The 60,948-nt window shown below is 36.6% G+C and overlaps 3 protein-coding genes and 1 long non-coding RNA gene across 6 annotated transcripts; 3 read left to right on the top strand and 1 right to left on the bottom strand.

Annotated features, from left to right (window-relative positions):
- The first annotated feature begins 2,524 nt into the window (after window positions 1-2,524).
- On the top strand, window positions 2,525-18,204 carry LOC131149074 (uncharacterized). 3 transcript variants are annotated; one of them, XM_058099141.1, is made up of 11 exons: window positions 2,525-2,655; window positions 3,095-5,689; window positions 5,832-5,961; window positions 6,079-6,167; window positions 7,511-7,755; window positions 9,383-9,469; window positions 9,578-9,677; window positions 15,788-15,986; window positions 16,069-16,201; window positions 17,570-17,627; window positions 17,717-18,204. In XM_058099141.1, the coding sequence occupies exons 1-11, from the start codon at window positions 2,545-2,547 to the stop codon at window positions 17,882-17,884; spliced, it is 3,915 nt and encodes a 1,304-aa protein (XP_057955124.1). In that variant the 5' UTR covers window positions 2,525-2,544; the 3' UTR covers window positions 17,885-18,204. The 3 variants fall into 3 exon arrangements, with proteins under 3 accessions (XP_057955124.1, XP_057955123.1, XP_057955125.1); XM_058099140.1 differs by having other exon boundaries at window positions 17,480-17,627; XM_058099142.1 differs by lacking the exons at window positions 15,788-15,986; window positions 16,069-16,201; window positions 17,570-17,627; window positions 17,717-18,204 and adding an exon at window positions 12,067-12,187.
- Window positions 18,205-22,997: 4,793 nt separating this feature from the next.
- On the top strand, window positions 22,998-32,410 carry LOC131147947 (protein PMR5). Its single transcript, XM_058097624.1, has 5 exons — window positions 22,998-23,486; window positions 24,412-24,583; window positions 24,767-24,945; window positions 25,039-25,197; window positions 31,734-32,410. Exons 1-5 carry the CDS (start codon window positions 23,104-23,106, stop codon window positions 32,080-32,082), a joined length of 1,242 nt encoding a protein of 413 aa, XP_057953607.1. The 5' UTR covers window positions 22,998-23,103; the 3' UTR covers window positions 32,083-32,410.
- A 359-nt stretch (window positions 32,411-32,769) lies between these two features.
- Window positions 32,770-38,250, bottom strand: LOC131147946 (asparagine synthetase [glutamine-hydrolyzing]). The gene is made up of 14 exons (XM_058097623.1): window positions 38,164-38,250; window positions 37,963-38,055; window positions 36,844-36,982; window positions 35,689-35,784; window positions 35,322-35,463; window positions 35,025-35,215; window positions 34,613-34,774; window positions 34,449-34,529; window positions 34,130-34,351; window positions 33,888-34,022; window positions 33,720-33,800; window positions 33,536-33,622; window positions 33,341-33,448; window positions 32,770-33,240 (listed from the first exon to the last, which is right to left on the bottom strand). The coding sequence occupies exons 2-14, from the start codon at window positions 38,040-38,042 to the stop codon at window positions 32,995-32,997; spliced, it is 1,770 nt and encodes a 589-aa protein (XP_057953606.1). The 5' UTR covers window positions 38,043-38,055; window positions 38,164-38,250; the 3' UTR covers window positions 32,770-32,994.
- A 14,742-nt stretch (window positions 38,251-52,992) lies between these two features.
- Window positions 52,993-54,790, top strand: LOC131148848 (uncharacterized). The gene is made up of 3 exons (XR_009135073.1): window positions 52,993-53,392; window positions 53,472-53,535; window positions 54,603-54,790. It is a non-coding gene; the product is annotated as an uncharacterized LOC131148848 (long non-coding RNA).
- Window positions 54,791-60,948: the final 6,158 nt, after the last annotated feature.

Below are 60,948 nucleotides of genomic sequence, written 5' to 3'. Positions count from 1 at the left end.
TTAATTTGTTTAATTAGTGAGCTTGAAATTTGAGTTTGAGTTCAGCTTGTTTAACTTAATAAACGAGTTCATGCGAATCATTATCAAGTTGAGCATTGAGTAACTCATGAGCAGTTCAACTTATTTGCAACCCTACATGGAGTTGACATGTAGTGGTAATAATTTTTTTTTTTTTTTTTGCATCCAGCTTTTGTTTATTTATTTATTTTTTCTCCTCTCGTTCTTTCTATCTAAGCCGATAGATGAAGGGCATCATGTAGGTACTTTTATTTATTTATTTATTTTTCATTTTGAAGCTCCTTCCCCCCCCTCTCTCTCTCTCTCTCTCTCTATATATATATATATATATATATATATATTTGGCTTCACTAATTTTTTAATTAGTTTTTATACCACTTTTTCTTGTTATGAGAAAAGATTTAAAAATCCCAACTTGAATGAATTATAAAAAAAAATGAGTCACAATTCAACCATTTTTCACTACTTTGTTTCTCAATAAAAACTTTCTTTATCTTTTTGTTTATGTTCACACACACTAAATTTATAGAATTAATTTAAATTTTATATTATTAAAAAATATGAAAGCATATATACATTATTTCAAAATTATAAAAGTAATTGGAATTATTTTAAAAATATTTAGTACAATATATAAAATACAGTTTACCTTTTCACATACTTTTCACCAATAGTTTCTAATAGCAAAACATTACAATTATATATAAAAATGTATTTATAGATATAAATACATAAACATATGTAAATTTAATAATGGTTAAACTTCCCGTATCTTATAAAATAAATTATTTAAATTTTATTCAAATCTTACATTTTAAAATCTCATTCAATATTAATATGGTCTATATCTATATTTTATTTTCCTCAACTAATTTTAGAGTTAAAAATGGTCTACGGCAAATAACTTTATATGATCCGTACATGTTCATAATACAATTTTTATAAATATGACACTATTCATATAAATTTATGATGTGAAATAATGTGTTAAATTCTAATATTATTGTAAAAACTAATTATCAAAATAAATATGACGTGAGTACGAGCTAGTTTTACTAGTCTTTAATATAATTTTTTAAGAGAAGTATGTGCATTTTTTAAAATCTTAGAGAAAGTAAATTTATGAACGGAAATTAATAAAGAAAGTATTATTAATGTTAAGAACTTGAGTAGCACGAACAATAGGTTTAGAGTAGGGAAGATTAGGATAACATCGATTTTACTATTTAAGTTTATAATTTTCATTTAAATTTTTATTCTATTCCAATTTCAACTCATTTCATTAAATGAGTGAAACGTGACATAAACTCTTTCGAAATACATTTTTAGTTAAAAAAATTTGTCTTATCAGCAAAAGTCATTAAATTTATTGACCAGTTTAGCATCGTGACAAAACTCTTCTTATTTTACACTAAATAATTTTTTAGATAAAATTGTAGATATAAGCTCAAAGATATAATGATTAATAAATTTCACTCTACGAACATGGCCGAAAAACTCATTTATGATGTGTTATTTTCACTTATTTTAGGGGAATGAATTACTCATCAATTAAAAAATAAAAAAATTATTAACAATTTGTGATACAAACTTTAATACGAAAAATTTAGAGTTGCTAATTTCCTAGACTCTATATCAAGATATAATAATAAATAATTTCTAGCAAATTATTAAAGGTTCTAATAATTATATAATGAAACTAAATAAATTAACACAAAAATATCAAATTAGTATCAAGTAAAATAAAACTATCAATAATTAACAGCCAATAATCATAAAATAAACAATTTTCCCATCAAGTCAATTTTTTTTAAAATAAATATATATAAAACATGCAAAAATATCATAAATCTCAAAGAAATTAATCAAACTCTCGCATGTTGTATACTTTGTTTAAGTTAATTAATTTATAAGATATTTATAGATTTCATCTGTTTACAAGGGTAATTTAATTAAAAAATATTAATTATTTATCTACTGGCTATATAATATGAACCTATTGGATTTGATTTTTTTTTTTTTTGATTACATAGGAACTCCAGCCATCAACGAGTCTTTCAAACTCTCTGATGCGGCATTAAACCTTCAAATCAGCATCCTCCGTTCCCAAATCTTGCTAATCAGGGTAAAGTCTGAATACGAACACGACTTCCGTACATCAGTGAGACATTTGGCCAATTCGACTTCCGGGATATATCTTCATTACTATTCACGGTGCTCGCTGCCTCACAAAGAACTTTCACCATCCCCGATACACATCTCATTAAAAGAATTTAGCATCTTGGAAGGCATTACAAAACAATACAAATTTATGGAAAGGAACTGTAATTTCCATATAAAATAAAAGTCAATGTGAAAAATTTGGAAAGCAGTTTTTGCATATTTATACTTTTTAATTATTGGGTGCCTTGGGAGTGGGGTTTGCCGTGGATCACGCGCAAAGCGCGTGCCGATGGTAGCACTGTAGTACATATAGTCAGTCTTCTTCCCAAGCCTGCTAATTGCTATACCCTGCGGCAGGTCTGCATGCAAAGCTCTTCAATGGCGGCCGACCTTGAAGAACCAGAGCCCGAGAGACAGAGCAAGCGCAGGAGATTCGAGAATAGAATGAAGCTTCTCGTTGCGGAGAAAGTTGAGGTAATGTCACTGTTTCTGGGTCCCCCCCCCCCTTCTCTTTATTGCCATTCAAGATTTTTGGTTATGATTTCTGGGTTTTTGGTTTTGAGGTTTATGTTTCTGGTTTGGGAAAGAATGCCGTTTTATTCCATTATATTTTACTCGAATTTTTTTTTGTGCTGCTCACTATTCTTTCTTGCTTGTTCTTCTTGATTTTCTTCCACAATTGTATGCTTTTTCTGTTTTACTGGTTAATTTTCGAGGACCATCTCTTGCATTATGCTGCTCCGTACATTATTGTTATTGTCTATATATGAATGTTTGTTTAATGACCACGAATTTCTTAAATTGGGGGATTAATAGTTTGTGGGTTTCCTTAAATACTGTTCTTCCTGCGATCAGTAAATGTGGGGTGTTCAATATGAGTTTCAAAAATCGGTGTCAATGTGAAAATGTGCAGGTTAGGAGTTTGGAAGATGGATTTCTGGGTTCATGGCACTCAGGAACAGTGATTGCCTGTGAAAATCAAGCCCGTTGTGTCAAATATGATCATATTCTAAATGATGATACATATGAAAGCCTTGTTGAACGAGTGGTTGTTTCTGGCGTCATCAATGGCGATGCCATTTCTGCCGGGGGAGCTTCCTGTAATTCCCGGGGGCTGATAAGGCCATTACCGCCTCACTGGGATTGTGGGAAGTGGAGCTTCCACTATGGACTCTGTGTGGATGCCTTTTACAGGGAGGCTTGGTGGGAAGGGGTGATATTTGATCATGATGATGGTTCACAGGAGAGGAAAATTCTTTTCCCGGACCTGGGCGACGAATTGAATATTGGAATAGACCTTTTGCGGGTTACTCAGGATTGGGATGAAGCCACAGAGGATTGGAAGCTGCGGGGAGACTGGGTGTTTCTTGAACTGATCGATGAATACGAGCAAGAATGGCCTCTTTTTGTTTCTATTAAGCAAATTTGGTATGACATGCGGACAAAGAAGGGTTTTGAAAAGGTGGGGGAGTGGACTTGTTCCATGAAAGATGCATGGAGAGAGTTGGTGTTGGAGACCATTGAGGATAACTTTAAGCTGACCGTAGATAAGTTTTTGGATGAATTGGGTTTTTCAGGGTGTTTGGGACAAGTAGGGGAATTGGAGCTATCTGATTTCGTTCCTGCTCTTGATGCTGATTTGGCTAAATCTGGTGCTGTGGTGCCTGTTAAGAATGTCTGTCCTCGGGATGGATTGGACGATCGTAGTATGGAGGTTGACAATGATGAAGTGGGGCAGATGCAACCTCAGGCTTTGTCTGTTTTACCATCCAAGCCAGGCCGAAGTTCTGGTATGAGTTCATTTACCAACAGTGAAGGATTTTTTAGCACCCATTATGATGAGCTCAAGCAGATGCCAACACATGCAACATGTACAAGAAGAAAAGCATGGCTGCCTGTTGGCCATGACATAGTTCCTGGAGCCGAGTTCTGCCCAAGTGCTGTCATTGAATATGCCCGTATTTCTGCTGACAACAAGAAACCTTCAAATTCTCTTGCAACAAATGTTAGGAAACATCTCTCATACCTGGGCTGGAAAATGGAGTTTAAAAGGGATACCATACTGCTCTCTAGCAAGAACTGCATGACAAAGAAAGAACATAATATGGTTAGACTGCGTTACTTGTCACCTGATGGGAAGAAATATTATTCTCTTTCTCAGCTTTGCCAGGATTTGAGGGAGACTCTTGCTGAAATAGATTCTCTTGTCAATGAAGATGAATGTAGAAGTGTAGATACTTTGCCTAGTGATTTGTTCTCATCTCAGCTTCTTGTGCAATCAGATGTAAATGAGTGCTTACCTGTGCCTTCACCTTCTGATAATGATGGCAGCGATAATGTTGATGTTTTTATTGAACCTGAATATTGTCCTCAAGCTGTGCTGAACTGGTGTTTTCTTGGATCAAGAAATGACAAATATCAGGGATGGAAGAAGGATAATAAGCGTGCTGACCTGTCTTATAAAGCAAAGAAGCACCTTTCTGCACTGGGGTGGAGTTTTTGGTATGTACGAAAGCAAACAAAGCGTGAAATGCGCTATTGCTCCCCAGGAAAAAAGATTTTTTACTCACTTCGCACAGCCTGTGAATACTGCATAGAAGAAGGAAATTTTTTTGGTAAAAATGCCTCCACCTGTAAAAATGAGGGAAAACTAAATATCAGCAAGGAATCCAAGTTTACAGAATTTCAGGGATGTTCCAGAGCACTAAGTTCACTGCCTGATAATTGTCCAATGGAATCTTTGGAAATGTCACCCTCAAGAGAACTTGTCGAGGTAGGTAAAATGAATGGAGGAATTATGAAATTACGACTGAAGAGAAAGAATGGTGTATTACATAATTTAGCTCACTTGCTTCAAGGTCAAACAGAAGTCAGTTTACATGTTAGACAAGATGAGTTAGCAGTTGGATCAATAACCAATAGAAAGCCAAAGGAAATGAGGCATCAGAATGCCAGCTGTCCAAAGATGAAGAAGGCAAAGCCGCCTGGAGCTTTGACATTGGATGGTAGTTATTCGACCCGTGTGCTAAGATCAAAGAAAAGAGCAAAGCAGGTAGTGGCTCCTAGTTCCACACACCACAACCCTAGAACTGTACTTTCTTGGTTGATAGACAACAATGTGGTGCTGCCAAGGGCAAAAGTACGTTACAGGAGCAGAAAAGATTCTCATTCAATGGCAGAAGGGCGGATAACTCGTGATGGGATCAAATGCATTTGTTGCCAAGAAGTGTTCACTCTCAGGGGTTTTGAAGCTCATGCTGGCAGCAGTTGCCAACGGCCAGCAGCAAACATTTTTTTGGAAGATGGTAGGTCTTTGTTAGAATGCCAGATGCAAATTAAACGGAGCAATGATATAAGCAGCTTTGCTACAGAAAGTCATCCTGGGGTAAGGGGTGATCGGCATCAATGTGATAATGACTACATATGCTCTGTTTGTCACTATGGTGGTGAATTAATTTTATGCGATCAGTGCCCATCATCATTCCATAAAAGCTGTCTCGGTCTGAAGGTAGATTCCTTGTTTTGATTCTCTATTTGTGCTTCATTAAAAGCTCCCAGTTTTTAAACAACTCCACCCGGGGGGGGGGGGGGAGATGTACAATTGTGAACTTCAATTTCCAATATTTGACTAAAAATTCTGCTTAATTTAGGATATTCCGGCTGGTGATTGGTTCTGTCCATCATGCTGTTGTAGAATTTGCGGCGAAAGCAAATTGAATGGAAATATTGATGATCATACAGATACTAGTTTTCTCAACTGTGATCAGTGTGAGAGTCGATGTAGGTTACATCTGAACTGTTTGTGGCTATTTTTATTGCACATGTTTATGTGTAAATTTATTTAACTAAATGCAGATATGGAAATTTTTGTGACCAGCTTTGGTTTATTTGCTGTAGATCATGTGTGCTGCCTAAGGAAAGAAGGGCTAGTTAAGCTGGGAAGTAATCCTAAAGGAAATTGGTTTTGCAGTAAAATTTGTGAAAAGGTACTTCTCCCTCTTAGATTTTAGGTAATAATATGGGCATCAAGTTCTGATTATGCCAAATGTTGGTGCATACGCAATTTTGAAGATTTTTTTTTCCCGTAATGGAAATATTTAGATGACCATTGCATCATTTTTTCTATGCTAATAATTTCATATGTACTCGTAGGAATAGCCTTGCAAATGATTTATTATTGAACTTCTTGTTTGTTGTCGCGTTCTAGTTATGTGTGAGTATGTGTCTTTTTTGCACAAGCTATGCACTAGTGTAAGGTCGGCAAAGCATTTTGTGGATTGATGCAAAAATTTGAAGCTTGTCAATATGACAGTAAATTTTTATTTTACTTTTTTATTTTGTATTTAGTGTGTTGATTCCAGCATGAGCAAACCATGAATTCCAATATGAGCAACTGAAGCAGTGCTGGTTTAGTTACACATTAATGCATGCTAACTAGCTGAGATATTTTCAGGGGAAGAACTCTTAGCTAAATTTGAGAGAAACAAATGTAATAAGCAAATGTTGAAGATAAATTGTGGCCTTGATAAATTGCGTCATTTCTGCTTTGAGAAAGCCCATCAATTTGTAGTTACAATGAAAACTTCAATTCTTTCACATTTACAGATTTTAGGACTTTACGAAGTGAAACTAACAATAGCTTAGCTGTCTGTTCTTTCTGGCATGTACCATTCCTTCCAATGTTTGCTTTCCTTCTATTTCTGGTTTATATCAATTTCCCGCACCTAGCATTTTATCTTGCCACATCAGTCCCACATCAGCGACTCAGAAATTGTAAGCTCCATCAGTCCCACATCAGCGACTCAGAAATTGTAAGCTCCATCAGTCCTACTTGGTATTTTTAAGTACAATAAATTTGTTCCATTAAATGGGTTTGAACTATGTCATTCATGGATACTATTGAGGAGATTTTTAAAGCATCTTTAAGAGTTCAGAAACCATCCAAAAAAATATATATGAATCAAATTTCTGCAATGATGGGAGCAAATTAATTTTTGAGTATGTATTGTTGCAATGTGTTATGTGAAATTGCTCAAATGGCCAAATGGTTGATCTTAATCGTTAACATCAGTGTTGACATGGTAACATGCAGTGCAGCTTCAAATAAACTGTTGGGAAAGAAACTCTAGTGGAACAATGCTCATCCCGCCCCATGCTTTCTGTGTTAAGCTTATGTAGGCTGTTTATAATGATGATATACTTTGCAGTGGTTTAGTGTGCATATATATATTATGCTTATATGTTTTCCTCTAGTTAATAATTACTGTTGGACAATATTATGTGACACAAACTGAACATTGATGTGTATTCTCTCCTGCCATTTTTGCAGATATTTTTGGGCCTTGACAAGCTTCTAGGGAAACCAGTACCAGTGGGTGTCAATCATTTAACTTGGACTTTGTTAAAATCCAAAAAATATGATAACCACAGTCCTAATATAAATGATGTTGAGGCCTTGACGGAGAATTACAGCAAGCTCAATGTTGCTGTTGGTCTGATGCATGAGTGCTTTGAGCCTGTTAGGGAACCTCACACCAGGAGGGATCTAGTTGAAGATGTTATTTTCAGTAGGAGGTGAGATATTCTTAGTAGGATCACTCATTATTTTCCCGACCTTTTATTTTATACTCGTGAATGATTTATCTTGTTTTTATTAAGTCTTTTTTGCATATTGTATTTGTATGTCTGCTCTGATCTGATGCTCTCATAACTGATTACAGAAATAATCAATATTTGATGTCTTGTTTTGGGTTCCTGACCTGAATTTTGCTTATTATATTGGTAAGATTGTTCTGGCTGCTTTATTAATGAGTTCAGGTGGGATGAGCGCTTTGGGGATTGATTTGAGTAAGACTCGCATGATCGACGTAGTTAGGGTTGAGAAACCGACCCTACAGTCATCAAATTGCCTAGAATCAGGGGTTTCTGTGTACTTAATTAGTCCTTGGCCCCAAGGATCATATGAGGGGTTTCTGTAGTATATTTGTACATTTGCGAGTTCACACACTAGGGTCATTGATCTGGTTTTTGGTCCTCCTCTAACCACCCCCCACCCCCCAAAAATTGAGGTTATGAGTTTTTTCAATCTAGACTTGCATGTGGTATATAATTCGAACCTGCCCAAGCTGGACCCATGGAGCTGGCTGACTCTGGTATCCTGCTACATAATGCTATTAGGCATCATTTTTAAAAACTGTGTGGACCATAATGGACATGGTCCCAAACCATTCAAGTTGCTGGTCCATCACAAGGTACCTTGACTCTTTCTCGTAAGCCGATCCAGTAGATTGATTAGAAAAATTCTGGTAAACCATTGATTTTTCTAGTGTCTAATTCTAAATATATGATTCATTCATTACTAGTTTGAAAATTTATGATGCAAGCAAGCATATTAATGATGAGGGATATATTTTTGCTATGCAATACTTGTACTTGTTCTGTTGTTCAGCCTAAGCCTGCTGAGGAAGAGTTATAACTGCAAACCGGGTCAACTTGGCAGAAATTGGATGACTCGTCCCGACTCCCTGACCATGTGACCAGCCAGGTTGACCAGTTGACCCATGCCTGTAAAAAGACTTGAAGGTGCAAGTGTGAAAACTTGAACTTTAGGCCAATTGTACCGTCCTCTTTTTTTTATACAAAACCAAAGAGAGAAGATACATAATGTGTTTTGCATATATTGGTATATATTATGTCTACAAATTAATCAATAATTATGCGCTCAACTCTTTCACTTTTAAATAGATTATTAAATGAACCAAACTCCCACCCTCACTATTTATTGGACTCTACAAATGATAATACTCTTAAATTTTTTTGATAATAATATTAAGTCTCAAGAATATTTGAAAAGTTAAAGGAAAATCATAAAAAATATTTTAATTGTTGTAGTTTTCTGACTTTGATTTGTTAGTAGGATGTTGAGGTCACTGGCGACCACCGGTTTGATTCACTTTCTAACGGGTCTGACCAACTCTGTTTTGTTAACAGGTCCAGATTTTAAAACTATGGTATTAGAACCGTCTCACTAGTGTTTTTGATAGCGTATAAGGGAGAGTAGGTATCTGCTTTATGTTTTTGGTCATTTCATTTTAATTGGGTACCCTATCCTGCAGTTTTGGGACTTCTCTCTCTCATCCACTGGCTTGTACATGTAGTTCATTGCTCCTATAGTCTGATGCTAGTGCTTTGGAATTTGCAGCTCAGAGCTAAACCGTTTGAACTTCCAAGGGTTTTATACAGTGCTTCTGGAGAGAAACGATGAATTGATTAGTGTGGGCACTGTAAGGTAAGCTTTAGGGTTAATTCCTGTATGAGCTGCTGTCTCTCTATCTCTCTCCCACTAAGAAATTATTATGGGAAACTAAAATGTAATTTCCTTATTTTCTTGTTTAAGGGTCCATGGGAAGAAGGTGGCAGAAGTACCGCTTGTTGGCACCCGGTTTCAATATCGCCGTCTTGGAATGTGTCGCATTTTGATGAATGAGCTTGAAAAGGTAATGTACTCCGTGTGTGTGTGTGTGTGTGTGTATGTAGTCTGTATGCATTGTGTGTTTGCACCTTGTGCCTGCAGTGAGTTGGGTAGTTTGTGGGTGGTGGTGTTTGTGGGGCGCAAGACGACTTCATAATGAGGTTAGTGTAATAAATATTGAGGATGGCTAGCCCCATTTCTATGCTTATAGTTATAGATGTAAATAATACGTCCGGAAAGTAGTGTCATAACAAATACAAGAGTTTTTTGTGTAAAATGTTGAAAGCGGATGGTAGCATCATTTTTTTTTTATAGAAAAATAAATTCATTAACATCAAAGAGAAGAATTTACAAGGGGCGGAGGAAAAGGGTTCCTCCCAAAAAGCGGAAAAGTAAACAGATTTTTTTTTTTTTTTTAAACAGAGCTCTCCTCCAGTTATTTGAAGATCTGACACTAGCATTCCCCAGAATAAACCAAAAGAGTTAGCCCAAAAAGAAGCAAGGAAAACAACTCTTTCCCAAAGAAGGCTAAAGGATGTAGCTTTGCAATAAAAAATCCTAGTGAAAGAAGAAACGATTGAAAAATATTTTTCTTCATTATATTGTTCTTCTGTACAAGTCAATATATAATACGATTACCTATTCTAAACAAGGAAACAATTTCCTATTGAATAATATCAAATCCTCCATAATTACCCACTTTCCTAATTTGTATTTTATTTACAAAGATATTCGGGATTGATATTTTAACACTCCCCCTCAAGTTGGATCATAAATATTAATCATCTCCAACTTGCTAATAAGATCATCAAAGTTCTGTCATCCCAACCCTTTAAGGAGGATATTTGCAGTTTGTTCCTTGGTTGGCACATAAGTCATACATATAATTCCTTTTTCAATTTTTTCTTTGATGAAGTGCTTGTCTACCTCCACATGTTTAGTCCTGTCATGTTGGATTGGATTAAGAGAGATGCTAATAGCTGCCTTATTTGTCACTGTAGAGTTTGATAGGAAAGTTCACCGATACCCGTAATTCCTCCAATAGTTTTCGTAACCACAATCCTTCACAAATCCCTTGAGCGACTGCCCTGAATTCAGCTTCAGCACTACTACGAGCCACCACATTCTGTTTTTTGCTTCTCCAAGTTACGAGATTTCCCCAAACGAATATACAATATCCTGTGGTGGACCTTCTATCTTCCACTGATCCTGCCCAATCTGCATTTGTAAAGATTTCTACTTCCTTGCTTTCACAATTCTTAAAGAAGAGTCCTCTTCCCGGGGATCCCTTGAGATATCTAAGGATCTTGTATACAGCATCTAAGTGAACTTCCTTTGGTGAATGGATGTGTTGACTTACTACACTGACTGCAAATGTAATGTCTGGTCTAGTATGTGATAGGTAGATCAGCTTGCCAACCAATCTCTGATACCTCTCATTTTCTACCGGTTTTCCACAATCTTCAACCCTCTTTACTGTTTCTATCGGGGTTTCGCTGGGTTTGCGCCCTAGCATGCCAGTTTCAACTAGGAGGTCGGTAACATACTTTCGCTGAGAAACACTAATTCCCTTTTTCGTTCTTGCCACTTCCATGCCAAAAAATACCGCATCAGTCCCAAGTCTTTAACTTCAAATTCAGTAGCCAGAACCTTCTTCAATTTTTTCATTTCTACAGTATCATCACCAGTAAGAATTATGTCATCGACATACACTATTAGGATTGTTCTCTTACCTCTTTCAGACTGTTGGAAGAATAGTGTATGGTTTGATTGCCCTTGTCGATACCCTTGATTCTTTAGTACCTTTGCGAATCTGTCGAACCACGCTCTAGGAGATTGTTTGAGGCCATATAACGATTTCTTTAATTTACACACTTTGTTTTCTTCACCTGTTCTACTGAATCCTGGTGGTATAGTCATGTAAACTTCCTCTTCCAATTCTCCATTTAAGAAAGCATTTTTAATAACAAGTTGTTGCAGTGGCCAATCTAAATTGGTTGCTAGGGACAAGAGAACCCGAACTGTATTTAAGTTTGCCACTGGTGCAAATGTCTCAGTATAGTCAATGCCGTAGGTCTGTGTAAAGCTTTTTGCAACAAGTCTAGCTTTATATCTTTCAACTGTTCCTTCAGATTGACATTTCACTGTGAAGACCCATTTACAACCCACTGGCTTCTTCCCTTTCGGTAGATCTGTCAACTGTCAAGTTCCATTTTTTTCTAGGGCTCGCATTTCTTCCATGACTGCCTCTCTCCATTCTAGTATTTCTAGAGCTTCCTGAATGTTTTTTGGCATTTTCATCCTGTCAAGATTAGAGACAAACGCACGATATCTTGTAGACAAGCTTTTATAAGACATGTATTTCGACTAAGGGTATTGAGTACATGACCTGGTTTGTTTTCTGATTGCAATAGGTAAATTGATATCATCAGGTGCAAAATTATCAGAGGAAGACTCAATTACCAGATCAGGATAAGGCGAGGGCTCATGATTATTCGGAGCCATCACCGGTTCCAACGCTCTTTGGTGCCTCAGGTATGAGATTCTCCCTCTCCTTTGTTTTCAGCTTTCTTGAGTAAACCAGTATGTCTGCGTTGTTTTGCTCTCCTGCATCTCCCCCTGAGGGTAAGTGTTCAGTTGTGTTTGGCAAGTCGGGAAGTAATGTAATGGAGGACTTAATGGAAGACTCAATAGATGGCTCAGAGAATGGAGTAACTGGAGTAACCGTAGATTCAGTAGTAAAAGGATCAAAGAACCGATCTTCACTCCATTTCTCCCCTTGAAGAGAGGGCTTTGGGAAGTAAGGAGTGGTTTCAAAGAAAGTGACATCAAGACTAACGAACAGTTGTTTTGAGACCGGATCATAGCATTTGTAGCCTTTTTGGGTAGGTGAATAATCAAGGAAGACACATTTAATGGCACGAGGATCCAATTTATCGCAATGGTGTCGCAATGGTGTGCATGGACATGAACAAAGGCAGTACAATCAAAAATTTTCAGTGGGAGACTGGAAGGGAGTCGAGAGGTAGGAAAGTGTTCCTGAAATTTCTGAAGAGGGGTGACAAATGAGAGTGCTTGACTTGGCATTCGATTAATGAGATGTGTGGCTGTTAAGATGGCATCGCCCCAAAAATAATGTTTCATGTGGGTAGTGAACATTAATGCTCGGGCTACTTCAAGTATATGTTTATTTTTTTGTTCAGCAACCCCATTTTGTTGAGGGGTATCCACAAAGAACTTTGATGAACAATCCCATTATCTTGAAGATAAGTTCTCAGGATGGTATTAAAATATTCTGTACCATTATCAGTACGTAGGATCTGAATATGAGTCTGGAACTGTGTATGAATCATGGTATGAAAATTGATGAAAATGGAGCGGACTTCAGTTTTGTCTTTCAGTAAGTAGACCCAACAAAGATGAGTATGGTCATCAATAAAGGTTACAAACCATTTTGTATTGGTGCGATTTAGGGAACATGAGGGAACCCATACATCATTGTGAAACATAGCAAATGGGCGAGATGGTTTGTATATGGATGATGGAAAAGAAGTACGACGATGTTTAGCAAGCTCACATACTTCACATTGAAACTCAGAAGCCATTTTATTTGACAAAAAGAGAAGAAAACAAACGTTTTAAATAGTGGAAATTGGAATGACCCATCCGTGAATGTCATAACAAAATTTCACTATTTTTAGAAGTAGATGCAAAATCACAAATTGCAGTATTACATAGTTCACTCAAACTTGCCTCCTCAAAGTAGTAGAGTCCCTCATACACTCTAGTAGTGCCAATCGTCTTCCCTGATGATAGGTTCTGAAAAACACAATGAGAGGAAACAAATTTAGCGGAACAATTCGAATCTTTTGTTAATTGACTGATAGATAACAGATTGCACGATAACTTGGGGACATGTAAGACCGATTATAAAGTTAAGGAATCAGATATGCGAATACTTCCTTTTTTAGCAACTGGTGAGAGAGAGCCATCTGCAATTTTTACCTTCAAATTCCTGGCATGTGGTGAGTAGGATGAAAAATATTGATAAGACCCAATCATATGATCAGATGCATCCGAATCAATTATCCAAGGACATTTGTAACAAGATGTGGTTTTTAAAACTGACAGATGATTACCTTGGTGAGCTAGGGAACCAGCGGAAGACTGACCCGATGTTTGCATTGATGAAATCATCTTATATAACTGATCCAATTGTTCAGGACTGAATGCACTGCTGGACGGGGTATTGTTGTTCTCTCTTTGTGATCTTTCAGTTGATCCGTCAGTGTTGGCCTGGTACCCACGATTTTTTTGGTATTGTCTCGGTTTTCAATCTGCTGGTTTTCCATGAATCTCCCAGCAGGTATTTTTTGAATGACCTGTTTTTCGGCAATGGTCGCACCATATTTTTCCTCTTTGCGGTTGTTGACTAGGTCCCCCTGGGCCTTTTAATATAAGAGTTGAGGCATCCGGCCCAGCGTGTAGACCATCTAATTTTTGTGCGGATATAGGTACAGCCGGGTCCAGCCCAGTGGATCCATTTTGAGGCCGCAGCATCACCCGCCTCCTGTTCTCTTCCCTCCTGACCTTTGCGAAGACTTCTCGGGTTGAAGGGAGAGGTCGTCGGCCAAGCATCCGTCCCCTCACGTCATCGAGTTCTCGATTTAGGCCGGCAAGAAACTCAAAGACCCTCTCGTTTTCGAGCCTCCTTCGGTATTGAGTGCTGTCGCCAGAGCACTCCCACTCCTCATCGATACTCAGATCGAGCTCCTGCCAGAGATGACTCATCTCCATGAAATACTCGGTAACACCTTTCTCGCCTTGCTTCATCTGCCACAATCGGGTCTTGATGTCGAAGATTTGTGAGTAGCTTTCGACATCGGAGTACGTCTCACGTACGGCTTCCCAAAAACTTCCTTTGCCGTCGGCAAGAACAAGTAAATTTTTCCGATTGATGGTTGCATCGAGTTGATGAGTCAAGCCGTGACCATGGAGTTTTCGGACCTCCATCTTTGCAGGGCTACAGCATTGGAAGGGTCTGGCTTCCTCCGCTCACCGGTAAGATATCCAAGCTTCCCTTTTCCCTCAATCACCAGTTTCATGGACTGAGCCCATTCACGGAAATTTTTTCCATTTAGTTTTTCCAATGAGAGTGGAAAGACTGTGTTATCCAGTCCATTCGTACCCCCACCATACGTAACCTCTGAGTCACCGGTGATGTTTGCAGAGGAGGTAAAGGCTCTGCTGTTAGCCATCGTTTATCTGGGTTTAAGAAACCCTAGCTCTGATACCATGAAAGAAGAAACGATTGAAAAATATTTTTCTTCATTATATTGTTCTTCTGTACAATCCAATATATAATACGATTACCTATTCTAAACAAGGAAACAATTTCCTATTGAATAATATCAAATCCCCCATATTTACCCACTTTCCTAATTTGTATTTTATTTACAAAGATATTCGGGATTGATATTTTGACACCTAGCATTTCCTTCAGTCCAAAGGGTCGAAAAGAGAGTAAAGACAATGCATCTCCTTAAGGCCATCCCTTTCTTGATGGTAGCATCTTAATCACTGATTTATTTGTAGGAAACCTATTAGGAGTGGTGGCAACCTAGACAAATTGCTTTCTAGCACTTGGATTTTGGCCAATGTGACTATTTTATACTTTGGTCCCCCCTACAAATGCCTTAGAGTTCGGAGGATTGGGGGAGGGACTGGTTCATTATTTTGAAGTAACCTAATTATGAATAGAATACTTTGATTCTTTTTTTTTTCTTCCTTTTTCAGGGAGATAGGTCGTTGTCTCTGTGCTACATCCACTCCTAGGCACTTCCAAAATATGTGTACCATGTGTTTGGTTTCTTAAGCCTCAAAGCTGCACTAACATTTGTACTTTATAAATTGAGAAATTAGATGGATAGAATATGGCTTATTTTCAGGATTGCACAATTGTAGATTAGCAATGTTTATTGTGGTTATTTATTTAATCTATGGGTTATGGGCTAATATATTTTACTTTACAATCACGAAGAATTTATATATGCAAAACCCAAATTGCATTAAAAAATTAAGTTTTTCAACTTTTATGTTTGTCTGTTCCTCATTATTGTTTTCTGCCTTCTTCAGAAGTTCACTGAATTAGGAGTGGAGAGGCTGGTCTTGCCTGCTGTTCCGAGTGTGTTGAACACATGGACTACTTCATTTGGGTTTTCAAAGATGACACATTGTGAGAGACTAGAATTTTTGCCTTACACTTTCCTGGATTTCCAAGGTACCGTTATGTGTCAGAAACTCTTGAAAAGTACCCCTTTAATGGAACCAAGAGGTGCGTGCCTTGTATTGAGGGAGAAAAGAAATATGTACTCATTGATATGTGCATTTTTAACTTCTTGCATGCCATTTTGCAGGAATTCCGCATAAACTTCATGACGATATTAATGCAGCCAATGATAATGAGTTGGATGGTCACAGTCCCATCTCTGAAGTATTTCAAGCAGAACAAATTGAGGAGAATGAAATTGTGGACCAAGGACCATTGAAGTATGTCTTCCCTCTGATTTCTTCAATTAATTAATTAGTTACTTAGAACATAGATTTTATGAAGGCTCGAGTATTTCATCTTTAAGGATAATTAAAGAAATAGTATTGTGTGAGATTTGGTCCTTTGGAGCAACACAAATGGTAAAGAATTCTTCATTTGAGAAGTTTATGTTAGCTGTAACTTTAAATTTAAAAATAGCATAATAAAGCAGGTGAATATGATAGAATGGGCTTAATGTGTCCGTATTATATTTCTAGTCAAAATATTGTATGCCATGAAACCATTTTCAATCCAGCTACTTGTGTGGGGAATCTGGTCATCTGTCCTCGCCAAATGATGATAGTTTAGCATATATATTTCTTTGAAAGCTGTGTTTGATTGGAGTATCGTTTCCTTCTATACATCCATTGTTACATGAAATTGTTGATATTAAGGAACACTCAAGGGAGCAATTAAACTAGGCTTGCATTCATTTAGTTTATTTTGTCTGGGAGGTTTTGTGGCTCCACTTTTCCTAAATCCTGAGCATCGGCACTCCATGTATGCATTTCCCCCAAAATTCACATTTCCATTGTCTTGTATGCCTTCTCTCCACTGCAAGTAGGTTTCCTGAGACGATATTGGTTGGGCTCAAACTGGGGGCAGCATCTCCCAGCTTCATCCCACATCAAAAGATGGTGAAGAAATCCTCCCCTGCCCTTCTACAAACACTCAATCTCTTCTTAGGCATGTAAATGGATTTGGATTGGCTGATGTCATACCCCAAAATCCTCCCTTATTGCAATAAGTGGGATATGTAGTCTCCTGCCCTGATTCTGCCCTGAACATATTTAAATAAACAAATATATGCATGCATGTATGTGTGTATGTATAGGTATTTTTATTCAATTGTTCATAACTTTCTTACTGTATTATTGTTATTTTATTTGATATTATTATGTTATTAAGGTTAGATTTTATCTAGAACATAATTATAATAAAGTAAGATAAGTTATTTTATTTTATTAGGGCTGGCTTTGGATTGACAGTGAGGTTGCTCCTTTGTGACCAGTTTGGTCATGGGTTTGAGTCCAAGGAAACAGCCTCTCTGCATAAAAGCAGGGTAAAGCTGTGTACACTGATGATGCTCCCCCTACCCTCGCAAAGCGGGGAGCCTTGTGGCCCAGAGATTCCCTTTTCTTTTTTAAGTTATTTTATTTTAATAATATAAAGACATTAGTATTTTTTTTTTCTCCAAAATTATTTGTGTGCGTGTTTCTCTCTGTTTTTCTTCATAGTTTGTGGGATGGATTCAGAGTATGGCCCCCATTGCTAAACAACTATTTCATCAAGAATGATGGTTCACTGATCACTGTGATTTTTGGTAGTGCTAATGTAGGCGAGAGTAGCAATGGCAGCTACAGCATGTCGACTCCTGTTGCTTTGGTACTTGCATTTCCTCAAGAACATTTATCCATTCCCTAACTAATCTCGTATCGTTTTTAAGAATTTGAGTAAGCATTTCATGGGTGTAGGTGAGGCAAGAAGCTCTCCTTGGACGCAAAACGTGCTGTTGCGATATCAGTCTGGAGGGTTCTGTTGAAGATGCTGATCATAAGAAGGAAGTTGGGTATGTTAGCAATGACCACAGTTGTTTCAAATACTACAAGAGACGGAAGATATCATTCAATGGGGATTTCTGAACCTGGCTGAATACAATTGTAAGTAAGGCCATAAAAATTAGTGAGCAGGGAAGATTTTGTTGAGCTGGTCACCCAGGCTAGTTTGGGCATGAAATTTTGCTTTTTTGATTGTATGTGCAGATTCCTTCTCTCCTTGTAAATGTTATATTAAGGTTTGGGGGTCCTGTTTATTCATGTATAGTTGAGGAGAGGTTGCAATTAAGCAAGCTCATTTCGAGTTTCTTTTTGCGAGAACATGGCCACGTTAGTATCATTCTAAGTTGGAAATGGCTTTGTTTATGTTTTAGTAAGAAGAATCATTACTACTATTAGCTGCTCAAGTTTTGGTTTTTTGTTTTAAGATTTTGGTAGGACAGGTTTGAAGCATCCAACTATACAATTAGGCTGAAGCAGCCAAGCAGCCATTGTTGTTTTACTTATGGCTCACAAATTTGAGAAGCCATTGTAAAATCATGGCTATTCATTTGGATTCCAGTGCAAAACGGCTAGCTAGAGTGATGCAAGTTAATTCCAAATCTGGTGGCAGTCCTGCAGGGCAGAGCAGCAAAACAGAGTGCTCTGTTTGAACTTTCCCTTCACTCTGCTCACATATGATTCATGTTTGATTTCTGTACAGTCCAGGATTTAATTTAATTTTTTTTTTTTTTATAAAAAAAGATTACACTCGAGATGGAGATTTTGTTTGGGAAAAAAAAATTCTTTGTTTCGGAATGTTTTCAGGAAATTGAAAGCAAATTTTGGCAAATTCCTATGATACCGAAAAATTAAACAATTTTTGAATAATTTAGATCAAATTGTAAAATGCAGGGAGAAATTTTTTTAATTTAAAATTAAGAAAAATATTTAGGAAGGTAAAAAGGAAAGAGACATGAGGTGAAAAGATGATTAAAGGGAAAGGATGTGATTTTCCATTGATGGGTAGGTGGCCATCTTTAAATCTGTAATAAATTTTCAAACTTATTTTTGCACAAATAAGATAGCTTTCTATCATTTCTTAAAATATAAAATGAAAATAAAAATTATTTTATGCTAAAATTTTATGTAGTGTTTGGGAGCAAAAATTTCAGATGTTGGATTTGAATTTAAATGGATTTGAACAAATTTCAATACAATTTTTTTAATGTTCGGGAGCCATGAATTTGGATTTGTATTGGATTTGGATAAGATATAATACAAAATTGTACTGAAATTTGTCAAGCCCATTCAAATCCAAATCTCTAAGGTTGGAGAATCCATGCTCATGAACACAATGTTTTATATTACGTTTTATCCAAAACCAATACCAGTCCAAATTCAGGACCTCTCCAAACATAGGATTGAAGTGTTTGCAAGCTTAGATTGATTTATTATATTAAAAATTTCGCCGTAGGTTTAGGACTTCGGATTTTGAGCTTTCAATATAAATTTGTTTGGATTTCAAAATAAAATTCTAAAGCAATTGCACACTTAAGACTATTTTAATGTTAAGTATGTCCCATAGTAATTTGATCCCTCTCCTCCCAAAATTTATTTTCTCAATATTTAGTGCCTAATAATAACGAAATATAATGAAATAAATTGATAAATTTAATTTTATAATTTTGAAGGAGAAAACAACAGGAATTGTGAAACCACATATTCGCGCGTGGGCAATGAAAGTATTGTCAGCAAGCCCATTATTGCTTTGGCCCAAACAAAAAAGGCCGAATCCACCGCAGGGCCCATGTACCAGGGCCCACCCTGTTGGATGCGTCCAAAATAGAGGTAAAAGGGCATCATGAGATGTTCAACTTTATATCCCAATTTGGTTTAAAAGTTAATTAAAGCCATGTAAGTAAATCATTTGCATTGGGTTGAATCCCCAAAGCACATTGATAATTAATATTTCTCCAAAAATATTTCCATATTAATTAAATAATTATTAATTAGAAAATACTAATATTTTTAATTTGAAATAGTCACACAATAAAAGTAAGTAACCAAATACCAATTATTTTAAATACAACTAAGCGTCACTTATAACTTTCAACACTTTTTCAATTCAGCACTTATTAAATTCAACACTTTCTAGATTTACTATCCATTAATGAGCACAAACCAACTTGATCCTAGAGTTTAAAATACAAGACCTATTAAATTGTGAAAAAATGTTTCATATTTTTCATCTTTCACCACCTGTCTCACCCGACGTGCCAAGCATGTTATAATAATTTCTAAAATATATTTATTATCTTTCAGCTCTTCTGAAGCAAATATATATATATATATATATATATATATTTTAAAAATTTAGTTTTTAAAATACTTTGAGATGATAAATATGCAATTATTTAGAGTTTGATGATGTGACAATGGTATAGAGTGACCATGAGACTAATAGCAACACTAGATCAAAAAAGAAAGAAGAGCTTAGAAAGATGTTCTATGAATGTAGGAGAAGTAAAGCAAGGAACAACCTCTTCAACCATCAACCATCAAAATAAATAGATAGAAGCAAAGCAAGGAATCCAAAATTTGCCTCATTCATAGAAATAGCACATATGCTTTGCTCCTCTCTCTCTCTCTCTCTCTCTCTCTCTTAATTTTTCTTTTAATTTTAACTTTAATTAATAATTTTTTTTATTTTTATTTTTACGTATGAGTCTGAATTGAAATCGATTTGTTGAACTGTGACTCATATTTAAAGGGATTATCTACTTGAAACGTGCTATAAGTAAGAGGTTTTGTGCACAATGCGAAGGAGCTTGTAGGGTATAGTATAATTGTATTATCATTTGAGGGTATTTTGAAATTTCTATATGGAGCTATATATATAATTGGAGTCGAGGATTGAAATCCCAAGGCTGTTTTTGTTTAATGATAATAGAAATTACGCAAAGGTTCTGTAAACAAAGATACATTGCTGAATCACGTAAATTTGTTATACTTATTTTATCTTTTGACTTTCGCTATTTTTTTTTTTTTTGTATTTGTTATGTGTGTGCATAACCTTAAGGCGTGATTTCACAACATGATTAAATTTTTAGATTATGATTGTTTATTTTAGTCTATATTTTTAACAAATACTCACAATCTAAAGTTAATTAATTATTTAAAATTTGGTATAATTACATTGGCCAACTAATTTATTTATTCTTCAAAAGAATTAATATACTTTTCATCACTAAATTTTTTAAGTATGATTACTCAAAGGGTCCATTTGGATGAAGGATTTTATGTGAAAAAAGAAAAAAGAAAGGAAAATAAGGAAGAAACTCTTTTTCCCCTGTGTTTTTCTTCTCTATTAAATACTATAAAAAATAAAAAAAATTATTTTTCAAATGATTAAAAACTAAAAAAAAATTACAAAATATGAATAATGTGTAAAATTAAAATTTTATTTATGAAATTGGAATGTTTTTTATTTTCTTTCTCATTATCCTCAATAATTAAGCATGAAAATGATGATTCCCTTATATTTTCCTTTCATTTTTCCCAAACTTTTTTTAAATTCTAAACCGAACCTAAAATTTTTAGGCGAGATAGCTATATAATCCAAATTATCTTACTTTAGTACAAATCTAAAATAATTTAAAATTTATATACTCATTTAAAATTTTTTACAGTAACTAAAATAAGATTGGAATATCTAAATCACGCGTTGGTTTGCATAATAACTATTTTTTTAAATAAGATAAAATAAAAATTTATATTTATAATAAAATTTAATATAGAATTATATCAATTCTCAAATAAATTTAAATTCAAATTCTTAAATTACCCCACAGAAATCAGAAGTCCGCGTGACTTGCTCCTTCTCACCTAGCCTACGGCAAAGCACTGCCACAAATGGACCCATCTTCCAACTGGCCTCGCCTCTCTTTTCAACATTTTCCTTTGTTTTCTTCTGCAATTTTCTCGAGAATCTCACCACCGTTCGTTGTTCCATCCGTCCCTGTCTTTCCGAGAAAAATATAATAGAAGAAATGCTGTACTACTACTAATCTCTCTGCCCACCGCCGCGTGGAAACAGAGCACACCACATGAATGTGAAAGGGAGAAAATAATTATGACCCCATGTTTACTAAATAGTGAAACTGGGTTTCATTCAACTAGCAGTACAGCACTCCCATCATCCTCCTGTCTCCTCCAAAATATCTTCTCATCACTTTTAGGCTGGTTTGAAGCTTTTATATTTGATTAGTTAAAAAAAAAATAAATATAAAAAGATATCAAATTCATAAATAAAATTTTCATTTTACATATCATTAATATTTATTTTTTTAAAATTTTTTAATTACATCAAAATAAACATTTATTGTTGATAATATTTAAGAGGGAAGAAAAATATAAGGAAAAATAAGTTTTCTCCTTATTTTTCTTTTATTTATTTTTTAAATAAAATATTTGATTCAAACATATCTTTAAAGAATATGTATATTAATGATTGTAAAAATCGTATGCGATTTCAGCTATTATTAAATAACTTTAATTTTTTTTACTCATATTCTCAAAATATTCTTTTAATAACCCTCAAATTTTTCGTGATTTCTTGTCTCTTTTTTTAAAAAAAAATTAATAAATTTAATTTTATTTGTAGGGCAAAAGACCTTTATTGAAATTTGACAAATAAACAATAATCTCCACTCAAATTTCAAAAATTGTAGAAATTTTCCCGAGGTTCCAAGAATTTTAAAAACCTCCCGATGAAATTGTTTTTGAGAGATGGGCTTTGTCTTTTTAGCAAAGTTAGGAGATTTATATCATTTTTAGAACCTTAAGGGAGTTTTATGATATTTTTAAAATTTTAAGAAAAAATTTTATTTTTTTACCAAATCTCAAGAGAGATGAGTGAGTGTTTTTTGTCTAATTTTTTAAATTAGTAAAATGATTACATAAATTTTCTTTTATCTTTTTAAAAATAATAACTCATTTGCTGATTTGCCGTTTGAGTGACATAAAGTGTAATTTTAATCTGTGAAAATTGCAATTAAATAATAACACGAAATTTTGATTTAAAAATAAATTTAAATGTTTAATTTTTATAGTAATTATTATAAAATAAATTTTAAAATTTAAATAAAATAAAGAACGCCATTAATTTTACACAACCCACACGAGCCATCTCATCTGTTGCCTTCTTCTCATGCACCCAAAAAATAAAATAAAATAAAAGATAAAAGGAATAATTATTTTATTAAAAAAAAAAAAATGTATTCTTTCCCTCTCCCTCTCCGCTAAAATCCCAAAACAGCTCCTTTATGGCTTCTTATCTCTCTCCAGCACGAGAGCCTCCCCAGATGGCTCTCCCCTGTTTCCCATTTTCATCTTCTCTCTCTGCCTCATGTTTCCCACTTCTCTTTCTGCTTTTGGTTCAACCCCATTTCGCCAACTCTGCTCTGCTACTGAGCTTGAAGAGCCACTTTCTTCACCGCCACCACCACAGCGCTAGGCCTCTCCTTCAAGCCAACCAATCTACCTGTTCTCTGTTTGTGGGCAGCTGGGTTCGCGACACGGGCTATGGCCCGTTGTACCAATCGAACTGCCCCGCCATCGACCCACAATTCAATTGCCAGTTGTACGGCCGTCCCGACTCCGATTACCTCCAGTACCGGTGGCAGCCCTTCAATTGTGAACTCCCAAGGTTGTAGATTTATCATTTGTGTTTCTGGGTTTTACTCTATTTCTCGGTTGAAGCTTGTGTTTGTGCATCTCTACATTGTCATGAACTTTGTTATAGCATTTCATGGCGGATTGTGAATTTGTAATCTCCTAAGGTTGTACATTTATTTTATTTTTTCTGGGGTTTATGCTGTTTTGTCATATGAAGCTTGTGTTGATACATCGATGCATTGTCATGAACTTTTTCTCAATTATGATTTCCCGAGGTTATAAATTTATCATTTCCGTTTCTGGGCTTTATGATATTTCCCGTATGAAGCTTGTGTTTGTGCATCACTACATTCTCATGAACTTTGTTTTAGCATTTTCATGTCAGACTGTGAATTTGTGATCCCCTAAGGTTGTAAATTTATTGTGTGTGTGTGTGTGTGTATTTTTATTTTCTGGGTTTTTTGCTATTTTCTCATACGAAGCTTCTGTTTATGCATCGCTACATTGTCATAAACCTTTCCTCAATTGTGACCTCCCAAGATTATAAATTTAGCATTTGTGTTTCTTGGTTTTATGCTATTTCTCAGTTGAAGCTTGTGTTTGTGCATCATTACATTGACATGAACTTTGTTTTAGCATTTTCATGGCAGATTGCGAGCTTTTGGTCTCCTAAGGTTGTGAATTTATTTAATTTTTCTGGGTTTTATGTTATTTTCTCATATGAAGCTTGTGTTTATGCATTGCTACATTGTCATGAACCTTTTTCTCATTGCCGTCTTCCAAGTTTGCAATTCTTTTTGTTGCTATTTCTCATGTGAAGGTTGTGTTTGTAGATAACCTCATTGTCATGAACTTTGTCTCGATAGTGATATACCCAGGTTGTATATTTAGTGTTTTTGGGGGTTTTGTACATCCCTGTCTTGTCATGAACTTTGTTTTAGCATTTTCCATGGCAGCTTTGATGGACTTGAATTTCTGGGGAAAATGCAAGGGAAGACTATGATGTTTGTGGGTGACTCGCTTGGACGGAATCAATGGGAGTCTCTGGCTTGCATGATTTCAGCGGCAGTGCCTCAATCACAAACCCAACTTGACAGGGGAGATCCCCTCTCAACGTTTAAGTTCCTGGTGAGAGTTAAATGTAAATTGTATCCAGAAGGAGAGAAAAGAATATTGATGGTTTTTATTTTAGTCTTGTTCTATGAAAAAAAAAATTAGTGAATAAAGTGTTGGTAATCCCACTTGTTGCCCACAATCACACTGCAAATCAAAAGACCTAACTGGGCATTTTTACATATCGATGCAATGCAGGATTATGGAGTGACAATTTCGTATTATAAAGCTACATATCTGGTGGACATCGATTTGGTACAAGGGAAGAGAGTTCTGAGGTTGGAAGACATATCTGGGAACAGCAATGCGTGGAGGAATGCTGATGTGCTGTCATTTAACACCGGTCACTGGTGGAGCCACAGGGGATCGCTTCAAGGGTTCGTTTTTTCTTTGTCGGATTACCTAATTAAAAGGGGAATGATATTTTTATTTTTGTGTTAAGATTGTTGTGGTGATAATGTGCAATGTAGGTGGGATTATATTGAGTATGGAGGGAAATTTTATCAAGACATGGATCGTTTGGCTGCTTTTGAGAGAGGACTGAAAACATGGGCTGCATGGGTTGATTCCAACATTGACACAACCAGAACCAGACTCTTCTTTCAGTCCATTTCGCCCACACATTATGGGTAGGGCTCTCTCTCTCTCTCTCGTAAATAGCATCTGTCATTGCTGCTTTCACACAATTGAATAATTGAAATGCATGCATTAGTTTATGGGTTGAGTAGTGGGACTTGGGCACCATTTGTCCTAAGGTTGAATGAGAAAATGGGACAGTAATTCAATCAAGGCAATGCTCTGTTCAGTACCGTTACACTATTCCATATCCAATGCCTGAGTCTTTTTTCCAAGAAAGCAGAACTAGGTTCATCAGACCATCTGACCATGACTAGTGCCTCACGTCATTTCCTTTGCAACGTGTTTCATAGTGTCTCCTAAAATTTTCTGTTAATGTCTGTATTCTTAAATAAAATTTTGGGGGATTGTTGTGACCTTCAGGTACAAAACTTGGGATGGTGTGGGAAAGAGGAGTGAGCTATCCCCATTAGCTGACTGCCTCAAACCCCAATGAGCCTTCCAATGAATCCAAATAATAATAATAGTGCCATTCTTAACCAGGAAATTTTTGTTAAGTACATAAAATAAATTGTCAACAAATTAAAATTGGTATTAATCATCACTCGATGTGAAGGGTAGGGGGTAAACATTTAGATGAGTGGAGACATTGGCCATTAGGAGTGCAATTGTTTCTCAAGTTAATGTTCTGCAAATTGGATTGGACAGAATAAAATTAGATTGCATTGGCTATGATAATTGTCCAAGCCTCTGTTTCGCCTAACATTCTGTAAGGGACAAGATAAGCACGTGGGTGGAATTACTATTTATTTATTTATTTGTGATTATACCTAGAAAACCCTTGATGGGTATTTGCAACATCTTTCAATATTCAAGGAAAATGCGATTCATGGCATCCCATTCTCTCATTTGTTTGGGCACTGGAATTGGATATAGGTGGTTTTAAATCGCGGTAGCTGGTAGCATAATATAACGGTAACAGGCATAATAGGAAGCGGGAGTAACGGATGTTACATTATGGGAAGCAGGAAACGGTTGTCAATTTTTTTCAAGTGTGCCCAACCTTGTGCATATTAGTGTAGTTGCATGTTTTAAGCTTTTAAGCCTTCTTAGAAAGAGTTTTAATATATTTTGGATCCTTTAGTTCAACTAACTAAGTTGTTTGGTAAGGGGCATGAAATTTACATTTGTTTTAAACCACCATTGATACAAAAATTACTTGTGTGTGCGTAATTATACTTTCTCATTATTCTTATGCGTGATAGATATTTATGTGTGATAAATTAATTAATAAAACAAAATACATTATTCACTCCATTAATCTATTAGACACATTAGACATACGAATAATACAAATATACAATAACTAGAAAAAAAAGAAGGTTGAAGTTGAAAAATATAGAACATAAATTTCAAATTGCTAATATTATCAAAATAAAATATTTTCCTAATAAGGTTGTATTTTGTGTTAATTAATGCTTCTCTTGTCAGTATTTAGAGAAAAAATAGAAAATTTTGTATTGTTATCATCCTCGTTATAATCTTTTGCCGCTTCTCACCACATAGTACATTGAGAATGATTTATGAAGAGGGGAGGACGCCGCCGGGGGGGGGGGGGGGGACACAGTGAGAAGAAAAAGTAAATTTTTTTTTTTCGCTAACAGTCCAATAGAGGCTATGTAACAGCAGTAGCGGCCTTCATGTAACGGTCGTGGTCCATAGTGGCTGCTACAGCTGTGATTTTTCTTGCCACTGATTTTGCGGTGTGTAATAGTATCGGGAACCCAAAAGACTATTACTTAATGGCATTACATAACAGTTGCGGCTGTGATTTAAAACCTTCATGTAGAGGGAATCTCAACATTCCTGGGAATGAAGAATTTCCACAAATGTAGGCATCTTGTTTCCACCCTCTCTCATTGGTAAGTTTGATGGGAATCCTCCTTTTGGAACCAAAGTGCCGTCATGGCTGGCTGGACACAATGCTTCTATAATATAATATTACTGCACTCTAATATATTTAAAATGAAAAATATTAATAAAAATGAAAGTAATAATAATATCATGTTATAACATTATAATACAATAGTTAAAAATCTAGAGACCATATTGCCCCTAATTATTTTGCTTAATTGGATTATTTAAGTGTTGGGTTTTTAACTTTTGATTGTTGAAAGTTTTAGGATACAGATATAATTAAGTACATATACTTAGTAGGTTTTGCGTAAAAATTGTTCTATTCTTCATATATTGTTTATACACATGCAAAGGGTATGCAATTGCCCGCTAGGATTCCATGTTGAACTAAACACTGACATGTGCATCATTTACGTTCTTGGGATTCTTACAACGAAAAACAAACAAAAATATTCTTACGAGGTAAGCATCTCATTTCTAGGAATGAGATTCTTGAGAATATTGTTCCATTGGAATATATTGTTGTGAAATCATGCCCTATCTTGGTTATGCACATATATAAATATCCAACAACTTGGTGATAAAAATATTATGAAATGTGCAGTAGGACCTTGAACACATGCACCAAATTGAAAGGGCAAAAAAATAGAAAAAACTAAGAAAGCAAACAATTTAAGTAGTAGTTCAATAGTGTATTTATGTCCATAAAATCTACAATATATGGTCAATGAGGTTATGTACACACACACACACACATAGCAAATAAGAAAATAGAGAAAATCAGAAGAGAAAAGAAGAATCACGAATTTACGTGGTTCTTCTATGTGCCTACATTCATGGAACCCCAATATGCAATTTCCATCATCATCAAACGAAAATTGTCTTAGAGTTTCAACCGTTAGCTACAATATGCATATTTGGTCCCATATAAAAACCCCAAAATACCTGCATATGATAACACAATTACACTACTCCCTGTCTCAAACATATTGTATCGTACTTTATGGGGACTTCTTCCTCCCCCCCCCCCCCCGGGGCACATCCCGAAGGCACCTCCATTGGGGTTGGTTGAAGTAAATATGAAGGTTTTGCGCGTGGAAAGCTTAGGGGCCCTGCAGGCCCTCTCACCCTCTGTGAAAAACCTCCCACTTGTAACAGACTTCAAGTGGATAACTCCTTTGAATATGAGCCATAACTCAACAATTTTTTTGATGTTACAAACCACATGCTTCATTAACCTTTGCTTGCCTTCTTTTTTTTTGGAAGGCCTGGGGGTGGGGGTGGGTTGAGCTGGCCAAATATATATCATGTAAATGAGCTGATATAAATTTTTTTTTTGCAAACTAAATTTTGATGAATTGGACTGAACTAGACTAGCTATCATAATTATCCTATTCCATGTTTGGTTTGCCATCTATGCAAGGGATGGGATAAAGACATGACAGGACCTCTGTTTTTTTTTATTTTTCATTTTATTTTTATGCCTTTGGTTTGCTCTAGCTTGAGCTGCTTGGTGGGAAGAAGTAAGAACTAGCCAACTCTGACCTATGTGCTTGGGCTAAGAAGCACCCCTTAGGCCTTAGTCTATCCTATTCTTTACTTTTGCCACATTAGATGTGGGTTAAAGTGTTAAAGTGACTTGGCCAAGACAAGCCACTCTTAGCCCATAACATGAGCACATTCTAACATTGATCACACCATCCCTTTTCCAAATCCCTGCTCAACCCTTGTTAATTCACAGCCAATAAGCAAAATATAGTCATTGCAAAATCAAGCCCTTAATGTCTAGTTGCAAGTTGAAGGATATGAGATGACCTTCTTAGTCGCTACTTCCAAATTAATGAAAGCTAGTTTCACTTTATCACTAATTTTCATCATCATCCTTGTTGGTTTCATTGACTTTGCCAAGATTGAACCCAAACCCCTGGCGCCAGTCATAAATTTTCATCCTTGCTGCCAAGAAGCTTCACACGCTTGATTGAAGCTTCATTGTTTCAGCTATTGGCATTGACCTTGCTTTCACTCACTCACACCTACTAGCCTCAATTTTCAACATCTCATCTATTGCCATGTCCATATCCAACACTCAAATCTCCATCAACGAGCCTGGAGCAAAAGTTGTTGTCAAGCCTCACCGTTGCTGCTCATAGAAGAAGCCTTGCTGCTCCTTGCTCCATATGCGCCACTTTGTCCTTATGGCAGACCTTAGTTCAGTCTCTTTAAGCTTTTGAATTAAGCAGATGACCCTAATTTAGCGGACAAAAGCACTTCTTACGCATAAGTCTCTTGAACCTGTCAGTCAAATCGGACTGCACTGAACAGGTTCACTTGGACTGGACAAACAAAACCAGTTCAGCAAAACTTGTTAAACCCAAAAAATGTTGACAATGGAGTCACTCCCAAAGTAACTCTAATGCTTGAGTGGAAAGAAAGTAACCCAAAAAATGTTGTGCTCAGATTGCTTCGCTCAATTCTCATGTTGTTACTTTTCATTTTTAAAAATCAAATGTCTCTAGATTTGATCATATTGATGCTCTCAAGTCCACAATTTCTACTCTCTTGTCCTTTATTGATCCAGATTTTTTTAAAAAAAAAGAGTCATCGACCCTCATAGTAGTCCAAATGTTGTTCATGTCCATAATATCTTACCTACTACGGTACAAGCTTCCAGCAAGCCATCTTTTGGCAGCAGGGTTGCTTTGCTCGAGTTCGTGAGAGGGAGAGCTGGAGATGTTTGGTCATTTCAGCCAAACCAAAATCATCTTGTCATGGTGTCTGCCCTGAAGAAAAAGTTGGCCTAACTGTTATTTGTCTGTAGGATCTCATATGTACCTTGTGGTATGGTCTTGTTCATGAGCTTGGACTTCAGAGGCAACCTCCAATTACTTACGCACATTGTGGTGAAAGAAGGTTCATTTTGGTGAATTGTGAGCAAGATATGTACTTCAAGTTGTGTGCATTGACCCAAATGATAAGGATGCCGATGCGTACACACTTGATTTGAGTTTTGATGAAGATGAACAGCAATGCATCGTTCATACTTTTGGGGGACTTCATTTTGACTAATGCATTTAGCTGCAATCACAGTACTTCCATTTCGTGGATCAAGCTGCTATCTTTGCTAGGACAGTAAGAGTAAGAATTGGAAGGATTTGTTAGAAAATGTTCGTTCCACATGAACCACCTCTTACCCTTATCAAGCTGCCTAGTTCCAAGTGGGTTGAATGCTTTCCGATTAATTGATATAATGGAGGGCAAAAGGACATTCCTTACAACTTCACTAGAAAGACTTGTTTTGCTGTAGTAGAGATTCTTGAAGATCTGGACATGGAGCTTCGGCCTGGCAAGAGCCCACTAACTTGTGAATGCAGTTGAGTATTCTAGGGATGAAGATGGTAATGCAAGCTAGCGTGCATACCTGCTTTAACATGAGGTCAAGTTCTTAAAAAAAAAAAAAAAATTTTAAACCCATTAGGGAGATTGATGCAGCTGGCATTTTAAGATGTGAAATTTTTGTTCATTTTTCTTCTTTCATTTTTATTAGGAACTTAGCTTCAAGATTCTGACATGTTATTTAAGGAACTAGCATTTTAGTTTATTTAGGCTTCTTAAATTTGTTTCCTTTGGTTTCATCGTCTTCCCAGCATTGTATCTATAAAATGCCCATGTGTTAGTTTTCATTCAGACTTGGATTGAGAATTAAAGTTGTTGAACATGGTCCTGCATCACTAGGTTCACAGATATTCCTGTCCATGGAAACTAGTCATGAAGTCTGTAATCCAGCAAATTTCAATTGTACTGTCTCCAATTGTCTGCTGAAAGGCAGATTGGTTCGGCACAAACATGGGACAATCTAAATCAGCTTTGTTGACGCAATCCATCTTATTAGCTACCAACACCACTCAGGAAAATGTTACAAAGATTCCTGGATTTGAGAGCAAATTTAAATTATTTGATCTGATCTTGTTGAAAACAATCCTACCTAATCTATTAGCTACACACACTACTCAGGATAACGCCAAACAGTCCAACCCCTGCTGAGTTAGGGACCTGCTAGGGGCTGTATGCTTATTCCAGCAGCCCTTCCCCCCATAAAAACCCCGCAGAATGCTGTTGTTGTGCCATGCTGTTTACCTGATCTTCCATAGGATAAAAGACTGGTTTAAACCAAGACAACTGTATATGAAGTTTGATCCACTGACCTGCCCCACCCAATTTCATTTCTTTAAATATGTTTTTGTTATTAGCTTGAAGATGCATCTTGCAGATTGTTAAAAGGTTCATAAGGAAATAAATGCCATAGTGGATCAAATAGTTGTCAATAAATTATAGTGAAAAGTTAGAATTCAAATGCCCTGGGAGAGGTTCCTGAGCTGGAAACATGAAAAGAAAAAAAAAAATGCTATAAGATGATATGACGAATACTGTGCAACTAATAGTTCAAATACTCCAGGAAATAATGACCTTTCTAAAAAAAAAACACAGGAAATGTCTAATGTGAGTCAGATGAGCAGCAGATCTTTTAGAAGGGCAATACTCCAATAGTCTGCATCATCTGTTAAGGGGAGCTTTTCTTGATAAGTAGAATGCTTTGGATACTCTTACTAGTTAGAATTTTTTTAACTGTGCCTTTTCATGGGAAACTGATCTTACGGTTGAATGACATTTACAGCCCATCTGACTGGAACACAGCTGTGGCACCAGTGCTTATGTCGACAAAAAACTGTTATGGGGAGACTGCACCGAGTGGAGCAACATACTCAGCAACATACCCAGGGGGATATACAGATCTAATGGATGTGGTGGATAAAGTGATTGGCGAGATGCGAAACCCTGTGTACTTGCTGGACATAACTATGCTTTCAGAAATGAGGAAAGACGGGCACCCCTCCATCTACAGTGGTGATTTGAGCCCTGGCCAGAGAGCTAACCCTGGTCAGTCTGCTGACTGCAGCCATTGGTGCCTTCCTGGCTTGCCTGATACTTGGAACCAACTATTCTACACCTTATTGTTTTACTAATTTCTTTAGCAGCAGAGAACTAACCCTGACCAATCTGCCATTGTTGCCTGTTCCTGGCCTGCCTGATACTTCGAACCAACTATTTCACATTGTTTTGCTCTCCTAAGCTCAGTGTTTTCCTTTCCTTCTTTCCATTGTCAGTTTATTTATCAAATGAGAGGGTGCAAATGCAACTTCCTCTCCTCACCTCCCCATGCTTTTTCACTTATAAAGTGATGCAGTTGAAATGTGTATTATTTGTGAAGGCAAGTAACCCGCTTGCTGGTTATTTGCAATGTTAACCAATCCTTCTTGTTTAGTAGATAATGTGTATATTTTTTTGTACAAACCCAAATTCTTTTACAGTAGTGGCTGCAAAATTGAAAGGGAGGAAAAATATGAACATGGGCAAATGGTTTAAAAAGATTTGCTGCTTTCAACTCCCAACACCATGTGATCACAGGGATGACGAGTGGAAAATTTGCTCTCTGAAACCTCCCTCTCTAAATAACAAGAGATGCAATTTAAAATGTTGACTCCTGTTTTCAGAAATCCATTCCCCAGTAATCTCTGGGATTTTAAGGCGCCAGTCTGTTGATCTGAAATAAGTTGTAGCAAAACACAAGAATCCAACACCAGAAATTTATATAAATATGCCTCGACTGAAGCATCTCAGGGATAATAAAGGAAACACAAGAATTGTCCACCTTGTTTGAACTGTGACATACTGATCATTCATTAGTCATTACCAACGAGGTGAGGGAAAAAAAGTACAAGAGATGGATTACAATATATTGATGACAGAGAATTGTAACCATCATTTTAGAATATTTTCACTTTTACACATTGCTTAAACTGCATCTAAAATTCAGCAAATGCTGCTAGTTCTACCCATAAAATCCCAGCACATAACTGTGTTCCAGAAGGCATATACTAGCTTAGGATCGTAAGTCCCGGAGCGCCCACTCCCACCATCCTCGACACATCATCGATAATCTTGGATGGCCCATTAGCAGCATTGACAGCAGGCAACTGCTGTTTGTAAGCTGAAACATGGACCCCCAAAGCAGCCCTACCAGAAGGATCAAGGTTATTCGACCATGCTGAGTCCCACTCAATAGCTGTGGCTGTGCTGCATGCTATGCTCGCTCCTCCCGGGACTGTCAGCCTGGCTGAGTTCTGAAGAACCCAATATCAAAGAACATGAATAAATCAAAGTTTCCAATTTCGTCAGAACATAATTGGCTAATACTGCGTGTACATGTCCAGATGAGTTTACCTGTGAGAAGAACCTCTCGAAAATCATTCTATAGTAGTAGGCTTCTTTCGTGGTTGGAGTGTTATGTGGGAAGATGTTTGCAGCATTGATCATCATTTTGTCTGTCACCTGAATGAAAATTTGAGTATAGCATTAATCATGAGTTGGGAACTAATCTAATTGCATCAGGAAGAATGTGGTGAAAGTGATGTGTACATGCTGGTCTGCATGAGCTTTGAGACCATCAATCCAGCTGTAGCCAACGCCATCACTAAATTGCTCTTTCTGTCTGTAGAGGATATGCTGCGTGAACCAGGCATCAAAGAAGCTTGTCAGTTTATGGATTACAGTGGAAAAAATGAGAAGGTACTAAAGAAGGCAACAATTCATCTAGCGAGACCTTTGGCAGATACGGGTGCTTTTCATCATCAAAAGCTTTTCTCAGAACCCACTTCTCAATTCGCCCTTGCTCTTGTTTTATCTAAATGAAATTTAAAACCTGGTTAACAATGTGGAGGATCAAACAATTACAGTTGATATTTGAATTTAATTTTCAATTTTCCAGTACCATCTTCCACTCAGGGTCAATAGCCATTGCAACATTGATGAACTCTTTGTCTAAGAAGGGGACCCGAGCTTCCAAACCCCATGCAGATGTTGCCTTGTTAGCTCTCAAGCAATCATACTGGTGCAGAGCTTTTATCTGCAAAGAAAAGAGGCACCGGCAATTGTGATTCTCTTAAAGTATGCTCAAGTATCCTGTTCAACCAGTCAGATTATTGGAGCATTTGCCTGAAATGAACCAAGTACCTTACGACATGTTTCACGGTGAAACTCTTCCTTGTTAGGAGCCTTGTGGAAGTATAAATAGCCCCCAAAAATCTCATCTGAGCCTTCGCCGGAAATCACCATCTTCACTCCAAGCGATTTAATCTTACGTGACATCAGAAACATAGGGGTGCTTGCTCTGATTGTTGTCACATCATACGTTTCAATATGGTAAATAACATCTTCAATGGCATCAATACCATCCTGCCACGAACCCCAGGTCAAGTTCTTCGCATTTTCATGTTTTTTGAAGAAAATACACGAATTCTTGAGCTTTAAAAGACAAAGTTAGTTATGATACCTGAACAGTGAAGTGGAACTCGTGGTGAACAGTACCCAGATAATCAGCAACTTCTTTAGCAGCCTTCAAATCCGGTGAACCCTGCAGAGTAGATGGAGAAACCAGTTATACAGTTAAGAATCCACTTTAAAGAGGTAATAAGATTCGTCATGAATTTAACTCACCTCAAGGCCAACACAGAAAGAATGAAGTTGTGTTCCCCATCTCTTGGCAGCCTTGGTCCCGGCAAGGTGACGCGCCGTTATAGAGGCAACCAGTGATGAATCCAACCCTCCAGAAAGCAGGACTCCGAAAGGCACATCAGTCATTAGCCTTTTAATCACAGCCTGCATAGATCACAACCAACACATAAGCTACACAGAAAAAATTCCCCTCCAATTAAGTACCCATTTGAAACATCTGTCAAGTGATGCAGAATCACCTTTAAAATCGAAAATTATACACAAACCTGAATTTTAAAAATAATTTTTGGGTCATTTGAAAGCTGTTCCTAACAAGCAATAAGTGCATGGATTGAGAATGATCGCAAAATATATATAGTAGATCATTCACTCCCTTCTAAATCGTGAACCTCACATTTTCAAATGCACGTCGCAGAGCAAGAGGGTCATACGGGGTTGAAGGAATAGCCTCGGAGAACCATGGAGGGTTATACCATCTCCGGAGCCCGCCGGATTTGCTTGAATACAGGTGGCCAGGGGGGAAGCTCTCAAAATGTTCACAGTCATCATTCAAACCCTTCAATTCTGATGAAACCCAGACCGACCCTGAAAATAATAAACAGAGGAATCAAGTTATATACAGATACAATTGAAATTTAGAGAAAGAAACAGAAACAATTCTAAGTAAAATGTAAACACGAGGAGCCAATACCATCTAGTCCCCAACCAATGTAGAGAGAGGTGATCCCAATAGCATCACGTGCAACGATGAAGCTGTTGTCACGGGTATCCAATAACACAAAAGAAAACATTCCATCCAACATGTCCACGAAGTTTTCCCCATGTTCCTCGTACTAAAAAAGAAATGAAAGGCTTCAGCTCAATCAATTGATACAGCAGCATCTATAAATCCTACTAGTAACCACTTTGAAAAACTGAAGTCTTCAGCAAATGATTCTAACTAGCAATCTTATCCTTAACAGGAAATTTTTAATTTTGTTCATCCTTTATGATCCATAATTTTATGATTCAGAGTTGATATGAACTAGAAGCAGCACAGAAATGCAAAGGAGACCCACCAGATGCGCTATAACATCACAATCACTGCCAGTTCTAAATTTGTGATGCGCCAAACTCTTCCTCAGTGCTTCATGATTGTAAATCTCTCCATTGACCTGGTATTGTACAAAACAGAATTCTTCATCAGTTCATAATTTGCTGCTTTTCAATTTTAAAAAAAACTGAAAACAAGAAAGAAAGAAACTACACAGCAGAGCTCAAAAGAGTCAAAACAGATGCACTTCACATGATCATCTGCTTGAGCTCTAGCTGCTCTTCCTCCATTTTTCCTCTTTTTTTTTTTTTTTTTTTTTTAAGGATCCAATTCAAACAAGTTCCCAATCAAAAAATAAAAATTGTGGGAGTTGATTAAAATCTTTCGATCAAATGCGTATCATGCGAAAATCTACCATTCCTATTCGTACGATTTTTTGATCAAAAGAATTCATGGATCATTACATAGAATTCAATTAAGATATTTTACGAAAGTATAATTTCTTAATATTCTTTTCTACTTTGAGAATAAAATGTTTGTTTTGTTATGCTTATTTTTTTTTAAAAAAATACTAACAAAAGGGTCGGTCGTAGATTCATTACATTGTCCAGCTATCTCTAGCACATGTAGCGAAACAAAATTTTCATTATTAGTGTCCGTGAATTTTATAAGATCTACCAAATAAACTGTGATGATAAGTTAGGTTCATGTACTGAGCGCACACAATAAATTCTTACAGCATCCACTTATATACGGAGTCTTTTGTCCTGAAATTCGAGATGCCTGAGTTGACGACTGGCCCTAAAATTTACTCTTATAAATTGCTTGCTTAGGTAACTACAATTTATTATCACCATTTCTCATCACTATTAGTCGATGTTGAGGCATAATTTATTTTATAAAAAGATTGGATTGAGTGCGATTTGTGTAAAAAATTCATATCTATAATTGAGGCGACAATTTATGATTATTGTTTCACATGAATTCAACTCTTTCCACTAAAAAAAGAAAGAAATCCTGAAGTGGCAAATGCGATTTGTGTAAAATTTTCATATCAATAATTGGTGGCGACAATTTATGAATTATTGTTTGACATGAAATCAACTCTATCCACTAAAAAAGGAAAGATATCCTGAAGTGGCAAATAGATTAATTAGCGAGTGATGACATCAAAGCTCACCGTTACAGCGATGGATTTGTCTTCATTGAAGAGAGGTTGATCGCCGGAAGCTGGATCGACGATTGCCAGCCGTTGATGGGCCAAATAGCAGTCCCCATGCTGATAAATCCCACTCCAGTCGGGACCACGATGCTTCAATCTATGAAAAGAAACAAGAAGGACAATTCAATTCGCAATTTTTCTGTGTTTGTTTAATAAACCCAGAGATCAAACACTTCAAATTTCATAATTAAACACTTTCTTCCTCAATTCACCGGGATGATCAATCAAAAAAATTAAAAATGGTCCCCACACCAATCGATAATTCAGTAACCTTGTCCTCTCCTTAATGGTGATTCAAAAAAATCATAAACTGGGTCGCCGCGTATTACAACAGAGTGGATTCAACAGGTGATTTGATTTCTTACTGTTATGACATCTGCAGCTATGAATAAGTCAAGTTGGGTCCCATATCTACACCTCCCCATGATCAACATCATACGTTTTCGCAATAAATTTTTCTATATTTTTACAAAACAAAGGACAATAATCAACATCCCGAGAAATACATCTTAGATTCTTAGGCGATGTCTCAAGTAAGCAAAAGGGTGAGGGGTCTTTGTAGTGGGAACACCACCTGAGATGCATTTCCAAAACCTCGATCATTTTCCTCTTACACATAAGTTAGCACTTCTTCTGTACATATATCACATCAACAAATAATAACAAATCAAACTTTAAGTCTTCCTATGTTGGTATCTCCAATATATGATTCCTTTTACGTCAATTTACATAATGATGAACAATTCTCTGTAATATTATATATATATGTATGTGTGTGTGTGTGTGTGTGTTGGGTAGTGTATTTGATCTTTCGTGGGAATCGAATCACCTGCCTGTCAAGTTAGCATTAATGAAGTTGATTGATGAATAGTGACAAGCCAAGATGTTAAAGTAGTTAATATTAAAATTTAAAGCATTGTTGCTTTTCTGATTTGGGAGACGGGAAAGGGCCAGAAAATTAACTGCATACAAATACATAAAAGGAAAGTGAGAACAAATCTATCTACCAATTCAGTGAGTTTCTGTTCGGGAGAAAGAGAAGAAAGGAAAAATTTAGAGGGGAAACGGAGAAATTGCCTGCGAGAGAGCTCGAGAACGCGAACCCTCTTGGCCTGAGAATCATCAGAACAACCCAAGACTGCGAGTATTCCACACATTGTGAATCCTTCACTGTTGATGAAATCGAAAGCCAAAAGATGAAAAAAAAAACGAAGAACAAGAAGAAGATTGGAAGAGTAACAAACAAAATAACAGAAAAAAAAGGAAAGATTCCTATACGGATATGAGCTTAAATGCAGAGTGGACGCGAGAGAGAGAGAGAGGCGAGCGAGGAAGCCGGAGGCAAGTGCACGTAGCAGGAGTTGAAGGAGTAAGTTCATCTGGGGTTGCGCCACATATTTATAGGCCAAAAAATGGCGGGTTACCGTCCACCGGCTGATCCCGGATCCGCGGGGCCCGTCTCCAACGAGCTCTCTCGGGTCGCCACGTATGCTGACGTGGTTTTATATTTTTTAATTTTGAAAATTTGGGTCCTTTTGGGTGACATGGGCTTTTTTAGGTATTGTGGGAATGGTAGTTGATACTGCCAATTCCAGTTGGAAGGGTGAGGTTTATCCAATGGAATAATAGTGTAAGACGCGGTTGCTGACTCAGCATTTATTATTTTATTTGACATTGGCATAAAATAAAAAATTAAAAAATAAAAAGTCAAAAATAGTTTTTTTTTTTTTTTAAATTTTTTTCTAAACCCATACGCTCCGTTAGAAGCTGAGATTATATTTTTTTTTAAAATTTATTAGTAAAAAATATTGTATAATGACTTTTAGAGGTGAGTGCATTTGAGTTTCTTAATTATTAAAAAGAAAATGTTGAGAACCACAAGTTTGTAATATACTAAGAGAGTGGGCCTTATTTGTTTGTTCTATTCTATTCTCTTTTGTGTTCTCAAATGGTTACAATTCTTGTGAATAATATCACTTAATGCATTCTCAATTTTATCCGATAAAAAAAGTATATTTTTTTAAAGCTCTAGCATTGTTTAAAATAATTCTTTGTAGGGTTCACATAATTAAATATTAAATGGTAGAGATTGTTGATGAGTTTGATTTTTAATAAAATGGTTATGTAAAGTGGGAATAAGGAATTTGTAATTCAAGTGGGGGGTTCTTTTTAAAAAAAAATAAAAATTGTTGACCGTTGAGACTCTAAGGGACAATTATATCCTAATTTTATTTAAATATTCTCAATTCATTTTTTTTTAGGAAAATGGAACTTCAACTTTTTATATGAAATTTTGAGTTAACTTTGGGAAATTGTGATTACAATTTGATATTAATATTCAAATCTTGTAAAAAATGATTAATTTATTAATTAATAATTTATTCTTTTAATAAGTTTGGTTTATGAAATAGTTACAAGAATATTTCATAAAACATAGGCCGGATATAATAGTGAATTAGTAAAATTGTTGTTAAAACTTGATATACATTGTTGGCCCACAACCTAATAGTTTAAACTTTTATGTAAAGTGGTAATTTAACATGGTATCAGAACTCTGGTTACCAGGAGGTCTTGGGTTCTAATTTTGTCGCCCGTATTTATTTTGTGACATTATTTGTCATCTATTTATCTCTGTACGTGCGGGGGAGTGTTAAAGCTTGATATACATTGTTGGCCCACAACCTAACAGCTTAAACTTTTAGGTAAAGTGGTAATCTAACAATTGTAAAAACTAATTCATTCCAACTCATTCTTATCTACCAAACAAACTTTTTTAATTACTTTTAATATAAAAACTTCATATTACTTTTAATTACTTCTAATACTATAAAGAGGATTCTCCCTTTTGTACTATCTTTCAAAAATGTCAAATTTATCTTTATAACTACCATTGGTTTTTTTAAAATACTCCTTTAACCAACCATAACTATCTCAAAATATCATTTGTTGCAATTAGTGTGATCCCAAGAGAGGGGTGAATTGAGTTTTAAACTTTTTAACTAATTTAAATATTTGTCGATTCACCACAGTTCATATCTCATTCAATATTAAAAATGTGTATGTAAAATGATTAAGCTATCAGTGCAGATATACACGTGTGCAACATATCTCATTTAAATTAAATGTGTGCATGCAAATAATTATAACAGTAAATAAGAAAGCATACACATATGGGAATTAAAGTGCAATAATTTAAATGAGGTAGGGGGAGAGAGAGAGACATACGATATTTGTTATCGAGGTTTGGCCAAACTAGCCTACATCCTCGCCTTGGGCATACCCCCTGAGGATTACACTATCCCTACTCACTTAAACGGGTGGAGTAGAAGCCATTTACATTCTCTCCTTACGGGGCGAGGAAATCTCCAACTCAATTACCAAGTTGAACCCAACTGGTCTCCCTTATGAGGTAGAGATACTATAGTTCAATTTTTGAGTTGAACCGAACCGATCTCATTTACGGGGCTGAGACTCCCCAATTCAATTCAGGGTTGAACCCAACCGATACAATAAAAATTATTTTTGTACATATAAATGTTTCTGAAAAATACAATCAGAAATGCACACATTAAAACTCAAATACATACACTCTAATATGATAAGAAGTTTGCTCAATAGAGTATGAGTGTTTTTAAATAATATTTGCACAAATAAAATATATGTGAGTGTATAAAAGATATAATCTCCAACAAAGATTTTTGTAGATAAAAACGTTTGGAGAATTTAGAGTTTAAGTTCAAGAAAATATTTATGTAATAAATAACTTCTCTAAAAAATATTTATCATGAAAATTATCGGGAGAAACTCAAGCAATACTCTCAAAAATGATTTTCAAAGATTAAGTTGTAGGAATTATATCCCAAAGGATATGTCCCACATGAATGATGTGGGTCCTGCATATAGGAAATGTATCGCATATGATAAGGATATGAATTAAAGATTGTATGGGTTAACTAAAAGGTTAGCTTATTTAATATGAGAAATTAATGGTGGAAGTTTGAAGAGATTCCTATACTATTATAGATATATATGTATATAATATATATATATATATATATATATATATATATAAATATATATTAGCTACTATTATGGGTGTAGCAATAAGGGCATAGGAAGAAATGAATTGTCCTCTCTCTGTCTCTACTTCTTTAATCATCAAGAGATGCCATAGATCTGGTGAAGGAAGGAAAGAGAAAGAGGAGAAGTGGGAGAAACGATTTCTTCGGATTCTCCGGGTGTTCTTCTCGATAAGTTTGGTATGGCCGATTCCGGTATGTCAAGTTTACAGTTTATGATTTATTTATTTTCCACATAAAGTAATTGATGTGAAGTTCATGATAATTGAAGATCCTTGGTTGCAATATATTTATGAAAATTTTCTTACACGTGGTATCAAAGCCAAGTTTGAAATTATCATGATCTTCCTTTCATGATAAAGATTGCATCTTGTTATGGGTTCATGTGAAAATTTGTGTTCATAATATTTACTGGAATCGAACTGAAGAATTCATATGATAAATGATTCCTTTAATGGATTTATGGGGTTTTTTGTTGATTTGAAAATTTTCTTTCATGTGGATTGTTGACGGTTTTCCCCTATAAAGTGATATTAAAGTAGGGCTGCTGAATGATATGCATGCAAATAATTTTATTAATAATATAATACTCACATATTATACATGCATAAGTTAGAGAATTTTACATGAAAGTAAGTTAGTAAAATTCTTATATTGGGAAATTGATTATCTGTTGTATATTATGGATTGGTATTTTGAAATGAATGTTGGACTGTAGTTTTTTAATATATGGGCTGCAGTTTTTAATTGCATGGGCTGCCAATTTTTTTTAATATATGAGCTGCAGTTTTTTAATTGGTTTTTAATTATATGGGCTGCCAGTTTTTTGATATATGCGCTGCAGTTTTTAATTGTATGGGCTGCCAGTTTTTTTTTAATTTATGGGCTGCTAGTTTTTTTGAATATATGAGCTGCCAGTTTTTAAATGTACGGGCTGCAGTGTTTTTAATTCATAGGCTGCCAGATTTTACATAAAATAAAATAAAATATTCATCCAAGTAAAATTGTCATTGTGAGAAATTAATTATCAGCTTTAAACTTGGATTAATTTTGCTGAGTATGGAGTCAATCAATGTTTATATTATGATTAGCTTGTTATCAACAAAGTGATTTCGTTAAGAAAAATTATAAACATTGTATTGAGATATAATCTTGCAAAATTATTATAGAATGATTATTTGAATATTATGGCTGACCCAAAGGTGCACCAACTTTCAAATAATCATTGATTTAATTAGGATAATTAATGAATAATAGTGAGATTGGGATGCTTGCCCAAAGGTGACAGACTAATCAAGCTTTATAAAGGTTATCAATTATGTCTTGATAAATGAAAATTACCAGTAAGTGTAAGGATTAGTATATTGCATAAGTTGATCCAAAGATTGAACGCAATTTACTAATGAAATGTTCTAAACTCAAAGCATTAATGTAGTGAGCATTTTGTGTTATTGCAGTGTCTGTTCCTGTTTCATTGCATTCATTGGCTTCTTCTGTTCCAATCTTTAATGGGACAAATTTCTCTGACTGGAATGAACAGATTCAGTTTCACCTAGGTGTTCTGGATCTGGACTTAGCTCTGCGAATGGATAAACCGGCTGCTATTACTGAATCCAGCAGTTCGGAACAGCAAGCTTTATATAAGTCATGGGAAAGGTCGAACAGATTAAGTATGATGTTTATGCGAATGTGTATAGCAAATAATATCTTAATTAGACAATGCAAAGGAATATCTTAAGGCAGTGGAAGATAGATTTCGTTCAACTGATAAGTCCCTTGCAGGAAGGTTGATGGCTGAACTAACCACAATGAAATTTGAGGGCAGCAAAAGAATGAATGAACATGTCCTAGAAATGTCTAATCTGGCTGCTAGACTTAATACTTTGGGAATGAATGTTAATGAAAATTTCCTTGTTCAGTTTATTTTGAACTCTTTGCCTCCTCAGTACAGGCCTTTTTAGCTTCACTATAACACAATTAAAGAAAAATGGAATGTGAATGAATTGGCAAGCATGTTAGTTCAAGAAGAGGCAAGACTCAAACAACAGGGACAACATTCAGTAAATGTCATGAGTCACGCAGCTGGAAGTAAAGGAAAGAAAATAAAGAAAGGTTTAAAGAAAGATCCATTGAAGGTGGCGAGTACTTCGTATGGTGGTGAGGCTCGCAGGAAGGAACATTATGGTCCCAAGTGTTACTTTTGTCGTGGCTATGGGCATTTAAAGAAAAATTGCCCGAAACGTAAAGCATGGTTCGAAAAGAAAGGTAAGCCTTTAGCTTATGTATGTTTCGAATCAAACATGACATAAGTTCCTTCTAACACTTGGTGGATTGACTCTGGTTCTACTGTTTATGTTTCCAATTCGATGCAGGAATACCTTACAATCCAGAGCATAAAGGAAAATGAACACATGATAGTCTTGGGGAATGGAAATCAAGTGCCAGTTATGGGTGTTGGAACTGTTCGGTTGTATCTTGAATCAGGTCATTGTTTAGACCTGTTTGATACTTTGTATGTTCCAAATATTTTTGAGAACTTAATTTCCATGTCTAGATTAGATAATGACGGTTATGGTTTGTATTTTGAACATAAAGGTTTCCGTATTATGAAAGGTGACTTATGTGTTGGCTCTGGTATTTTGTATGAGGGGTTATATAAATTTAATCTTAATGAAAAGCTTGTTGAAATACTACTCACTATGCATCATAATATTGGAACTAAGCGTAGTAGAATAAACGAGAATTCCTCTTTCTTGTGGCATAAAAGACTGGGTCATATATCCAGGGAAAGAATGGAGAGATTGGTAAAGGATGGGGTTCTCACGAACCTTAATTTGACTAATTTTGATGTATGTATTAATTGCATTAAAAGAAAGCAAACTAAACATACAAAGAAAGGAGCCACAAGAAGTAAGAATCTACTAGAAATTGTTCTTACTGATGTATTTGGGCCTTTTGACTCACCATCTTTAGGTGGAGAAAAGTATTTTATCACTTTTATTGATGATTTTTCACGATATGGCTATATCTATTTGTTGCATGAAAAGTCTCAAGCAATAGATGCTTTGAAGGCATATGTTGCTGAAGTGGAGCGACAATTAGATAGGAAAGTAAAAATCATACAGAGGTGGAGAGTATTATGGTAGGTATGATGACATAAAACAATGTCCAGGACCATTTTCTAAATTCCTAGAACAACATGGTATTTGTGTTCAATACACAATGCCTGGTACGCCTCAGCATAATGGTGCAACTGAAAGGCGGAATTGTACTCTTATAGAAATGGTTAGGAGTATGTTGAGTAATTCCTTAGTACCCATTTCATTATGGATGGAAGCTCTTAAAACAGCAGTGTATGTGCTAAATCGGGTTCCTAGTAAAGCAGTTCAGAAAACTCCTTTTGAACTGTGGATGGGAAGGAAACCAAGTTTAAGGCACTTTCATGTTTGGGGTTGTCCAATAGAGATTAGAGTTTATAATCTAAATGAAAGGACATTGGATTCAAGGACTGTGAGTGGATATTTTATTGGATACCCAGAAAAGTCTAAAGGGTATAGGTTTTACTGTCCTAATCATAGTATGAGAATAGTTGAATCTGGTAATGCAAAGTTCCTTGAAAATGGTGAAATCAGTGGGAGTGATATATCGTGAAATGTGGTCATTAAAGAAATTCAGATTCCTATACCGATATCTAGACCTTTAACAGACATTGTTGTTCCTTTAGTTATTGAAAGGCATGATAACACTGAACAACAGTCTAATGATGTATCACTTGGTAATGAAAATGTCACCATCGAGCCAATTGCAGAGCAATCACAAGAAATAGCATTAAGGAGATCTCAAAGAGTAAGGAAACCAGCTATTTCTGATGATTATTCAGTATATCTGCAAGAGGCTGATTATGATTTAGGAACTAGTAAGGATCCGGTTACGTTTTCACAAGCCATTGAAAGTGATGATTCTGAAAAGTGGATCAATGCCATAAATGATGAGTTGAAATCTATGGAACAGAATAAAGTCTAGGACATCGTTGATTTGCCTGAAGGGTTTAAAACAGTTGGGTGTAAATGGGTCTTTAAGACCAAACACGACTGTAATGGCAACATTGAACGATATAAAGCTAGACTTGTAGCAAAGGGTTTCACTCAGAGGGAAGGTGTTGATTATAAAGAGACGTTTTCTCCTGTGTCTAAAAAGGACTCTCTTAGAATCATTATGGCTTTGGTGGCTCATTTTGATTTAGAGTTACACCAAATGGATGTGAAAACTGCTTTTTTAAATGGGAATTTAGATGAAGAGGTATATATGGATCTTCCTGAAGGTTTAATGATTAAAGGAAAAGAGCACATGGTTTGCAAATTAAAGAAATCAATATATGGACTTAAACAAGCTTCCAGGCAATGGTATTTTAAATTTCATGATACCATCACGATCTTTGGTTCTAAAGAAAACACTGTTGATCGGTGTATATATCTAAACGTCAGTGGGAGCAAGTTTATCTTTTTGATTCTATATGTTGATGATATTTTACTTGCTAGTAATGATCTTGGCTTATTGAATGATACCAAGAGATTTCTTTCTATGAACTTTGAAATGAAAGATATGGGTGAGGCAACTTATGTGATTGGAATTGAAATATTCCGATACAGAGCACTTGGATTGTTAGGGTTGTCTTATAAATGATATATTAATAATTCATATGGCTGATTGTAAACAAACTCCTGCTCCTATTTGTAAAGGGGACAAGTTCAGTCTAAAAGATTGTCCACAGAATGAATTTGAAAAGAAACGTATGGAAAATATTCCTTTTGCATCTGTTGTTGGGGGTTTGATGTATGTGCAGACTTGTACGAGACCAGATATTAGTTTTGCAGTTGGGATGCTCGGGAGGTACCAAAGTAATCCCAGAATGGAGCATTGGAAAGCTGCAAAGAAAGTCTTGAGGTATTTAAAAGGAACCAAACACTGTATGCTCACATATAGAAAAACAGATCAGTTGGAGGTGGTTGGCTACTCTGACTCAGATTTTGCTGGATGCGTTGATAGTCGTAAGTCAACGTATGACTATTTGTTCCTATTAGCTGGAGGAGCAAAATCATGGAAAAGCGCCAAATAGACTATCATAGCAGCATCTACTATGAAAGCTGAATTTGTGGGGTGCTTTGAGGCCACGATTCAGGCTTTGTGGTTGCGGAACTTTATCTCAGGACTTGGGATTGTGGACAGTATAGCCAGGCCGTTGAGAATTTATTGTGATAATTTTGCAGCAGTCTTTTTGTCCAAAAACGACAAATACTCTAATGACGCTAAGCATATGGAGCTCAAGTATTTGGCTGTTAAGGAGGAAGTTCGGAAATAGACAGTACTTATAGAACATATAAGGACTGAGCTCATGATAGCAGATTCTTTAACGAAAGGATTGACACCAAAGACATTTAAAGAACATGCTGATCACATGGGTCTTTGTTGTAATCCTTGATCTATAATAGTGGATCTTTATGTTTTGTTCTATAATATGTATAATGATATCAATAAAAGTTTTTCTGAACATTATTTCTGTTTACCATAAATCACGTGATTATAGAGATGATTCACTGTTAAACAGAAATGGTCTTTGACAAAGACATTAAAGGGACAATATGGTAACTTCCTATTATAGATCATAGTTAAGTAGTTTATTAGTTTTGTGGTACAGGGAAGGGAAGATGTCGCTCTAATGATATTTACCGCCATGACTCGTACTAATGGGTTGCTTGATTATGATATTATGTTAATCTCATTGAAAAGTATAAATAAGCTAATGTTTTGTGCACATTAAGGATATTTGTTAATCCATATTAATATCATTCATATGGGTCAAGTGGGAGAATGTAGGATTTATATCCCAAAGGATATGTCCCATATAAATGATGTGGGTCCCACATATAGGGAATGTATCCCATATGATAAGGATATGAATTAAAGATTGTATGGGTTAACTAAAAGGTTAGCTTATTTAATATAAGAAATTAATGGTGGAAGTTTGAAGAGATTCCTATGCATAAATATTATATATATTTATATATATATATATATATATATATATATATATATATATATATATATATATATAAAATATATATTAGCTACTATTATGTGTGTAGCAATAAGGGCATATGAAGAAAGGAATTGTCCTCTCTCTGCCTCTACTTCTCTAATCATCAGGAGATCTCATAGAGCTGGTGAAGGAAGGAAAGAGAAAAAGGAGAAGTGAGAGAAACGATTTCTTTGGATTCTCTGGGTGTTCTTCTCGATAAGTTCGGTATGGCCGATTCCGGTATGTAAAGTTTACAGTTTATGATTTATTTATTTTTCGCATAAAGTAATTGATGTGAAGTTTATGATAATTGAAGATCCTTGGTTGCAATATATTTATGAAAATTTTCTTGCATAAGTATTAAGTGAGAGTATATGCAAATAAAATGCCCTAAATAAAATACTCTCCTTAAAAATGATTTTGAAATAAAAGTATGAAAGAGAGTTGCAAAGATTTGTATAAAAGATTTTGTTCCAAAAGAATGATTTTGACAATAAAAAACATTTTGGGAGAACTTTGATTAACAATAGATTAGAGAAAAAATTTGTACTAATCAAAGTTGGTAATCTAAGCAAATGAAGGGGTATTTATAGTTTTTCTGAAAAATATGACCATTGGGGACACGAAGGTCATTTTGAAAAAAGATTAATGATGTTTAATTAAAAATGAGCTCAGTTAAATGCGATAAAAATTTGGCAACTTGAGAGGTTCGGTCGCCCGATGCTTACAGTTGGTCACCCGAACACTCACAATGGCCCTGAGGCAACTTTCCAGTTTGATCGACCGTGGCCAATGGCCAGTCGGCTGAGCCAGGTGATTTCCTAGGGCTTCATGGTTTCGGTCGCCTGGTGAGGGGTTTAGTTTGCCAAGATTGAACTTCGATCGATCAAGAGTATTTTGAACTAATAGTTCGGTCGGTCGGGGTAGGTGGAAAAAGTCAAGTTGTATGGTCGGTTGACCGTGAAAGGTGTGTTCCAATTGGGTCGATCGACCGAAGCTTTGACTTTGGTCAATTTCTTAGTTCAGTCGACTGAGGTGATTTGAACTGGAATGGTTCGGTCGACCGATGCTTTTAACTATGCCTAAAAATCCCAAAATTTGACCCTAAAGCTATATTAAAACTTTTGTAAGATTTTATTTTATTTTTATGAAAAAGGTTTTGTATGAAGTGTAGGTGCCCTAAAGTGAGTCTACGGACATTTGAGCATTTAATCCATATAATGCAAATGCATACATTATTACAGACCAAAGATGAAAATCAAATGCAATACAATTCAAAACAAATGTCTTCTTCTTTGCTCTACTGTCTTTCGTGAAAAACGCTAGTTGATGTGAGCTTTAAGTTTTGCTAACTTCTACTTTCCTCTTTTGTGTGTGCATACCAAATTATGAACCTATTCAAAATACTAGACACACACATGAGACACTTGTGTTTATCAACATCAAAACATATATTGGACTCAAAAAGTTAACACCCTTATAATTATTTCTAATATTATAAAAGGGATTCTCCATTTGATGTCATCTTTCAAAAATGTCAATTTTATCTCCATAACTACCAATCATTATTTCAAAATATTATTTTAACTACCCACAACTATTTTAAAATATTCTTATAATTATATCAACTTCAATATTACCAAAAAAATCCGATGCGTGCGTGCGCGCACACATATATAGGTCATGCTGGCATGGAAGAGAAGATAAGATCAAACCAAGTCTAGGGTTTTTGCTTTTTCTTTTGTTTGTTTGTGTTTGGGAGATGGGAAATCGGGAAATGAAGAAAGGTAGCATTGTTTACATTACGCGGAAAATCCACATGGGGAGGAATGGAGACATGTTCTTCTCTGGCTTTTTCATTATGTTAAACGTATACGGCAGTAGCGGCTACCTCCATATGACTCTCCGCGTCTTTGCTGGAAGCTGGGAAGCCAATGGATAAGCCATAAAAAGTAAAAACCTACTCTTGCTTGGAAAATTTTAATTCTGTAAATATTATTATGCAACTATTTCCTCCCAGTTATTGTATTTTATATATAATATTATAATAAAATAATAATAATTTAACGCAATTATGTTATCCTCATATCAAGATTATAATATTACAATGTCATCATGTTGCATGATATCATAATTGAATATATTATGATATTTTTAATATAATATTATTATCGTAACCTGCATGATGTAAGTGTATTATTACATCATTAATATTATTTTGAAAGATTAAAAAAATAATAAGAAAAAGGTATGGGGCCATCATGCTAAATAATTGATATGGCCGAAACATGGTCGTTAATTATAACAATTAACGGTGCCAACTAATTTATAAAATTAATTAATAGATAAACACGCTTTAGGTTCATCTAAATTTTTTAATTTAAAGAAGTCTTGGTTGGCTCCTGAGAAAATGCATGGTAGCTACCATGGAAGAGGTCCACGCTCGAAGGGAAAAATAATAAAATATGTGAAAAATTAAATGAATAAAAACAAGCAGATCCTTATCAGAGTATAGAAGTACTAAATCAATTAAATAAGGAGTAGGTAAGAACAAGGATTGGATTTATGACAGTGCATGCATGGCGACAAGGTGGCGTTGGCGTACTCTTTGATTCTTTTATAGACTTTTACCATCTCAGAATGACATCGTTTAATTCTATATATTTTCATAATTTTGATTCGAGGAAAAATTATTATTTAAAAAAAATGTCTTGTGAAACTTTCAAGTGATTCGAAGTTCGAAACTTTTTGTGTTGAGGTCCCAATTCGTGCCTGATAAGATCAAGAACGAATTAATACCTGGTTAAATGTAACGCCCCGAACGCTTAACCCCGAGTCCGGTGCGTTATATCTGATAATGTCCTAATAAATCATAAATCCATCAAATACGCAGCGGAAAACATAGCCATAATATCTATAAACATAGTTTTATAATACCATAAAATCGTAATATACAAGAGTTTTCTATTTTCTAACTAGAAATCCATAAAATCTAACCATCGCTTGCATTTCCATAAATACATAATTCCATAACATTCCAGTATGTCCACAAACATTATTTTCTCCCTGACTTCGAGGATGTCCTGAAAAAGAAACATTCATATTCGAGTGAGACACATTTCAGTAAGGGAAGAAACATACATATTAAAACAGCGTGTGACCAACATGAGCTAAATAGACATCATTTTAATTTCATTTGCAAATCATTACGTAACATTGAGATGCAAATATTTAACCCACGAGATTACCCAAGGATAGGGGTGATTACCCGCCCATACAAGTGACACCCATCTGCTCTTATATTTAGGTAATCCTAAGGTCACAATTAAAGCATACCAGGGCACTCACCTTACTCAGTAAGCCCTCAAGTGCTAGATTAATCTCGTACTCACACATTTAACAATAGTTTACTGGCAAAGGCCCTAAGGATAGGGAAATCTACTCGCCCATACAAGTAGGTTCCCTCTGCCCTAGTACGTTATGCAACTACTGCCACATCTGAAGCTACTAGTGCACTCGCCTTACTCAGTAAGTCCTCAGGCGAAGAGTTTGTCTTACTCAATCATAACATGTTCTACGTACATACATACTTCTAATATCATAATACATCATTCTTTCTATCATTATTCATTAATACACATTCATGCATGTTCATAGCTTAACTTTACATTTCGTTTCACTTTAAGTGACTCTTTTCCATTTGTATCATTCACGTTTCACATTTCATTTCATTGCATTGTCATTTCATTACATAACATTTTCATTTCATTCCTTCGTACTACAGCTGGTCTTTAGCCATCATTTGTTAGTTTCCACATAGAAATGCGCTAGAATCTGCTAACATGGTTGTCTTTTAACTGTCCATATCATATTTTATTCTCAATACTTTACTTATTTAGCCTGCATCTTATACACTTAACATATATTTGCACAGAATCTCATGCCATACAGTTTAACAATAAAATTCATATACGTTCCTTACAAAATAAGCCAACCCACATTTAGCATTTATATGCTGAAAATACATTTCATTCCTGACTTAAATTCCTTAGAAAATTTTTTTCACTTTCATTTATTTACTTTCACATATACATAGCTATATAAACATCCCTAGGCTCAGAAAACATAAATTTCATGGCTGACATTTTAAACCTACATATAAACATATATACATAAATAACATATAATCCATTTTAATTCATGAAAAACCTGATTTAATATATAAATTTCCCCCTTACCTGACTTTCAAACTATGTTGGCAGGATCCCTGAACCAATACCTACAGCGTTCACTTGGACCTTGAATCCAAAAATCCTAACTTAATTAAAATAAATTCTAATAAACTTAAATCTTAAGGAAAATACTTATTTACTTCTTCCTAAGCTCCAAATAACAACATTCCTTAAGAAAATCCCAAAATAAATCACTTACCCTGATTTTGGGATGTTTCCCAAACCTCACAATCCAACGATTAGCTCCTACAGCCTTGAAAAGAATGATCCCACGAACCTCGTGGCGGTTCCAGATCATCAAATCGGGTCAAAAGCAGCCCGAAATCGAAGAGAGAAGGCTAGAGATTCGTTTTAGAGAGAGAGGAGAGATAGTTCGGAGAATTCATGCTGAAAATGAAGAACTCTCTATTTATAGGTAGGGCTTTGTCGACGAGACACGTCGATTCGTCGACGAGACACGTCGATTCGTCGACGAGAAGATACCTTCATTGACGAAATTCAGAGTTCCAAATATACTCTCTCGGGGTTCCTTCGTCGACGAGAAACAGACTTCGTCAATGAGCTTAGAAGGACACTCGTCGACGAGGACAGGACATTCGTCGACGAGGCCTGCTGTTCCTTCTAAATATCCTTCATTTTCCCCTTATTATCCTTTAATCCATTCTATTCATTATATTTTCTAATTATTTAAATTTCTAGGTCATTACATTAAAACATTAAGATTCAAGTCTTATGAGTTACCATTTTCATTTGAGATAATATTTTAAAATTTAAGTAAATAACAGTAAAAGGGACAGACCCATTATTTCGGTGGATTTGTCAAATGTTCAAAGGGTTAACCCATTGAGTTGGGTTAATCCACTGAGTTGGGTTAACCCATTAAGTTGGGGTTCTGGTTGACTTAGGGTGAGTCAACCCACCGGGTTGAGACTTGGGTTCAGTACACGGTTTGGGTTAGTTATTTAAAAAAAAAGGGTTTTAAAGTGAATTGGGTCTGGGTGTTGTTTTAAAAACTAAGCTTTGTCTTTTAAAAACCATGGGTTTTATAAGTCGGACCTAGGGCCTTTTATTTAAAAATGAGGATTAAGCTGGGCTATTTAAAATCATGGCTTGGGCTTTATTTTTTTTTTAAAATGGGTTTAAAAAATAAATTGGGCTTGGGCTTTGTGGTCAACGGGTCAATTAGTCAATAGACCCTAGTCTAGGTGGACCTAGGTACTGGGGAGTTTGGGTCAATGAGTCGGGTCCTAACCCACAAGTCAGATAACCCCGGATTCAATGGATAAGGTTAATGGATCTGGGTGAGTGGGTCAGATCCGAACACATGGGTCAAATATGATTGAATTCAGAGTATTTCTGTTCTTGATTTTTGAATGAATATTGATGAAACAGCAAAGAAAATATAATAATAAGTCAAAAAAAAAAAAAAAACTACCTGTTGTCTTCCACTCCATCGATCAAAATGTTGCTGGCTCTTTCAATTGTATCATGCTCTTGTGCTTCCCTTTTGGTGTAAGCTTCTGAATATCAGAACCTCTTTGCTTGTGAATTGCCCTGCTCTGTAAATTGCTCTGCCTTACTTGAGTGTTGTTACTCATTGATTAATTATGAATCTCTACTGGTTCTTCTTATTACTCAGTACTTCTATTGTTGTGTAACGACCTGCTTAACTTACCACATATGTAGTAACTCGACCCAAAAAAAAAAAAAAAAAAAAGATATTTTGGAGAAGATATTTTGAGATATTTATATATAAATATCTTGGAGGAGATATTTATTTAGATTACTTAAGGGCTAAGTAAAGATTTATTCTATAAATTCTCTTATCCTCTCTCATTCTCTCATTCTCTCTCTCTCTCTCTCTCTCTCTCTCTCTCACAAGGATTTATTCTATAAATTCTCTTATTCTCTTTCATTCTCTCTCTCTCTCTCTCTCTCTCTCTCTCTCTCTCTCTCTCTCTCTCTCTCATTTTCTCTCTCTCTCTCTCTCTAAGATCCTTCGCCGTTCGTCATCCGTTTCCAAAAACGGAGGGTACTGCGTGGATCAGAAGAGAAAACTCTACACTTTTAGTGGATCGGATCGTCGTTTCGGAGAGTTTCGGGTTTTCCCAAGAATCGAGGTAGGAATCTGATCCTAATTTTGATTGGATATTTGGATAGCAGTAGAAAACATAGTAAGGTTATGTTTTGTGGTTTTAGGTTTTCGGGATCTTGAGTTGTCGTTTTGGACCGTTTTCGTACGAAGTTTCATTTTGAATATAAGGTAAGGGGAATTTGATTACAACAGTTATTTTGGAAAACTAAACCGCTAAAAAGCTAGTTTATGTTATTATGTATGATTTAACTGCTTATTTGTGAAATTTTACCGAGTAGAAATGCCGGTTTGACGATTTTACGGTTTTTGGTAAAAACGAGGATTTCGACGTATGATCTCCAAATTTTACAAACATCTTTATTTGTATTTATACTATAGTAGGAGAGGCTCGATTCCTTTATTTATTTAGTTAAACTATGTATATTGAATTTCTATCATTTAGCGGGTTTTTGTATTAAACTTGTGTGATATATGTTGAAATGGAAATGAATGTATTTTCTATACTACTGATATAGAATATGGGAATGAAATTCCAATTTGTTATACTGACAATGTGATAAACAGAGGCTGATGATACACCGAGCCGCATCAGTAAACAAAGAGGGGTAAACTGAGTGGAAAGACGCCGGTTTGAACCCGCTGGAATTATTTCTATACTATTGATATAGATTATGGGAGATAAAATCATATTTGTATAAATTGAATTTATGATACACAGAACCACAGCTTGAGAGTCCCGGGAGGGTTGAAAAATACTTTCTTTGCAAAGTTGAAATAAACTACTGTTATATGATACGGCACGATATCGTAGCTAGATGTACACGTGCAACCACACGTACTAAACGATGTGGGTACCAAGATGGTCGGCTAGCAGGGTGAAACCATTGGCTGATATTGGGCCAATGGAGGCAGTCGGATCGTATGTAGGTGCTCGACAGTGTCTGCACGAACAGGGCATTGGACGAGTACCAGTGCACAACCCGAGCCACGGGGTAAAACTGGTTATAGGGATATTTTGCTGTTGGTCATCTGATAAATCATTAAATGGTCGAAAGACAGATGTGGGAATTTTGTAATATGAATAATGATATACCTGATGCATTACTGTATTGAAAATATTTGATTTATATTCCAGATGTTGAATGAAAATATGCATGTATGCAGTCACACACTGTTGTAACTCCTTCTTCCTTACTGAGAGGTGTCTCACCCTATCTTACAACCTTTTTTTTCAGGTCCATCCGTGCGTCGGTCCTAGTAGATAAAAGGACTAGGGAGTTTATTTTGGTTAGCTTACGTAAGCATCTAAATTTTTGTACTAAACTTGATGAAAGTCCTTTTTGGAGGGTTGTAATATGACGATTACTCTAAGTCCGAATGTATGTAAATTATGGATGTATTAGTGAACTCTGGTATAAGGCTAGTAGTAATCCCAATGGATGTTTATGTTTTTTCGTGACATTTACATCATGATTATGTATGTTTTACACCTGTATGTCCCTGTTTAGGGAGGGTTGTTTCCATATCTTGAACAGGTATAGGTATTTGATGTATGTGAATGACACCTGAGTCCGTGTAAAGGGATGGGTCGTTACGGTTGGTATCAGAGCCCGTAGCCAGTCGGAAGTATGATTTGATTCATACTGCCTGGTTAGGGATATGTGCTAAACTTGCTAGTTGTTACAGTCTAGAATATACCAGAGTATAGGACATGGATATGACCTTGAGTTTTGTTTTGTATACCTGGAGATGAAAACAATTGGCAGACTTCTGTGTTTTTCTGGATCATTCGAAGGGTTCAGAAAATCATGGCAATCTATTGATGGTGTTGTTTCCAAGTGGAAGAGCAGAACTTGAGTTAGAATGATGATGTTAAATTAATGGAGTACCTCGATATTCAGGATGTGGATTTAAGGAACTGAGTCTATAGTATGATAGTGTTAGTTGATGCTTAGGCTATTACCTTCTAATGAATTCTCGTAAATGTTTTCAGCATGGAATCCAGGGATATCACTGCCAATATAGGTGGTAGTAGTAGTGAGGGTGCCGGCCCCGAGGCTGGTAACGACTCTACTAGTGTGTTACGTGAATTCGCACAGCAGCTTATGGCTGAGGTAGTGCGTACGAATAGAGGGCAGGATCGTCCTATGACTGAGTTGGGTTGCTCTATTGAGCAGTTCACCAGATTGAAGCCCTCTGCTTTTGTGGGCGGTACAGATCCAGTTCGTGCTGAGAATTGGATCCAGGAGATCGAGAAGATCTTAGGTGTGTTAAACTGCACTGAAAAGCAGAAAGTCACCTTCGCCACGTTCAAGTTGGCAGGGGAGGCTGAGAGATGGTGGGGGTCGGTAAAGCAGATGGAGGAGCACCGACCGATACCGATAGTGTTGACATGGGCCCGATTCAAAGAGCTCTTCTTTGAACGTTATTTTCCGGCCACAATGAGAAATGCGAAAATGGAGGAATTTATGAATTTGAATCAGGGTTCACTGACAGTGCAGCAGTACGCTGCCAAGTTCCAGGAGCTGTCTCGATTTGCTCCATTCGTGATTCCTGATAAAGCAAAGAAGGCTTGGAAGTTTCAGAGGGGTCTGAGGAGCGAGATCCGTAAGCAGACGGCGATTCTGCAGTTACAAGATTTTGCTACGTTGGTTTATAAAGCCACGGTAGCAGAGGAGTGTTTACTAGAGGATGCAGAGGTTCAGGTTACGAAAAAGAGGCCAGCGCCTCCTAATTATTCATCTGGGGCAGGACAGAGTAAATGGAAGAAAAATAGTGGTGGCACGTCCCAGAATGCCGCAAGTGTTCCACATTGCTCTTTATGTGGTAAGAAACACCAGGGGCAGTGTTGGTTGTCTACGGGAGCCTGTATGCGGTGTGGTAGACAAGGACATCAGATGAGAGACTGTCCGAGGCAGAGGAATGATGGAGTCACACAGAAGCAATACAGAGGGAATGCTACGACACAGCGTGGCGGTCAGCAGGGGGGTACTGCCCAGGCTAGGGTATATTCTCTGACTCCTGGTGATGCTGAGAACGCTGGTGACGTGGTCACAGGTACTATTTATGTGTTTTTTCATGAAGCTATAGTACTTTTTGATTCTGGAGCTACGCATTCTTTTATTTCCCGTAATTTTGTTAAATTATGTGGTTTGGAGGTGCAACTGTTGGATTATGAAGTGGTAGTGACTACGCCGTCTGGGTCTGCAATCGGGTGTAGTAAGTTAGTCCATAACTTCCCTGTGGAAATTCAGGGAAGAATACTACCAGTTAACCTAGTGGTCTATGACATGCATGGTTTTGATATCATCCTTGGGATGGACTGGTTGTCGGCCAGTTATGCTAGTATTGATTGCCGCAGGCGAGAGGTGTTGTTTAAACCACCAGGGGAGCAGGAATTCAAATTCCAGGGGTCGTGTGTGCGTTCTACACCACAAATTCTTTCAGCTTTGCAAGCTAGGAGGCTACTCCTAGATGGCTGCCAAGGGTATCTGGCGTTTGTGAAAGATACGCCGGTTGAAAAAAATAAGTTGGAAACAATTGCTGTAGTGTGCGAGTTCCCTGACATGTTTTCAGAGGACTTGCCAGGGTTACCTCCGGATAGGGAAGTGGAATTTGCGATAGAGCTAGTTCCAAGTACGGCGCCGATATTGAAAGCTCCGTACCGTATGACTCCAGCTGAATTGAAAGAACTGAAGGAACAACTTCAGGAGCTCCTAGACAAGGGGTACATTCGTCCTAGTATTTCTCCTTGGGGAGCTCCCGTTTTGTTTGTTAAGAAGAAGGATGGGTCGATGAGGATGTGCATTGACTACAGAGAACTGAACAAGGTGACGATAAAGAATAAATATCCGCTACCCTCGAATCGATGATCTGTTTGACCAGCTTCAAGGCACGCAGATCTACTCTAAGATTGATCTACGATCTGGGTATCACCAGCTGAAGGTGAAAGTGGAAGACATTCCTAAGACGGCATTTCGAACTCGGTATGGCCATTATGAATTTATGGTTATGCCTTTTGGTTTGACTAATGCACCTGCAGCGTTTATGGATTTGATGAACAGGGTCTTTCACGAATATTTAGACCGGTTCGTCGTGGTATTTATCGACGACATCCTAGTGTATTCTAGGAGCGCTGCAGAGCATGAGGGGCATTTGAGGCTTGTCTTGCAAATGCTTAGGAATAAGAAATTGTATGCTAAATTGAAGAAGTGTGAGTTCTGGCTAGAGCAGATTGCGTTTCTTGGTCACGTCGTGTCCAAGGAAGGTGTATCTGTGGACCCGAGTAAGATTGAAGCAGTAGTGAACTGGGCGAGACCGAAGAATGTTCAGGAAGTAAGAAGCTTTTTAGGTCTTGCAGGTTACTACCGTCGTTTTGTAGAAGGGTTCTCCAGTTTAGCAGGTCCTTTGACGCGACTCACGAGGAAGAACGTGAGGTACGTTTGGACTGAGGAATGTGAGTTGAGTTTCCAGGAGCTGAAACGGCGACTGGTTACTGCTCCAATCCTGACCATTCCTTCAGGGGATGGTGGATTCGTTATTTACAGTGACGCATCTAAGAAGGGTCTTGGTTGTGTTCTAATGCAGCAGAGCAGAGTAATTGCTTACGCTTCTCGGCAACTTAAAGAGTACGAGAAGAACTACCCGACACATGATATGGAATTAGCAGCGGTAGTATTTGCATTAAAAATTTGGAGGCATTACTTGTATGGTGAAAAGTGCGAGATTTTTACTGACCATAAAAGTCTTAAATACTTTTTCACCCAGAAGGAGCTGAACATGAGACAACGCAGGTGGCTAGAGTTGATTAAAGACTACGACTGTGTTATTAGCTATCACCCAGGAAAGGCTAATGTGGTAGCTGATGCTCTGAGTCGGAAGTCTGTTGATGCGTCTGTTTCAGCGATTAGAGTTCAGCACCAAATTTGTATGGACTTGGAAAGGTTGGGCTTGGAAGTGGTAGAAGAAAATCATCAGGCTGTCCTTGCCAGCTTGGTGGTGCAACCGACCTTACAAGAGAGGATCCGTGTAGCGCAAAAAGAGGATCCAAAGTTAGTTGAGGTTATAGAAGGAGTTCGGAATGGTTTAAAGCCGGACTTCAGTATTTCTGGTGATGGGATACTGAGATTCCGCAGCAGGGTTTGCGTTCCGAATGATGCCGTGATTAAACGGGTTATTCTAGAGGAGGCACACCGTTCGCTCTACACTGTACATCCTGGTAGTACGAAAATGTACCGGGATTTGAGGGAATCTTTCTGGTGGTCTAATATGAAAAGAGAGATCGCCCAATTTGTAGAACAGTGCCTGACATGTCAGCAGATTAAAGCAGAACATCAGAAGCCGGCAGGACCACTTCAACCACTCGACGTCCCTGAGTGGAAGTGGGAACATGTCTCAATGGATTTTGTGACGGGTTTACCTGCGGCGATGCATGGGCAGAATGCCATATGGGTTATAGTAGATCGGTTGACAAAGACTGCACACTTCATTCCAATCAGAGTCAGCTACTCTTTGAATAAGCTGGCAGAACTTTATGTACAGGAGGTGGTACGACTCCATGGTGTTCCTATATTTATTGTTTCAGATCGAGATCCGCGTTTTACATCTCGCTTCTGGAAAAGTTTACAAGATGCCTTGGGATCGCGATTGATGTTCAGTACGTCTTTTCACCCACAAACGGATGGACAGTCGGAGAAAACTATTCAAATGTTAGAAGATATGTTGCGGGCTTGTATACTAGATTTTGGTAATATTTGGATACGATATCTACCGCTTGTTGAATTTGCATATAATAACAGTTACCAGGCGAGCATAGAGATGGCACCTTATGAGGCTTTGTACGGTCGTCGGTGTCGATCTCCGTTGTACTGGGATCAGGTAGGTGAGCGGCAGATACTAGGTCCAGAACTGATTCAGCAGACCTCTGCAAAGGTTGCATTGATCAGGGAAAGAATTAAAGCAGCTCAGAGTCGACAAAAGAGTTATGCTGATACTCGTCGGCGAGAGTTGGAATTTGAAGTAGGAGATATGGTATTCTTGAGAATCGCTCCGATGAAAAGGGTGATGAGATTCGGGAAGAAGGGGAAGCTAAGTCCTTGGTATGTCGGGCCTTTTGAAATCCTTGAAAGGATAGGTTCGGTTGCTTATCGAGTGGCTTTACCTCCAACATTATCCCGAGTTCATGATGTATTTCACGTGTCTGTACTGAGGAAGTACATACCAGATCCATCGCATGTACTGAGTTACGAACCTCTAGAGATCAGTGAGACTTTATCATATGAGGAGGTACCAGTACTGATATTAGATCGGAAAGTTCAGCAGTTACGGACTAGGGAAATACCGCTAGTGAATGTATTATGGCGTAACCATACAGTGGAGGAAGCTTCATGGGAGTTAGAGTCAGAAATACGCCAGAAGTACCCGCAGTTATTTTCGGAAGGTATGTAATTATGTATAGTAGTATAGGTGGTATGGTCTTCGGGAGAGTTTTGTGTGTGTAATCTTCCGAAGCATCACATTGTAACCACGATATTCCTCCGCCATAAGCGAGGGTAGATAATAACTTCGAGCCGAAGCTGCTTTGAGGGTGGCTGCTGACTCTTCTGTAGGTCTCTGACGTAAGGTTGAGTACGTTTGGTATCTGTTGGTTAATTTCGGGGACAAAATTCTTTTAAGGAGGGGAGATTGTAGTAACCCGACCAAAAAAAAAAAAAAAAAAAAAAAAGAAAGATATTTTGGAGAAGATATTTTGAGATATTTATATATAAATATCTTGGAGGAGATATTTATTTAGATTACTTAAGGCTAAAGTAAAGATTTAGTCGATAAATCTCTTAATTATCCTCCTCTCATGCTCTCATTACGCTTCCATTTTTCTGCTCTACTCCCTATCATTCTCTCATCCTCGTCTCTCTCATCACTCATACTCCAACTCTCTCCATCTCTCTAAGGCTCTCCACTCCATCCAATCAGCACTCGTCATCGCCTCCCTCTCTCTCTCTGCACTCCCATCTCCACTTCAAAAACAGTACATTCGCTCAATCCTCCATATCCTCGAAGACGCGGGCCTCGTCGGCTCTACCCCCTCTCTCGGTACTCTAGCCATCAACAATCCGCATCAATCCAAAAAGAACCGCCATATCGTCCTCTCATCTCTCACTCACAGACAAACAAGAGAAAGGATTATTCTATAAATTCTCTTATTCTCTTGCATGCTCTTTCATGCTCTCCCATTCATTCAGCGCTTTTCTTTCTTTATTCCTCTTCTTTCTCTCTCTTTTCATCTCATTTCAATTCTATTCTATTCTCCTCTCTCATCTCTTTCATCTCTCCGCTTCTCTCCTCCTCGCCTCCTCCTCCTTTCATTCTCTCTCTGTCTCGCTCACCTCTACTCTCCGTCCACTCACTCTCATTTCCATTCTCCCTCTCTCCTTTCATTTCGTCCTTTTCCTCTTTCATTCTCCCTGCTTTTATTCTCTTCTCATTCTCTCTCCTCCTTCTCAAAAATCTCTCTCCTATTCTCTCTCATTCCTCTTTCATCAATCATATTCTCTTCAATTCTCTCGTTTTTTCAGTCGTCCT

This window comes from Malania oleifera, chromosome 2 (assembly GCF_029873635.1).
Source record: "Malania oleifera isolate guangnan ecotype guangnan chromosome 2, ASM2987363v1, whole genome shotgun sequence".
In the NCBI taxonomy this organism is placed as follows: Eukaryota; Viridiplantae; Streptophyta; class Magnoliopsida; order Santalales; family Ximeniaceae; genus Malania; species Malania oleifera.
The sequence above is the reverse complement of the archived record's forward strand: the minus strand, read 5'-3'. Positions and strand labels throughout refer to the sequence as shown.

Excerpts from the sequence above, each read along its gene's own strand:
- LOC131149074 (XM_058099140.1), top strand. The coding sequence starts at position 2,545 with ATGCAAAGCTCTTCAATGGCGGCCGACCTTGAAGAACCAGAGCCCGAG. Across the intron at positions 2,656-3,094 it reads TCGTTGCGGAGAAAGTTGAG|GTTAGGAGTTTGGAAGATGG; the intron begins GTAATGTCACTG and ends GAAAATGTGCAG. Across the intron at positions 7,756-9,382 it reads GATGTTATTTTCAGTAGGAG|CTCAGAGCTAAACCGTTTGA; the intron begins GTGAGATATTCT and ends TGGAATTTGCAG.
- LOC131147947 (XM_058097624.1), top strand. The coding sequence starts at position 23,104 with ATGGCTTCTTATCTCTCTCCAGCACGAGAGCCTCCCCAGATGGCTCTC. Across the intron at positions 24,584-24,766 it reads TCTCAACGTTTAAGTTCCTG|GATTATGGAGTGACAATTTC; the intron begins GTGAGAGTTAAA and ends GATGCAATGCAG. Across the intron at positions 25,198-31,733 it reads ATTTCGCCCACACATTATGG|CCCATCTGACTGGAACACAG; the intron begins GTAGGGCTCTCT and ends TGACATTTACAG.
- LOC131147946 (XM_058097623.1), bottom strand. The coding sequence starts at position 38,042 with ATGTGTGGAATACTCGCAGTCTTGGGTTGTTCTGATGATTCTCAGGCC. Across the intron at positions 33,801-33,887 it reads TTGACCCTGAGTGGAAGATG|ATAAAACAAGAGCAAGGGCG; the intron begins GTACTGGAAAAT and ends AATTTCATTTAG. Across the intron at positions 33,449-33,535 it reads AAGCTCATGCAGACCAGCAT|GTGACAGACAAAATGATGAT; the intron begins GTACACATCACT and ends ATTTTCATTCAG.